General features: G+C 45.1%; 1 protein-coding gene across 2 annotated transcripts; it reads right to left on the bottom strand.

Moving 5' to 3' along the window:
* Positions 1-2753: 2753 nt before the first annotated feature.
* On the bottom strand, positions 2754-42354 carry Gna13 (G protein subunit alpha 13). Of its 2 annotated transcripts, XM_028761262.1 has the most exons (4): positions 41935-42217; positions 39443-39669; positions 11848-11898; positions 2754-8077 (listed from the first exon to the last, which is right to left on the bottom strand). In XM_028761262.1, the coding sequence occupies exons 1-4, from the start codon at positions 42215-42217 to the stop codon at positions 7505-7507; spliced, it is 1134 nt and encodes a 377-aa protein (XP_028617095.1). In that variant the 3' UTR covers positions 2754-7504. The 2 variants fall into 2 exon arrangements, with proteins under 2 accessions (XP_028617095.1, XP_028617097.1); XM_028761264.1 differs by lacking the exons at positions 2754-8077; positions 11848-11898 and adding an exon at positions 23293-23562 and having other exon boundaries at positions 41935-42354.
* Positions 42355-62483: the final 20129 nt, after the last annotated feature.

Raw genomic sequence — 62483 nt, 5'->3', positions numbered from 1 at the left:
CCTAGAGCTTGCTGTTCTGGCTAGGCAGGCTGGCAGCAAGCTCCCTGGACTGTTCTTGCTTAGGCAGGCTGGCAGCGAGCTCCCTGGACTGTTCTGGCTAGGCAGGCTGGCAGCGAGCTCCCTGGACCTGCTTGTCTCCTCCTGCCATGCTGGTTGACAGATGTGTACCACTTCGTCTTCTGGGTGCTGGGATCCCAGCTCAGATCCTCATGTGTGTGATACAAGCACTTTACCCACTGACGACGTGCCTTCCCACCAAAGCCTTTTCCTTCTTCCCTTCCTTCCTCCCGCCTTTCTCTCTCTCTCTCTCTCTCTCTCTCTCTCTCTCTCTCTCTCTCTCTCTCTCTCTCCCTCCCTCCCTCCCTCTTTCTTTTTCTCTCTCTCTTTCTCCCCCTCCCTCCTCCCTCTTTCTTTCTTTCTTTCTTTCTTTCTTTCTTTCTTTCTTTCTTTCTTTCTTTCTTTCTTTTTCCTTTCTTTCTTTCTTTCTTTTTCCTTTCTTTCTTTCTTTCTTTCTTTCTTTCTTTCTTTCTTTCTTTCCCTTTCTTTCTTTTTTTTAAGTTTTTTGTTTTGAGGGGAATTCCGACGTTAACCTTAGTTTCAATTTCCAAACCTCTTAAACCTCGCAAAGGCTTTAAGAAAGAATTTGCCTCCCAAGTCATACATTTTTGACATTTACATAAAGTCCAATTTTCATGTGATTTTTTTTTCCAGACTCCGGAGTTAAATCCTATGTGAAAAGTGCAGCCCTAGGAAAGAATCGTGACTTGCCAGAGACTGGATCCAGCTGGTTAGTGAGTCAGGCATCACCCCTTACCTGGGCCGTTCTGGTTGTGAGGGAGACCCATGTCAGTCAGAGGGAAGAAACACATCGGCAGAGCTTCAGTAAATGCCCGTCAGGAAAAGATTCAGGGACCGGGAGATGCTCCGTGGATAAAGCTCTTGCCATTCAAGTGGGAGGACTGACGTAAAATAAAAGCTAGGTGTAAAGTGAATGAAATATTCTAGCTTATTTAAAAACGCACAATCCTGGGATTTTATTTACAAGCTGTAAGCTTAGATCGGGCAGATTTGGGGCTATTCTAACTTATAACCCAGCCATATGCCCCTTGTTACTTGATGTTTCTCGTGGCCACGTGCTCATGGTCCATTTCTTCTCATGGTGGCTTCCCTCTCCTTTCTTCTTTTCTCCTATCTCTACAACTGTGACTTCCCAGGTCAGGTAACTGAAAACCGCCTACCTCTATCTACTGCCCAATCACAGCCTTTAGCCTTTTATTGACCAAAAACTTGGGGAGCAAGGTTACATAACCACTTGGTGTACATGAAGATCTCCCGGGGTGGGGGGGGGGGAGGCGCTAGTATTTAGCATTTGAATACATAGCAGCACCAGACCAACCCCCTACAGCTGAGGGTGGCAAACCATAGCTACAATGCCAATACTTGGGAGGCTGAGGCAGGAGGATCAAAAGATCAAGACCAGCTTGGGCTATGGATTGAAACTGTCTCTCAAGAAAAGTTAAAATAACAGAAAACAAAAACAAACAAACAAAAAACCCCTGATAACTTCTCGATTAGCTCCTCATAAAAGATAAGGCAGTGTTCTCAAGCTGTGGGTCACCATCCCTCTAGGAACTGAACAACCCTGTCACAGGGGTTGCCTAGAACACAGATATTTACGCTTCCTAACAGTAGCAATGAAAATACTCTTAAGGTTCGGGGAGTCACTACAACAATAGGGACTGAATAAAAGGGTCACAGCCATAGGAAACCAGCGGAAGGGTCAAGGGTACGTGGTCTGCACTAGGTGTACTTGACATGGTTTCCTGAGTACTTTTGTATGGCGTGTGTTGTAGAAGGTCTGTGTATGTGCTTGCGAGTATGGGTGTGTATGTGGGTGCATACAAACCCGTGATCTATGTGTGTGTAGGCCAGGTCAACAAGGTCTTCATCACTCTGTCTTTTTGCAACAGGGTTTCTCACCAACCCTGAAGCTTATTGATGCAGCCAGGTCGGTCGGTCAATGAGCATCGGGGGTCTATCTCGAGCCGTGATGTTACAGATGTGCGCTATCCCATCTGGCTGTACACGAGTTTCTGTAAGTCAAGTGAAAGTCCTCATGCTTGAGTAGCAGGGACTTCACTGAGTCTTCCTTCCAGCCAGGGAATGGTTACCTCCTATTGCGTACTACGGTCTCTGGGTTGCTACTTTTGTAACTAGATTTATGGAAAGATACAGCACAAAAAGCATACTTCTGTGGTTCTAAACTCCACAACGCCACCTGATATTAATTGGGAAAGCAGTTACAGGGTGAAATGCTGGGAATCCTTACTACCTTGCCCCCTCCAACTCCCCCCATCTCCGTATTCTAAAATAAGATGGGTGTGTGTGTGTGTGTGTGTGTGTGAGGGAATGAGTGATGATTTTAGTGTTTTAAATATCAGTTTGATTTCAACAAGCTTAAGAGGAATTGTGCGGTAACTGGATGAGCCTGGGGCCCAGAAGCCTTCAGGGACCCAGCAACTCCAAGAGAAGCAGAGAGCAGGAGTGCTTTCCTCTTCCTGTCTCACACCTTAGAGACCCAAGGACTCTGGGAAGGCTATGTCTCCATCTTTGGTCAGGAACAGTTTCCACGAAGGGAGACAGTTGGAGATGCGTAGTAGATCTGCACGCCTTCAGAAGGGCATGCAAGCTTCTGTCTTCAAACGTAAAAAACTCATCCCCTGCATCACACTCAATGACATCGTGCTACCAAGTCATTTATAAATGTTTATTAAATGTCAGTAATTTTTACAAAGCAAATATTAATAGTAAAGAGACAAACTTTTTGCAAAATATGTACAAAAGTAAAAAGCCTTAGTGAATAATAGCAATTTGTTTGGGGGAAATGAAACCATACCTTCTACTCTTAGGCCTCCTGTAGAAATAATTTACTGTTACTCTCGAACCAAAGCACTGACCAAAAAAAATTTACAACAGTATTAGATAATGTGCTTAGTTCCTGGAAAGTTTTAAAAAGATGTATGGAAAAAAAAAAACTAAGCCACAAATACTTTTATACAGGGTAGTATGAACCATGATGTGTTAGGGACAGCATCCCCAAGGGCTGCACTGTGTGCCTCTAATAAGGCTTCTTGTGCTCCGTGAGCTCACACGTAACCGAGAAAAGTCATTCGGGAGATTTTGCGATTCTGCTTTCAAGTAAAGAGGTAAAGAGAAGGTACACAGGATACAGTCTGCTTCATTACCATATGCACCCAACAAGAACACACTGCCTCCTTCCTTCCTGTCATTCTCGGTGCCATTGAAGAGGCACGGTTAATGTCAAAATCGTCACTCACTTTGGCAGTGTTTTATCTGTGAATAGAATGAGAATTACGTACTGAGAAGGTGGCTTATTACCATCAGTGATCCTCACAGACCCGAATCCATGCTTCAAACCATCTAGTGACTTCATCACTATTAACACAGCAAAGGTCACAAATGTCACATTACAGCCCACTTAAACACTACCACATGACTAGTGCTTCATTTAAAAAAAAAACAAAAACAAAAACACAAAACAAGTGGTAATCTCTGCAGTTGGGAAGTTGAGCCAGGAGGATCTCAAATTCAAGACCAGCCTGGGCTACGCAGGGAGACCCTGCCTCAGAAGCACAAATATACAAGCCAACAAACATAAAACAATACTATGTGCCATCCGTGGCACTCAAAACTGGACGGTCAGACCTGAATGCTATATAGAGGGATGAGCAGGAAAATTCAAATGCCGATCTACATCCGGGAGGACGTTAGGATGCTAGCAGATGAACACTGCTTTGATGAGTCTGATACCCGCCTGCAAGGCACGGCTACAAGCATCTAGCTGATGGTGTCTGAGAAGCTACCATCAGGTTTTGACACAAAACTCAATCCTATTGTAAACTGACTTAGCCCTAAACTCGTACCGTAAGAAAATGGGCATCATGTGCCCTCATGCTTTCTAGGTTGAAAGGCCAACCACATCCCAGCTTTAAAAAAAAAAAAAGAAGAAGAAGAAAAAGAAAGAAAAGAAAAAGAGAAAGCAGAAAATACCTTCATTCAAGTAGCACAAACCAAAGATCCCTTGACTCACGGAATTTAATGTACTGAAATCACAGAAAAGAGACATACAGCCAAAGTCTGATTCTCCAAATAAAAAGGACCTGAAAACTTTATTCTCCATCTTTCAAATAAAATTAAAAGAAATGAAAGGGTAACAAAGCGGCTTTGTCTAGGTTTATTAGGGAATTTCTTACAAATGTTTGACTGGGCTTTACAGGTAGGATGCATGGGTTCATACAGGAAATTCAAATTAACACTGGCACTTGGTCTTCTCAAACGAGAAAAATAACATCACTATAAATTGCAACTCGGAGTCAGGTTTCAGATGGTTTGTTTGGGGTTTTGCCTAAATGTATCATTAAATAATGAAAGCACCAATTTGAGGGTTTTCCAAATAGCTTGAGTCTCAGGATATAACCGCATAACTTGGCCATTTTATTCTTCATATAAACGAGGCATAACCGGATGCGAATACCAACACTGAGAAATACATGCTGGAAGGTAAGAGTTACTTAGAGGGCACATGCTTTTTGCTGCATCTAACAATTCTTGTCCCTTCTGTCACTAATGTGGTCTTACTGTCTCTCACTTTAAAGCATCAGCTGCCACTAACTTAACAAGCATTTCCCTGTTGAGTCCTAACTTGAGGACTTCACCAGAGGACCTTCTCGGTGTGAAGTACCCACAATGCACTGCGATAGGAAAACAAACAAAAAACCCAACATACTCCTCTCCAAGGATACCCCATCTTGGGTGACTGAAGCTTCCCTCTGGCTCTCAAGTACCCTTTCTAGATAGAAAAACTGATACAGGGGCTTCCATTGAATACAGATAGCATTAGGTAGAGAGCAGTATCTCAGGCCATTACAGATATCTGGGTGGCAGCTGCACATCATGAATTAAGATCTTAAGAAAACATGGAACAAAGCCCTTTGCCCATTAAAAAGAAAATTAAGGTCTAGATCTGTGTTGTTCTTTTATTTATAAGGCAACTCTGTAAAATAGAAAAAGATTCTGAAGTCAACCAAGACACTTGTGTAGTTCTTTGTCAGTAAGCAGGAAGGCTTTGGGGTTGAAGGAGTCTGGATTAGGCACAGTCACTCCACACACCCCGAGACATGCACAGTCCAATGCCCACTAGGGCATCGACTCCCAGGCATGGTTCCGGGATGGGGGAAATCAGCACACTGAGGGTTGAGCACCTTTTCAATTCTGTCAGCTAAATTTCATCTTCCCTGTCACACAACAGTATTTCCCTTCACAAAAGGACCTGACTTTCAGGGTGTGGGTGTCAGACCGCAAATGTGGACCATGGCTTTTTGGCCGAGCCTCACAGTTCTTTAAATTCTAAATACTCTAAACAATCCTGTATAGATTACATGTAAGTAAGCCACCGCTTCAGAATGTATCTGGACTGCATTGGGTTCTGAGATGCTGCATGCTTCAGAAGGATGCAGCCGCCCAGAAGGATGCAGCTGCCCAGGAGGAGGTTGTCTCTAGTCAGGAGCTCTTGCTCTTTCTTGGTAATGGTCACAATGGAGGAAGTCAGAGATCCTGCTCTGTCAGGCAGGATTTCTGTGCTTACCACAGAGCTTAAATGTAACCAGATACAACTGCTTTCTGGAGGGCCTGACTTCTGCCTTCACTGCAGTTCGCTGTGGCCAATGCACACGAATGTTTGCTGAATTAACACAGAGCACGTGTTACTGTCCACATGCTCAACTGCTCATCAGCACGGGAGTTCTGCTAACCCCATGAATTTAAATGACATATTCTTTTTTGGCAAAAAAGGACCAGACGTAGAACCATTCAAATATCCATGAATCATGCTAACAACACTTGCACTGTGATACTGGCGTACATGTCTGAAGTTCATGATATTACCAAGGCAAGAAAGTACTGTACTTTAGAACTGGAAGGAGAGTGAAAGTTCAAATCCAAGACAAATTAGGTCTCTCAAGTACACACTAGGGGGGCCAGCTCTTGAAGCCTCCAGCAAGGAAAAAGGAAAGCTTGCGAGGCTCAAAGTCGGCCAATGTTTCAGGGCCCAATTTCTTGCCTGAGACCACTCACACAGTAAAACAACAGGCATCACTCCCCTGGTGTACTCTCCAGGGAAAGCAGGGACAAGCTTAAGTTCTACAAACTCATAGGCCAGTTGGAACATGACAAATGGTTTAATACACCAGTCACTATATTTAATCATAAGCTACTTCATGGGCACAGTTTAACTTAGCAGTGGTGTGTGTGTGTGTGTGTGTGTGTGTGTGTGTGTGTGTAAGGCAAACCTCCCTAAGTATGGGCCAAAAATGTACTTATCTTTAGATGCATTCTTTAGACATTCAAATGTACCTCAATGAAGCTGTTGCTGTCTCACACACAATGACACACACAACATGTACAAACGATATCACATAGAGAGACACTAACCACAAACAGGGTATTGAAAGGACATCTTCTTCAACAGTTCACAGGGAAACACTGTCCGCCAAGCTCTCAGTGACAAGAGAACTCGAGAGCGCCACAATTCTGAGTTGCTGAGGTTGAGACAGTGGGACAAAAGGAAGGAGACCAGACAGCCATTTCTTCCAGCAAGGCACAAAATCCAATGAGACAGGACCCAAAAGTCACACCTGGCACTCTAGAGCCACTAAGTTGATTCCCGATACCAAGGTGTTTGCCCTTTCTACTTGTTGTTATGGCTAGCATGTCTCTAACATGGCACATTAAGTTAGTGACAATATGTATGGCAAAGGAAAATGCATGTCACTGGTCACCACAGATCAACATAGCACATGTACCATTTGTGACCACATCAGCATCAGGCTGAATCCATATTGTAAACTTAAACACTAAGATATTACCTTCAGAAATTAAAGGAATTGAGAAAAACAAACTACTGCTGTGTGGGTCGGGAGGGTAAGCCTCCGCAGGCCGAGACTGCCGCTCCTTAGATCGTTTCTCTAACAGCCCTTTCAGACCAGGGCTTACTCTAGCCAGGCATGTCACTGCTGGCTACGGCACTCTCTTTTTAGAGCTGAATTTTCATAATCTCACCCCTACAAGTACTTAAAGATACTGCCTATTCTTGGTACTGCAGGGGAATTAGGAGAATCCAGTTTGCAAGCAGAAGAATTCAAAGCCTGAAATACACCTAGTGTGAGGTTGGCCAGGAAGTTATAATTGAATGCAAGCCACAGTGAAACTGATCAAAGCCCGAATTCCAGCAGATATTGGCAATGTGTTAATTCAGCAGCTCTCAGCCACAAACTAAAGGCCACAGATGGACTAAGATTTCCAAGAAGTTAGACACAGAATTGAGATCTTTCTAACTGCTGTTGTAAACTACTATGTAAAAAGAAAAACAAGACAAACAGAAAACAATCAAAATCACAACAAGGTATTAAAATAGCGAGTCTTGTCATCACTGGAGCATAAGCTGTTTGAGGTTGTCATGAAGGATCGTGTCCTTCACGTCTCGGAACACAAGGCGGATGTTCTCCGTGTTGATGGCAGTGGTGAAGTGGTGGTATAACGGCCTCTGCTGCTGGTCCCGGCGTTTCCCTCGGAAGCATTCCACCAGAAACTTTTGGACGTCTCTTAAGCAGTGTGGGTCCCCTTCAAATTCTAGGAAATAGTCTTTGATGCTTACAACTTGCACTTTCTCCTCAAGCAAGTCTGTCTTGTTTAAGAAGAGAATTATAGAGACGTTGCTGAAGACCCGATTATTGACAATTGTTTCAAAAATGTTCAGAGATTCTGTAAGGCGATTGGTCAGGCGATCTTCCATAAGCACCTGGTCAAACTCACTTGAAGAGACAAGGAAAAGTATCGATGTCACACTGTCAAAGCATTCAAACCAACGTTTCCGTTCTGATCTCTGACCACCTACGTCAACCATTTTGAAAGGAACATTTTTAATTTCAAAGTCGTACTCATGGATGCCTTTGGTGGGTCTTCTGGCAAGCAGAATATCTTGCTGTGATGGAATGTAGTCCTGGAAGAGAAAAGGATTTACACTTACAGTTCTCAAGTAGCAACTGGCCTAGTAAACGGATGCATAAACTAAATGACTAAAACAACCAACCCAAAGCCGGCCTCTAGCTTGAGCTCCTAGCACCTCAGCCTCCCAGGGAGGGAGTCACAGGGGAAGGAAGCTCCATGATGGACACACTACTCACACGAAAGTGGGACTCCCAGCCTACCTCATACACCTGCATTACTATCCAGTCCCCGCTCCTAGGTTATGCCAGAGTAATCTCACGGCCCAGCTTCTCCATGCTGGTCCTCGCCCTCTAAACACAGAAGGATTGGAGGATCCAACTCGTGAGGCTCATTTCCCATGCTCGGCGCTGTCCCAGTCTCTAACCCATTACACCTTCTTCTTTACTGTACACACGTCCCTCTCAACTTGGAATAAGCTCCACTCTGTCACCTACATGTGAAACACTTTCTCTAGCATGAATGATTAACCATATGCACTTCAGACTGTGGGCTAGTCTGTTTGCAAGCAATAGTTCAAGAAGCTCTCACTCACTGAGCACACTGGGAGCACCTTGTCTGAGGAGGAACAGGCCGTTCACACCTGGAGGGCACTCACACCTAGCACACTTGTCAAGACTGTTAGCTCTTCTCACCTCTTTATGTAATCACTGCTATAATGACTAGGCTGGTGTTGAAATCCGTCATGATCCCCCTGTCTCTGCCTTTGGGTGCTAGGATTACACATTTACATTCCCACACGTGTGTGTGTGTGTGTGTGTGTGTGTGTGTGTGTGTGTTTATGGCACAGTCTTACTAAGTTGTCCTGGCTGACCTGGAACTGTTGACAATTCTCCTGCCTTAGATTTACAAATGCTAAGACCCCCAGATCCTGCCACCAGGCCTAGCTTTCCAGACCTTATGACCAGGGAAACGTAAGATCTTGAACAGAGGCAACTGCTAGTTGCAGGAGTGAGCAACCGCACCCAGCAGCACACTTCCTTACGTCCCTGACTAACCGGTCCTTCCTTCTCGGACTAGTACTTTTCCACAAGTCATATGGCTTTTTGGCAACAGGAAGAGTTTGGATACTTATCTTCATGGTCAAAATATTTTAAAATTCAAGGCAGGATCAAAAACCATGACTTTACAAGCTGTCTGCATTTTATGCCTTTCTAAGGGCTCAATACAGAGTAGGGTTTCCATAGCTTTAGATGGAAAGAATCGAGTCTGGGTCTATGATCTGTCCTAAGCTCACAGAATGGGTGATAACATGGAGCCCAGCCAGCCTTACTCTCCTCTCCATGCTGACTATGTAACCTCCTTTCCCTTCTAGATGTGGCTTCAGAACTATTCTCACCCTACAGTTTAAGCACATACTAGACACGGCTGGGACTGGCCTATACTGTTTATCTATAAGCTATTTGTTGATTCCCTACTTTGTGCCAGGCACTGTCACTAGGAACCAGGGACTTGATTCTTGCAATCGAGGTAGGAAGTCCTGGTCCTTATAAAAGAATGGATAAAAGAAAAACAAAGTAACCATCAGCATGCTAGATATAGACAGGGAGAGATGGCAGCTGTTAGCCAAGCCGCCATGCCAGCACCAGGGAGGAGTTCAAGGTTATCTTTTACTACATAGTAAGTTCAAATTGAGCCTGAGCTACAAGAAACTTCGCCTCAAAAAACCATGCAACAAACAACATTGAAACCCCAGCAACAATGAAGAGGATGTACGTGAATGGTGTGCTTAGACAACCTGCCTGGAAAGCAGAAAAGCAGCAGACAAGCTCTCTGTAAGAGACTGTAAGAAAGCACTCTTAAAAAAAATATCATTATCAGGGCATTGTGGTGCATGACTTTAATTCCAGCAGGAGGCAGACACAGGCAGATCTCAGTGAGTTCGAGGGCAACCTGGTCTAGAAAGCAGGTACCAGGCCTATGGAATGAGACCTGGTCTCAAATAAACAACAACAAAAGTCAAAGCTGGTTTGGGGTCTGGAGAAGCTGCTCTTGCAGAAGGCATAGATTTAGTTCCCAGCATCCACATGGTAGATAGAACTCCAATTCCAGGAAATCTATCATCCTTTTCTGTATTCCCGGGGCACTGAGTAAGCACAGTAGGCACATACATAATACATGTAGACAAGCACTCATATAAATAAAATAAAAATAAATAAAAATTTTTAAAATGTTCAGGGCTGAGGAGGTGAGCTCAGTAAAGTGTATGCATACACAAAATGGTGGTGCTGACAGAGCACCACCTCGATATGCCCTAGAGCTGGGGAGAGGAGGTGGGGGCCTTGCTGATCGGCAGTCAGACAAATGTGTGAGCTCCAAGTTCAGGGAGGGAGCCTGTCTCAAACAAGGCAAGAAAGAACTGCGGAAGACATGCAGCATCAACCCTGGCCACTCCACCAGCAGTGTACATGTTGGTATCAGGCTCTGAATCCAGTGACATCACATCTAGGCGGACCCCCACACTGTTGCCAAGGCAACTGCCATACATTCCAGAATCCACCTGGCTACCTCCCACCCTTACCTTCAAGAGGCTACGTCACTGCCCATATAAAATAGGCAGAACCACCTGACCTCGCTCTCTCCTCTCTTCTTCCTCTTCTTCTCCCCACCTCCCACTTTTGCCCTATCTCCTGAATAAACCCCACTTGGAACCATTTGGTCTGGTGCGGTCTGTTCTAAGCTGCACGGACGTATATCAGCACATGTCCGCGCACATGCACCCCGCATACGCAGTGTTCCCTAGTGCTTTTCTCAGACTGTGTGTATTATGTGATGAACTAAGTTATAAAGGACTCAAGTTCTGGGAGACACTTACATTTGTAGGAAGTAGGTAAAAAATACTCCTTGAAAGGCAACATATACAATTAAAAATTAGCTTCATTTTTGTTTTGTTTTGTTGTTTTGTTTTTTTCGAGACAGGGTTTCTCTGTGTAGTCCTGGCTGTCCTGGAGCTCACTCTGTAGACCAGGCTGGCCTCGAACTCAGAAATCCACCTGCTTCTGCCTCCCAAGTGCTGGGATTAAAGGCGAGTGCCACCACTGCCCGGCTAGCTTCATTTTTTGAAATAGGCTGGCCTTAAACATTGATCCTCCTGCCTCAGCTTTCTGACGTTCTGATGGGATCTGACATTCTTACAGCAGGTCAGTCTTGTGCCCTCCTTCATCAGCAGGCCAGCCCTGATGCCCCAGAACCACAGCTCACCTAGCACAACAGAAATCTACGAGGAAGCAAAGGTGCACTAGGCTTCATGAGTAACACATACCTCTGGGGCAGAAGCTCTAAGCAGTGAAACCCTTCATTCCACCTAGCTCTTGGGCATTGACAATCTAGTGAGCTCTCTGCCTGTCATGAGTACGGGAAAGTCACAAGCCTGTCCAACTGAGTCACTGAGGCAAACACTGGGAAGATAACAGAGTCTCCTTCCAAGGTGGCTCTCTCTTACCTCAGTCTCCTCTGGAGGCCTGAGAACCCCAATCACTGAACCACAGCACAAGAGAGTTCTGCTCTGTTTCTGCTACAGAAAGCCCAACAACACTGAAGAATAATAGCATGAAATCACATTTTTAAACACAAATCTCTTTCATTTGACAAATTAGAAATCTGTCAATGTTTGTAGGAAGATGACCAGGCCACTGGCACTAGAAGAAAAAGAAAGGCTGGCTGCCTGGTATTGTCTAACTTTCCTAACAAGCTGCCCCAAACAGAAGCAATGCTGTCCCCATTACTATGAGTATAAATGACCAGAACTACTGTTTTGAAACTTACCGGTACTCCAAGCTTATCCAAGTTATCCAAGAAATACTTTACAGACTCACCCTGAAAACAAGAAGAAAACAAAGTTAGGAAGGCTTGAATATCACAGGGTTTATGTTGTACTGTGGGGCTGTACACTTGGTTCAAATATACTTTGGTTAGTTACATTCAGAGAAGCTGAAGCGGGGGACTACCAAGTGTGAGGCCAGGCTGGGCTACATAGGGAAACTTTTGTCCCAACCAAAAAATGAAGGCCAACACAAAACACAGACCTTGACAAACACTAACTTTAAAGCACGACTAAAGGGGCTGATGATGAGGCCGAGTGGTGCTGACCAGCACGCACAGACCCTGGGCCAGTCCTCAGCACTAAACAAATACACAAACAGCCGAGAGGAAGCACAACATAGGCTACGGCATTTGGTATGGCTTACGGGATGACCACAAGACATTTTTGCCCTTGTGCTTGGCCTGTGACTACAGGTCAGCCTGACTGAAAGAAAGGAAAACAATGCCTAGCACTACAAAAATGTCACTGCAGAAGTTTTCAGGCTCCTGGAAAGATCTTTGTTGTGACATCAAATCTGGTAGGTCTACTCCCTGAAGGCTGAGTCCCTATGGGACTAGTAACCCTACCAATGTGCTTCTCAGATCCTGCCATCCTAGGGCCCTGTCTGCTCTGTCCTCTAAGTGGGCCTTTACCTGGCCACAGCTCAGTGGCACCTGACACTGGTCATTTGGAACAGAGCAGATCACTTAAGTTATGCAAAGCTTCTAAATGCTGGCATGTTTTATTATACAGTATCTAAAACCGTATTTGCCAACAGCTCTGTCAATTGTGTTAAGTCTGTGGGAGCTGCGCTGCTCACTGTGGCAGACAGACTTGGGTTCCCTATATTCTAGCACTCGGCTGAAAGCTTAGGCTCTATACTAGCAGCAACCTAAATCTAGGCTATTTTCCGTGAAGTAGTGGGATGACCGAAGCGTCTGAATGCCCATCATTCCTTCAGGCAAAAGCAGCATGCCCTGAAAAGGGCAGCTGGAGCAGCTTGCAATGAGCCTAGTCATCCTTCAGATTCTCCAGCTAGGGTCCAGTTTCTGTTTCAATCCATATTCATCAGAAAGACACCCAAAGTGACGACTGAATACAAGGACCCAGTTAACTGCTCAATCCAGGGCAGTCTTCAGTTTGGGGGTGTGTCATGTCCAGATACACTTCTAGACACAAAAACAGGCTGATGAAGAATACAACCAATATGTTCTGAGGCTCACACACTGATCTGCTGCTCTTTACCTGAGGTATAGATGGCTATGAGCTGCCTGATGGGGTGCTGGGAATCAAACCTGGGTCCTCTGGAAGAGCAGCTAGTGTGGAGCTATTTCTTCAGCCCCAAGCTTCCCCTTTCAAACTCCCTGGAGCAAGCTGTGCTGTTTTAGTTTTAGAATCCCCTCCATCCCCGAAAACGCAGAGTGAAGCCGCCAAGCATCATGGGAGGTAAAGCTTTAACATGCTTGAATTAATTTTAAGGAGATTTCTACAGCTGAACTGAACATAAATAAATGGGGGACTGAGCATAAACACAGGACAGGTCATTTGTAACTGTCACTTACTGTTTCTCCCTGTCTCTAATGGGAACACATAGTGACTTGTTTTCAAGGACCTGGTATTTCAGAGTAAAGAAAAGGGCTTGTGCTACTGGCTCCTGGCCTGTAGAAACTCGATATACCTCCTCCACACACACACCCACTCATAAAATAAATAGGAAAAAATGTGTCTGTGCAAGTATATGTGCACATGTATGTACAGGTGCTTATGCCTGTGCATGTGAACAGAAGTCAGAAGAGGATGCTGGTTCTCTTTCTCTCTCTCTCCCTCTCCCTCTCTCCTTCCCCCCGGTCCCTTTGAGGCAGAGTTTCTCCCTGAACCCAAGGCTTGCATTTTGTAGGCTAGACCAGCAAGCCCCAGTTGATCTTCCTGTCTCTGCGCACTCGGAGCCGGGACACCTGGTGTGTGACAAGGGTGCTAGGATACAAACTCTGGTCCTAGTGACTGTACGGCAAGCATCCTCAACTGTTGAGCTGACTCTCCATCTATCTTCTTTAAATAAATAATTTTAGTTCCCACCCCCACCCCTGCAGGGTTTCACTTTCTTTTCCCTCCCTCCTTCCCTCCCGCTCTCCTTTCTTTCCCTCTTTTGAGGCGGGAATAGCCAGGACTGGATTTGAACTCACGGCAGCACTCTCAGCCTGCTGAGTGCTAACATTACAGGAGTGGGCCACTGCTGACAGTTCTAATAGCACTTTGACGATAAACAGCTGTGAAGACACAACTTTCTGCACATCTCCAACTCTCTACAGTGAGACTCTGGATGGAGTTAAACATTTCTTAATAGATTCCTGCTAAGTTCTCTTGGGTCCTCCTCCCCACACAGGTGAAAACACTGAGTTCAGTCTTCAACAGAGAATCCAGACAAGGATAAAAGAAACCAACTGGTGGCACAGCCTGTAATCCTGGTACCTGGAAAACAGAGGCAGCCTGAGGACCAGTTCAAGGTGATTCTCAGACTGCAGTTCAAAGTCAGTCTGGGTTATGTGAGCCTCAACTAACTAACTAACTAACTAACTAACTAACTAACTAACTAACTAATTAACACAACAACAAAAACAAAAACCAAAAAAAGGAAAAAAAAAAGAAAAGAAAAGAAAAGAAAAAAGAAGTTGCCCATCCAAGTCAACAGTAAAAGTTCAATCATTTGTATTATTCATCTTCTGGGGGTAAGGGTAAATGAAAGTTAACATGCCCTCCCTTACACCTAGGTAGATATGTACACCACCCTACTGTTTAAGAGGTTTACAGAAAACTGTGTACACACCCTAGTGGCATTACCGATCTACACAAACCTCTTAGAAAGCTAGGAGCATTATGTCCCATAAAACATTTAATGGCCTTGTTTGTTCCAAGGCATTACTCAGCATAAACAACAGGACGTACACAGAAGGACAGTGAGGTGGGAGTGACGATCCTCACTGGAGGCTTAGAGTCAGTGTGATGCCAGCCCAGGATATACAAGACCCTGCACCAAGTAACACTCCCAAAAGAATGACTACATAAAATACAACGCCCCAAAAGAATGAATACATAAAATGTTATTTATTCAGTGATACCTATAACAATAAAATCTGGAATATTATATTTCCATATAGAGTTAAGAAAGAAATATAATAAATCTGGGTATACATATATATAAAATACCTTAAGTTATCACACATAATTATCTGATATCAGGCACATAAGAAATACTTGTGCTATTAAATGCTAAACTGATGTAGTAGATTATAAAGTCAAAGCCTACAACGTTGACCTACAAGGCATTCTTTAACTTTTGCAAATATGGAACAATACTCACAAAACAGCAAAGCCCAACCCAAGTTTATGTCGGAGTCTTTAGTTGTTTATCCTACATGGCTAACTTACTCCAATGTTTTCATGCACAGAAATGGTGGTCATTGTCTGGTGTACTTGGCCTTGCCTTGCTGTCATTTTAAAAAACGTTGATTCAAAGATTTAAAGATCTGTGACACTATAAGCTCAGCTGTATCTTAACTCCTTAACATATGGGCAAAGGCAACTCTGTAGCATTGTATTATCTTTTTTTTTTTTTTTTTTTTTTTTTTTTTCTGAAAATGAGAGAGCTACGCTTGGTAGCTAATGCCTATAACCCTAGCACCAGAGTCTAAAGCTGGGGGACAGCCATGAGTTTGGGGCTAGCTTGCTGTTGCTGTATGAGGTGAACTCCAAGCAAGCTTGGGCTATCCAGTGAGACCCCAAGGAATCAGAGAGCAGGGGATGGCGGGAGGGTTCCTGCTACGTGTCTTCTTTTAGAACTACAAACACTTTACATGGTTCAGAGGGCATGCTACTCTTCCAGAGGACTAGCTTCGTTCCCAGTACCTATTCTCAGCAGTCAACAGCCACAGCCAGTGGCTCACTAGAATCCTAGGTCCCGTCCAGGGGATTGGGTACCCTCCCTCTTGTAGCTTCTGTGGGCACCTGTACTTGTATGCTCATACCTGCAAGCACAACTTCAAGTAAATCTTAAAGATTATTTTTATTGTATTTTATTGTATTTTAATTGTACGTATACAAATATTTGCCTACACGTATGTTAATGTACCACATTAACACTGTGTGTGCAATACCCGCAGAGGCCCTGGACCTGGAGTTACATATGGCTGTCGAGCTACCATGTAAGTGCTAGAGACTGACCACATGGGAACTGGTGCCTGAACCTGTGTTTTCTGCAACAACAACAACAACAACAACAACAACGGCTCTTAAACCAGGGGACATCTGTCTAGCCTCATAAAAATAAATCTTAAAATCAAACAAACAAACAACCCCCCCCTCCACGCACACACCTTCCACTACCTTCCTGCCTCTGTCTCTCACTGCTGGGTTCGTCTGTGCTTTATTTATTAGAAATTGAAAAATCTCATGAAAACCAAGTGGTAATGACTACAGAAAAAAGCATGTAACACAGAGACAATTCCTTTACACCTAAACGTATGGATGAACTTCTAGGATTTCACGTCTTGCTTTCTCTTCCAGTTCAGCCATATCTACTGTAGGACATAATATATTCAGTTATTCCTGTGGCAAACATACTTTGGTTAAAATGAAGTCTCCAATCAAAAAGAGTATGCTGGGACTGGAGAGAGGAGGCAATCTGGCTTCATTCTTGCTCTCTCCTTCATGCCTGCTGTCCCTGCCCCTTTCTGACAGGGTCTTATGTGTAGCCTATGATGGCCTTGAATTCAAGACAGTCCTGTCAACACCTCTTATGTTCTAGAAGTTTTTATCAGTAGCTTTTAAATTTTATTGAGGGAAGAAAAATCACAGGAAAAAACTCTTTTTATGATCTTGAACAACAACAACAACAACATGTGCATAATCCGCAGTTCTCCCATGCACACATGGCGGTGGCTCTGTACTGGGGGCCTAGGGCTCCTGATGGTCCCTGCTGATGTGTCCAGTGTCTGGATCCAGCAGCCTCTCCCTCCAAGACCATGTGAGACGGAGAATGAGCTGCTGAGAGAGAGAAGGCTGCCCTAACTACTCTTTCCTGACTAGTTCAGAAGTGCTCATCTCTTCTGGCCTCCTAATGCTGATGTGAAGCAAGGGTTCTTTCCCTAACCCAAGTGAGTACATTGATCAAGCTTCCAAACTTCCCCAACTGTGAAGGAAGGCAAAGAATCCAGTGGTTCAGTAATCACCCCCTTTCTGCATAAGGTACACTGATTAAAGCTGGGCGTTTCTTTTCAATATAGGTCATGTTATTAATCTGAATTTTGCTTCTGCTATCTCATTATTCAAGTGATGCACCTTAGTCTCTCTGCAAATACAATCCAGGATTTCGTGGGAATACACAAACAGACTACAGCCTTAAGACTTGAAATTGCCTTAGCTTTTCCCAGTCCATTCTCTACTACTGAAATAAATTTTAAATCAAATTTCAAATAAAAATCCATTTCCTAGTTAAAGTTAAATGTCATGGTATTTTATGTCACCTCTGGGCATTTAGGCTCCATCTAAACAATGGCACTGTGGCCTGCCCATCTGGGTGGGTCTAGCCCCACACGGCCTGTTGGCAAAGTCAATGGGCTTCAGTTACTTTCTAATGTTCAAACCCTGGGAGGCTACAAACTGTACTTCACACCAGTTTTATCAACTTGTACCTAAGCTGGAGATAACTATCTTGTCCCTCATTCCCAAGAATCATTTGTTAAAACATACTTTCTTTGCTTGAAAAGACACACTGGTTCCAGGAATCTAAAAGTTGAAACTTAAGCTTGGAAGTAATTTCAACAAAGCAAACAGAACCCGTTTATGGGACACCTACTGCCCAAATGAGAGATGTTAAATCCAAGCACTCTTCTACACATCTGAAAAAGGCAAACGGCAAGACATAGTGTGAGTTGTTTTCTGAATACTGAATTTTAGCTGGAGAGTCCAAGAATATACAAGAAGAAACTATCTATTTTTTTTTGAGAAAAAAAAACATATTAAAAATACTAGCAGCTTTATGTCAATAGGGAAAAGGCAACTTTACTTAGTAGACAGGTTAAGAAGTAGAGGTTTTAAGCACAGGGTTCAGTGGTTAAGAGCAGTCACTGCTCTTCCAGGAGACCCAAGTTCGGATCCCAGAATCCAAGTCAGGTAGGTGGCTCATAACCGCCTGTAATTCCAGCCTCTGTGGGAACTGCCACATACATGATGCAGGCACACACAAATAAATCTTATGCTAGAATGCAATTTGGCAATATGTAGCAATGCCTTTAACAAGACTGTCACTGGAGTAATACCAAAAGAATCTACACAACTTCAACCACAGTAGTCAATTACTTTTGACAGAGAAGCACTGGATTCTTTTTATTTATCTAGCCTGTAGATCAGACGTCTACTCCCCACAAACGATAGCAGCCCACAGGCCACACTCAGCCCACTGCTTCTTTCATGGCTCATTTCTAAGTGATTGGGGAAACATGAAAAGGGCATTTTAAACACGTGAAATGGTATAAAGTCAAATTTCAAGGTCTAAAAATATAACTACAGTGGAGTGCAGGCAGCCCCCCTCATTCACTCGCTGAGCATCTCTGACTGTGTCCATGCCCGGCTTTGGAGGGAGCAGCAGAGGCAGAGCCCATGAGCAACCTGTCCCAGCTTTGTACCACTGCACAGGGCACTGAGTTGCAAGCTGAGAATGCTTCACATGGCACCAGTGTTGCTAGTAGACCCCTGCCCTTTGTCTCTCTCACACAGGTAAGTTCATATTCATCATAAAAAGAAACAGAAGGAGGGTTTTGAATGTTATGCTTTTGATATGCACCAAAACCCCAGTATTTGTTATTGTTAAGTTAGATGAGAAAGCACCGTGTTTCCTACGTAATGACACTGTAGCTAACTCAAAGAACACAATTCGGGCCAGTCAGCACTTGCAGACTAACCAACCATCTCTACCTATTTCTACAATGTCCATGTGGTTCACTGTTATCCAAGCAAGGAGTGCTGTTTCCTTCTGGAGAATTAAGTCGTGTTTGGCTGCAGCAGCCCAACAAGTCTATGCAGAGATGACAGACTGTTAGCTTTTCAGTGAGAGCACGTGCTCAGAGCTGAGGACGGCAGGAACAACTTGAATACCAAGTGGATCTAAGTTCGAGGCCAATCTGGTCTATATATCAAGTCCCAGGCTAGCCAGGGCTATACATCAGGACCCTGCTTCAAAACAAAGCTAGTAACAATAACAAACAGACTGAAGAGTTCTAGGACTTTCCTCATTCTTGCTAAAGTTACTACTAATAGTGCTGTCTGTCAAGTTTGGAGTCCCTGAAGAATGGGCCTGTACAGACAGTCTGGATGCATAGCTATCTACCTAAGAGAATCTGTTCAAAGAAACAGACAACTCTAACTCAGCATCGCTGCCCTGGACTGACGGGGAGAGCAGGGTGGAGCGAGAAGGAAACCGTGGGGCAAACGCACACAGCTGTGAATCGTTTGGCACTGAGCTCCTCAGCAACAGGTACTTTGCGGGTAACACACTAAGTCTACCAGTGCCAGCAAGGAATTGAATTCACTCTTGTAAACATCACAATAACCGGGAACTTGGACAGAAATAAGAGTCACTATTCATCTGGGAAACGTAGCTCAGTTGATGGAATGATCTGCCCCGTATGCATGAAAGCCTGGGTCCTACCCCGGCACCAAAGTGCACTGGCACACGCCTGGAATCTCAGCACTTGGACAGAGGCAGACAAATGGGGAAGTCTGAGTCCATCCGCTGCTTCACAGCAAGTCTGAGATCAAAATGAACACGAGGAAACCCAGTCTCAACAGAGAAATGACAGAGGGAGACAGGGAGGATGAAAATAAGTATTCTGACATGCACCTTACAAGCTCAGTGTCTTGGGCAGGAGAGATGGCTCAGCCAACGTAGGCTATGCTCACGACTAAAACAAAGTTCAATGACTCAAGAGTGATGACCACTTACTAAGTGTCCCGAGCACTGGATGAAATTGACTTTGTTCTTCTGCACAAAAACTATCCCTAACCACTGCCACTGAACACTGGGTTTTGAAATTAGCTTTGGGAAGAGTAGATTCTATTCTTGAAAAAGTTCAACCTAAAATTATAAGGCAAAGCAGCCTTTTTTTGGAGAAGCTTATACTCTGGAAAACTCATCTCAAGAACTGGCATTATGACTGAATCTCTAGCAACGTCAAACTGTTTTTATATACTCTCCTGTGGTCAGAAGGAAGTAAAACCCCATCCACACAAATTTTCAATGCACTTCCAGTTCCAAAATCCAACTACAATTCCTGAAGCATCATTCAGGTCCAAAACCCATTTAACTGCAAATTAAAGCTCCCCTCCCCCCCTTCCAGGAGAAGTGACTGGCGTGTTGGGCAGCCCAGGGGAAGGACCTAGAAGTCTTCTGCAGAGTAACTATGCCCAGTAAGATGACATGCTCACGTGGCACCACCTATCTACATTTTGCTGCTCTGAAGATGGACCAGGGCCTCACACATGCTAGGCAAGTATTCTACCACTTTCAAGGATCAGATGTGTAAAATGTTATTACATATCAACATTAACGGGTGAACACTTATGACTTGTTTGAAGGTAATAGTAATAAGCACTGAACCTTTAGAGGCAAAACACCCAATTCTTCTGACCAGTAAAACCTCTCTTTCAAAAAGCCATACATAATTCTATTACATTTTGAATTGCACTGCTAAAAAAGTTTGTAGGAACTTGTATTCTCTCTTATAATATGAATACTTTCCATAATGTTCTTCATTTTATGTCTTGGCATGAGAAGTCTCAAATATATTATCAAGTCACTTAGGAAATGTGTTCTAGGAATTTTATTTTGAGACTTGTTGTATAACTCTGACTGGCCTAATTCACTATGTAAATTGGGCTGGGTTCAAACTTAGAGATCCAGTGGCTTCTGCCTCAGAAGCGCTAGAACTTCAGTGTGTGGTGCCACATCAGGTAGTTTTGTTTTGAGGTGAGCCATCATCTTCCTCCCTCAGCCTCCCAAGTATTAGGGATTACCCAGCTCATGCTGCCACACTCAACTTAGATAAATGATTCTTCTTACTGGTATGGGTCAGAACTGCTTGTGTCTATTAAAGGGACAGATTCCCTGACCTACTACAAACCTGCCATGCTAGACTCTTAGCAAACTGCAAGAAAAATCACTGTGAGGTAGCTATCCTTGGAGTCACGTCACACTGACATGCATTTTAAAATGAACCTCATCTTTTGTGACTATAGAAGTTAACTTTTTAAAAGCCTGATAAGGGTAAGCAAGATGGCTGAGGGTTAAGAGCACCCGCTGCTCTTCAGAGGCCCAAAGTTTACTTCCCAGCACCTGTATCGGGCAGCTGACAAATGCCTGCAGCTCCAGCTCAAGGACTCAATGCCACTGGCCTCCACAGGCACACACACAAACGCACACATGCATTAGTTTATTTAAACTTAACTAAATTAAAAAATATAAATCTTTACAGGCCTGGTTAGAGTTAGAGATTGCTTGGTGGTTAAGGGCACTGACTATCTTCCAGAAGACCCAGGTTCAATTCCCAACATACATGTGATAGCTTACAACCATCTATAATTCTAGTTTTAAGGGATCTGAAGTTCTTTTAGACTACCAGGACACTGGTTATATAAGTGATTTACAGGCATACATGCAGGAAACATGCACATATGCATACAAATTAAATAATAAAATAAAAAATAAAAGCCCGATTAAAAATGTCAAGCTACTAAGGAACTAGGCTAGAAATTTATTTTTATTTTATTGTAAGAGTAGGTTTTAAGCCACATTGCATATTCTTCATAATTCAATTAAGTCACACTCATACGCACACTCACACAAATAAAGAGTGTAGGGACAGGCCGGTCTAAGATGAATGAATGAATGAATGAATGAATGAATAAATGAATGTCTAGTGGATAGGGTTAGACACAGGTTTAATACTGAGAAGTTCATCTGACTAGGAATCGGTAATATACGAATTTTAGAGAACACTCTGGGAACAATAAAGTTTCGAGGATCCAACCTACTTACGTTGCTTGGTTAAAATCCACCAGCCAGCTGTGGTGAGCCATCCCTGTAATCCCAGAACAGTGTGAAGCAGGAGGATGGTGGGTTTAAAGCCAGCTGACAAGCTACAACTATATAGACATATAAAGACCTTGTTGACAAAAACTAACAAGCAAGCATTTCTTACTTAAATATTTAGCTAGTCCCAAATGAGTATACCATCTCCTATATACTATACTTATAGTAAATTATAACATACTATTATATAGTCTCTTAAAAATGAGCCCTGAATCCCAGCATTGGTGGCACATGCTTGTAAATCCCAGCACTTGAGGCTGAGACAGGAAAGATATCTTGAGTTCTAGGACAGCCTGGACTATACACAGTTGAGAAAAGCTTGAGTTCCAACCAAAGGCCCCACCCTGTGCGTCCTGCAAGGGCTGTGCATCATTCCCTCCTGTGCCTGGCACCAGTGCCGGACACAACTCCTTTCATTTTTGTCTCAGGGCCACATAAGGAGAGGCGAAGAGATTTCCAGTAGAAGAGTCGGCAGAATAGCTAATCCTGCCCATTTTACAGATTTTGAAAAGTCTGAAGGTCAAAAATTACATGGCTTATCCAAGACTAGTTTAGGGGGTAGAAATTGAAAGAAAACTATTTTAGTAGCAAGAATTGAAATTCTTGGGGTTTTCCCCCCAGTAAGAATCAGTTCTTGAAGGAATGTGAATTGAAAATATACTCATCTTCACTCTTTCTTTCCACTGACTGTGGTTTTCACCAGCTGCTCCTGACCTTAGAATAGCCTTCTGGTGTTTGCCTGAGGGCCTGTACCTTCTGAAGCACCTTACTTTGATCTATGGTCCTGTACAGAAACACCTAGACTCAAAACTTCTGCTTTCTGCATCCCAGGACAGGAGTATCACCTCGGCCATCAGCCCCAGGACCATGTGCTGGATGCTCTGTATTGTAACTTCCCCTTTCCGACATCCTGTCTCCATCTCGTATCTCTCCAAAGTCAGTCACTGAAAGCGTAACATGTGGAAGGACGGCCAGAAGAGTAACAACTACTGCGCTGTATCTGCTTATCAAGATGTAAGCACAGACAAGAGGGAAAACAAGAGAGAGAGCTAAATGTATACAGCTCAGTTCTTCCAAGATATAATGTCCATTTATTTTTTTCAGTATGTCTGACTATCATGAAAAGCACTATGGGAAGTTACAGTATCAAGCTGATATAAAGATAACGGTCAAAGATCTTCTGGTGTGAGGGCCAGCGTTAAATGCTACCATCAATTAAAAAGGCATGCAAGAAAAGTAAGAAGGGCTGCCAAAGAGGACATACAAGTAGAATGTAACAGTTACGTTTATTCGTGTGTGTGAGTGTGTGTGCACACATGCACAAGCTGTGGCACATGTGGAGGTCATCAGAGAACAACTTGCAGGACTTGATTCTCTCCTTCTAAGTAGGGTCCAGTCATCTCGCTGGCCCTCAAACAGGACTTGAAGGGACTAGATGATGGTAGATCTTCAGAACTGCCTTCTTCCCTAAGTAGATTTAAGTTTCTTGTCTTCTAACCCCCAGCCAGGCAGGGTGGGGCCTCCGCCAGGTCTCCATCTGCAGAGATTAGGAGCAGCCACAGATCATATCGACTTTGAAAGGCTTCTTGCCACAAGAAGTAGACACTCTAAATGTTAACACCAGGACATCTGACATGTCAAATTCTGCTGACAAGAATTGCAGGGAATATGTAATATGTATCATGTGTTTTAACTTCATGGTACTAGACTATCTTTATAGACTCTGATGAGAGAAGACAAAATGAAATCTGCCATTCAAAGCTTGTTTGAACTCTAAGAATTAGCTCAGTGGTACAGTGTTTAACTAGCAAACCTAAGCCCCTAAATTTGATCCTCCAGACCTGCCTGAGGGAAATAAAATGTTTTTGAATATGAACAATCATTGTATCTCATAAAACGTGAAAAACTTAAATGCAAGATAGTAGGTATGTCTCTAAATAGAAAAATAAGTTGGCTTTGGAAAAAAAAAGATTTTTAAAAGATCACATTTTTATTTACTGAAGGTCTTTTAGTTGCTAAGTTCCTAAAAGTCTTCTGCTTAAAAATAAAATCATTGGCCTGGAGAGATGGCTCAGTGGTTAAGGGCACTGACTGCTCTTCCAGAGGTCCTGAGTTCAATTCCCAGCAACCACATGGTGGCTCACAACCATCTGTAATGGGATCTGATGCCCTCTTCTCATGTGTCTGAAGACAACAACAGTGTACTCATATACATTAAATAAAGAAATAAATATTTTTAAAAAATAAATAAAAATAAAATCATTAAAAATATTAAAATTAAAAAAAAAAACTTCCATACATTCACCAATATTCACTTTGCAGGGTCTGGTAGCATAAATGTGTAATAAATCAATCAATTTTCCCTTTGCAGGGTCTAGTGAAATAGGCTTTGTGGAGTGCCGGGGAGGTGAGGCAGGAGGGTTCTAGGTTGAAGGCCAGTCTGGGCCGCAGTCTGGGTATAGTCCGGACTCCAGAGCAAGATCCTGACTCAAATGGAAGTGCCAGGGGAGGTGTACTGGCAGACACTTTGATGCCAGTCTGTTCCATCTCGCCAAGGGACTTTTATTGATTTCTAGAGATTTTTTTTGGTTTGTTTTAAAATCTTTTATTATCTCACTTTTCTCAGAGGAAAAATGTATTCGATATGATATATACAGTACCATTTTCAAGAAGAGTGGTATTGACTGTCACCTTTGTAAAAAATGCCAATGTAAAGCACATTGTTGGTTTGTTTCTTGTTTTGGTTTGGTTCACAAGGAGCATAACAATATTTACTGATAGAAAAGAAATTGATTTTTCCATTGTTCTGTCAATATTCTAAAACCAACTGCACTCCAAGTTAATAAAATTTCAAATTTCTTACTAGTATTTTCTATGTCACAGTTAACAATTCTAAGAATCAAAATTAGTTATATTAACCCTCATTATTTGAAAGTTAATTTTTTAATATATATCTTTCTAAACCAATCTAAGATAGTTTATAATAATCCAAGTAAAATTTTCCTAAAGAATACTATCTTTGACTTTCTTAGACCACAGCTCAGTCCAGTTCTTCTACTAAGGAAACTGTAACAGCAACAGGCTCATAGTGTAAACAGAGAGAGAAAGATGCAGGTGGAAAGAAGCCCAGCACCAACTTTACTGTGCAGGCCGCCTCTGACCTGCCACAACTCGGCCGGGAGATGCTTCTTAATATCATGGGTTTCCATCTATCACCAGGATAACTTGTGGCTAGTAATCTTAATGATGTAACTTATCTACTACACAGTAATTCTCCTACTACGAAAGTCACAAAAAGCGCCTTATTTTATTAAGATGCTTTATCCTGATTCAGCCATAGCTCTTCCAAGCATTCCGAAATGCATGTAAATCCTACAAAGATGCTCAATTCTACCTTTCATGAAAGTAAAACTTTACATGGAAATGACTTTCACACTGCAGAAGTAGGCTAGCTCTAACCAATAGGACAGCAATACGGTAAGACTTACCCATGTGGTATTGTTTAGAAGCACTACTTTTGCTTCCTAAGACTCCCTGGCTTAAGTTAAAAAGTGCATACCCATTTCTAAAGGATCTGCTGGTACTGAGAAAAATCACTGCCAGGAAACGCTCATGTTGCAACCATAAAGGAGCAGGCTATGAAGCTGGACAGAGAGGACAAAAGAGCTTATCTCAATACCCAACGTGTAGTCCAATTCCAGAGACGATAACCAGAATGTCAACACCAACATCCCAGGCGGTGGTGCAGAGCATCACTGCCCCCCCCCCAACCTCAGGAACCTATGGCTTAGAACTGAAATATTCTTCCAGAGGACCTAGCTTCACTTCCCATGGACAGAGGTTCAGGTCCCAGCACCCACATCAAGCAGCTCCCTGTGACTACAGTCCCAGGGGTTCTCATACCCTGTTCTGGCCTCTTTGGGCCACACATGATGGGCACACACATGATGCACCAGTGTACACTCAGGTACACACAAATAAAAAATGATAAAGAAATCTTAAAATAAAATTTAAGCCATTCCCTCTAAAAAGTTAATTTTCCTACTCTTCAGTTTTCACATAATACATGTAACACAATAAAGGCTAACTAGGATTCTGAGCTTTGAGAAATGCTTCAGTGTTAAATATGGTCTTGAAAAGAGCCGATCACACAGAATCTCAAAAACTGCCTCCATCAGATGGCATGCAGGAGAGTGTGGAACAATTAACTAACGGATGTAGGGGGGTCCAGCCCTCTGTACAGCAGCGCCACTCCTGGACGGTGGGGCTGGGTGCTCTAACAGCAGAGAGCACAGCACAGGCAGCAGGCCAGTAAGGAGCGTTCCTCCATGGCCCATGTTGCACTCAGCTCCTGCCACCGGGTTCCTGCCTTAGCTATAACCTATATGCTAGAATAAACCCTCTCCTTCCCCCACGTTAGTTTTGGCCAGTGTTTTCTCACAGAGGCAGAGAAGCACAGCAGGACAGTGGGTAAAAGCATGTGCTGTACAAAGCCCGACAAACCCTGAGCCCACACAGTAGGACAGAATCAACCTCACAACTGTCCTGTGACCTCTACTCGTGTCCCTACACACGCACACGCTCACACACCTTTTACACACCACACAGACACACAGCACACACAGTAAAAAAAAGAAAGAGAGTATCATCGTATTGAACTTTGCCACTAAAAGTCTTCAGTAGTACATTGGTTTTTATTTTCTCTTTTTCTTTCATTTTTCAAAAATTAATGACCTCAACTTCAGGCAGGCAGGAAGAAAGGGGAGATAAGAGAAAACAGGCAGCATTCTGACATACCCTCCCCTGGTTCAATCCCCTGCGGTTTCTATAGAGAGCATTGTCACCCCACAGGTCCTATGGGTGCACAGCAGATGGACGCTTGGCTCTACGATGATGTACTACAAGCCTTCAAACTCAAACACTGCACAACAACTAACATTAGCTAATAAATGGGAACCAGGTGACAGGGAAATCCAGGTGGCTTCAGTCCCAGTTCAGCGTGGACTCCGTATTCCTAAGCTCTCTTGCCAACAGTGAAGTTCCACCTAGCCTATCTGTCTCATCCCTAAATCCTATCAGACAGCAAAGCAAGGTGACCTGAAACTATTTCAAATACTGCCCAATGTGCAAATTAGCTGAGAACGTATGTGGAAACATCAGTTCCTGTCTCCAAGTTGTGTTCTGATTCATTCTGTTGGCATGAGAGGTAGAAAAGCAGGGACTGGGTAACAGACCCGGCTATGGAGCCCTACTGCCTTGGGTTTGAATTATGAACTACCTGCTACCTCTGAGGTCCTCTAAGGCAGAGAACAGCTGCCAACTGGACAGTGAGTAACAGCACTGTCAACTGAAGACCCCTGCACTCCTCTCCACGGGCACTGACAACTCCCAGGAAGGCAAACCAGCACCACACTCACTCCCATGGTCTCGTCTGGATCCGAACATATTAGTTACTCAGGGCAAAAATTCAATACACGCTTCATGAAGATCTGAAGGGGAAAGGTACCAGGTCTATACTGATCATATCCCTGCCCGCAAACCACTAAATCCAAAGTGATCATATGTAAACACTCAAGTACAGTCTGTATCCACAGGTTCCACAACCTCAGTCTGAAAAGACCAGGAAGAGAGTTTCTATCTGAAGCCAGGCATGGAGGCACACAGAGGGCTGCAAATTAGAGGCCAGCCTAGGCTACACAGCAAAGCAAGAAATTCATATGCACTGAACACACACTCTTCTTCTCTTGTCATTATTCCCGAGACAACAAAGTACAATAGCTACTTCCACAGCCTTACATTTTAAGAGGCAGTAGGAGTATGCTTAGGTAATTTAAAGCACGTGGCAGGTTGTACTTAGATGCAAATACTAGAGCATGTTATACCAGAGACTGCACACTGAGATTCTGTTATCCCAGGGGCTGCTGCCAGACCCCCGAGGATATGAAGGAACAGCTGTACAAAACGAAAAATTCTTGTGTATTTATTTACATAATAATTATTTTGAGACAGAGTTCTCTCATGTGTCCCAAGCTGGCCTTGAACTTGTTACATCACTGAGGAAAAGAACTGACTTCCTGCCTCCACCTCCTAAGTGCTAGGACTATAGGTGTGGCACTCCCACGCACCATTTATGTGACGCTACGAATCAACCCCTAGGCTTTGGGCATACTAGGTAAGCACCCTACCAACTAAGCTTACCCCAGCCCTTACCTAGGCCACTACCTCACATTTACCTCCCTGATAGTGTTTCTCACAAGATACTGGTTAATACAGTCTGGTTAAACGTTTAGAAGGTCTGAGAAACCACAACTCGCTAAGCCAGGTGGTTGCAAGTGCTGCAAAGGGAAATGAGAATAGTCAGCCTGACTTCAAGTGAATCTTCTCCACTTCCTCACCTCTCTTCCCTCCTCAGGCACTTCCAGTCTGGCCCCTCCCTCCCTGTGTCACCTGCCAGCCAGCACGCAGAACCCCACTGCCAGCTCCTGCCAACACAGCACTGTTCTGTCTCAGAGTACTTTCCCAAGTTCTTGCAGCGTTTCTTCTCTTAAATAAACTAATAATTTCTATCTATCTATCTATCTATCTATCTATCTATCTATCTATCTATCTATCTTCAGACATATTACTATGCAACTAGGTGACTTCAAACACACAATCCTCCTGCCTCAATCTTCCAAGTGCTATGCTAGTACAGTCCAGAGCACTTCTTTTCACAGCAATTTCTGCTTCTGAACATTCTTAAAAGATGCCAAGATTCCTTAAGCCTCTACTACGAGCAGCCCCCTGTCTTACACCCTTACACTGCAAACAAAAACTTCTCCCCCTAGACCCAAACTCTTCCCTGGGCTCCAGACCTAGGGTCAAACTCTCTTCAGTGTCTCCCACCCAGAGGCACTGCTCCCCTGGCAGCTCTCTCAGGCCAACTGCTGAGCCCAGGGCAGGCCCAGGAGCAGGTTCTCCACACAGCAGCTACTGTGTCTTGCCCAAGGTCCTACAATTAACATTTGTGACTAATACAGAGATTATTTGTATTTGGGCCTCTAGCAAACAAATATTCAAACAGATACCTGCCTCCTCCTCAATGGGTGTGCAACGGCACGTGACGGCCAGCGCGCCTGCCAGGTGTGCCCAGAGAACTGTCCTGAGCGTGCCTGTGAGCCTGCACCCTGCTTTTCTGTTACCAGGGCTTTCCTAACCCCAGCATCTTTTTACATTTGCTTTTTATTTCCACATTACAGAGCTGAGAAAAAAAAAACAGATTATAAATAATTTAAAGATTTAAAGTAATAAGTCCATACCATAATACCTATGCACGCACACGCGCGCACACACACACACACACACTCCACATATAAAAGCAGACATGTAACTCAATGTTCATCTACTCAATAAAACATGGCCACCGTGCAAAAAAATTAAACATAAACAGGGTAATTCTATAAAAATTTAATTGCTATAAAACAAAACTTAAGTCAGATTAAAATATATATGTTAAAGTCAAAAGTGCAAATACTGTACAGTGGGGGCGGGGAACCCTGGGACTCTAAATTGTAACATCTTTTTGTTTTTTATTTTTGTTTTTTGAGACACAGTTTCTTCATGGACTGACTGTCCTAGAACTAGCTCTGCAGACCAGGCTGGTCCTGAACTCAGAGATCTGTCTGCCTTTGCCTCCTGAGTGCTAGGATTAAAGAAAGGCACGCGACACCACTGCTTGGCCTGTAATATCAACTTTTAAACTGAGTGGTGAGCTGGATAGTTTATGTCAACATAACACAAACTAAAGTCATCTGAGAGGAAGGAACCTCAACTGAGAGAACTCCTCCTAAGATCAGGCTCTAGGCAAGCATGTAGAGCATTCCCTTAAGTAGTGATTGATGAGGGAGGGCCCCGCCCATTGTGAGTGGTGCCATCCCTGGGCTGACAGTCCTGAGTGCTGTAAGAAAGCCGGCTGAGCAAGCCATGAGGAGTAAGCCAGTAAGCAGCACCCTCCATGGTCTCTGCATCAGCTCCTGCCCTGTTTGAGTTCCTGTCTTGACTTTAATGAACAGTGTGATGGAAGTGTAAGCCAAATAAATCCTTTCCTTACCAACTTGTTTTTGGTCCTGGTGTTTCATCACAGGCCATTCAAATTTAGTGTCACTTGTGGTGGGTGATTTGCACACCTGTAACCCAACACTGGGAAGACTGAGGTAAGAGGATAGCTGTAAATCTGAGGCCAACTTGGGCTACGTAGTGAGCTCCAGGCCAGACTGCACTGTAGAGTAAGGCCCTGTCTCAAAGTAAATTTAATGAGAGTTTCAAAACAGTGAAAAGCATTTGGGACCTAGGCACAGTAGATGAAGTAGGAGGTTTACAAATTCTAGGCCAGGTTAAGCTATAGTCAGACTCTCTCTCAAAAAGCCAAATAAACAAACAAACAAAAAACCTGAAAGCACTGGGGATATAGTTCAGGGCAGAGCACTTTGTCCATTGTGCTTGAATCCCAAGCACTGCAATAACAAACAAACAAACAAACAAACAAACAAACAAACAAAGCAGAGCTGGAGAGATGGCTCAGCAACCAGGAGTGACAGTATTACAGAAAAGCCCAGCCGGGGTTGAGTCTAAGCAACCCAAGTTGGCTCACAACCATCTGTAACTCAGAAGATCAAACTCCCTTTTCTGGCCTCTGAGGGCACCAGGAAAGCACATGCTACCCAGACAAATATTCAGGCAAATCCCCTCCCCTCATAGGAATGAATGAATGAATGAATGAATAACTACCCACGGGCGGTGGTTCATGTCCATATTCCCATCACTGATGTGGAGTCAGGGTTAGCTCAAGAACATCCTTGGCTGCATAGTTCAAGGTCAGCTTGAGCTACACTAGGCCCTCCCTGAGAACAAAGAGAGGAGGGAGGTAGAGGTGGAAGAAATTCACACAAGTAAAGTTTTAGTTAGTTGGGGCTGGAAAGATGGCTCAGTGTTGGTAAAAGCACTGGCTGCTCTCCTAGGTTCAATCCCCGGCACCCACACGGTGACTAACCATCCAGAACGCTATCCCAAGGGATCTGACACCCTATGTTGGCCTCCATGTGCACTGCATGTCATTGGGCACAAACACAGACAGGCAAGACACTTATGCGCATAGATTTTCTAAAAAGTTACTCAAAGACTAGAAAACAGTATCCCAGGATTAAAAGTTCCCTACTCCAAATATTCACGTCAGCTCTTTTTCTTCTAAGAAAAGAAAAGAAAAGAAATTGTTCTAACTAAATATAATTACAAACTAAATACAACTGCTCTGGTTCAAAGAACCCAAACACCTTTGGTGATGTCAAGGCAGGATAGGCATCTTGTTTATTAATACTGTTTTTAAATACTACAATCAATGGTTGTTTTCTTTTGTTTTTTTTAGGGAGAACAAATGTGAAATCTGTTTTTCTTTATCAAAGCAAGAAGAAATTCTCAATTAAACTAGTGGGGTATTTTAAAGTTATCTTTGTATAAAATGCTAAGCTTATCCTGCAAAAAACAACATAAAACCACTTTAAACACTGAGTAGTGAAAAAATAAAAACGTAAGGAATTTTTTTTAACTTTGGAAATAAGGCTAACTTGCCCTCTGTAACCTGGGAACTCGCAGGACCTCTGCTGAGTCACAGGCAGGGGGATGGCAGAGCAGGAAAGGGTAGGTTTGTGTGCATGTGGAAGGGCCACAGAGGGGACAGAGAACATGGGCAAGGGGGACGAGAGTGAGCACTCAGTGGGGTGGCAAGCAGGGCACCTGTACCAGTGGAAGACTACCTCAGCACACTTCCAGCAGGGCACAGGAATTTGAGCCCTTCTCCCTACACAGCTAGAGCTTCTCAAAAACACAGTCTCCAAACTACATAACTCCGGCTAGAAACTCCACAGTGGGTCAGCTCCAGCAACTACCTATAGAATGCCTTATTATTTAAGTCACTTTTATTTTTAATGCCAGTAGAGTATCTGAAATCTAAAATCTCTAAAATACAAACTTCTGAAGCACTGACATGGTGCTGCAATTGGAAAATTCCATGCCTGGCATCATGTGACAAATCTTAGATAAAACCCAGGCACACTTGAAAAGCTATACAGTTGCCTTCAGGCTATGAACAAAGGGTATGAAGTATACACACTTCATAAAGGTAAAAACTTCATAAAGTTCACCTGTAGGCTTGGGTTTCATCCCTTACTAAATATAAGTAAATATATGAAAAGGTGGAAAATCTGAAACCCAAAATGTGTCTGATCCCAATAATTTCAGACAAGGGATATTCAACCTGAATTATATTTGATTCTTTAGGATTAAGGAATTTATTTTTAAAACCATTCACAAATATGCATCCAACAGCAAGTTCACAACTGCCTAGAACCTGAGTTATATTGAGAGGGGACCCAATGCCTTCTTCTGATGTCTGTGGGCACCTGAGTGCATGTGGTAAACACACTTTGTACATAAACTCACACAGGCAGGCACACACACACAAATCTTTCTATCTGAAAATCAAGCATGGTACTGTTAGAAGGCAACCAGAACCAGTGTACCGACGACCACCTCGGTCCTTCTGGGCGTGTGATCCTCCTGGAGACACTCAAGATCTGTCACACATTCCACTGACTCAGAACTCAGGACTGTTACATTAGCAATCAAGTTCGGAGAGTAAACACCAGGCACAGCTTTCTGTGCTTCTTTTGATAGCTACTTACGTGCACATGGGTATAAGGAATGGTGCTAGCTAATAATAATACTGCTAAAATGCCTGGCATCATGCTAAGGTCTTGCGTGGCTCACCCCATGACATCCTCACATTAGATAACAGATCCCATAGTCGTCTGTATTTATAGTCACTGAAACCAAATCAGAGAGGCTGAGGGACTTGCCTTAGCTCACAGAGACTGACAACCAGGGAAGACTGGTTGACCAGACTCTTTGCTCTACTTTTAACGCACCAGCCAGAAACCACCTCACATAGCAAGGGATCGCATTAACACCTATGTAAAAATGTCCATACTTTGAAAGTAGTTAGCTTTTTAACTAGCATGAGGGAGAAAAGCATAAGCAAGTACACAGGTGAAGTAAATCAACAGAAATCTTACCCATGGGATCTATGTCTATTACAGACATAGTAAGGATAAGAAAGTTCACCCACCACACTGATTTAAAACCGTGACTTGGGCTTGGTGTAATACGCCTGTACTCTCTGCACTTACAAGTCTGAGCAAGAGGATCACAAGTTCAATACCAGTCTGGTGTGTCCCAAACAAACAAAAACTTGTATGCATTTTTCCAAAAGAAGAGCAATTAAACATGAATGATTAACTACCCTCACTACACTATATCAGCAACTTTAGCCAAGTCCACAAAAGTCCAGTTCTCAGACTGTCTCCAATCCCTGTCAGCCCACTCGAATACTGCTCTGTTCCTGTGGCTGTAACAAATTCTTATGAAATGAAGCACCCTGTTAACAAAGATAGGCTTAAATACAGACGGTATCATGAGGCTAGAGCTAAGAATGAAGTAAGTTCCAGCAAGGAAATAAAAGAGACTTCAAGTATGCAGAATCAGGATTTTTAAAATTAGGTCATTTCTGACTGAAACACAAAGTTGTGACAAGCAGCAATCTGGGTGCTCATACACAAACAGTATGGGCAGGTGATGTCCTTACATGAGAAGCATATCAAAGAATTCTGTGAAAATGGTCTGTCCAGATATTCCTCCCTCCGAAGCAACAGCAAATCTGGGAAACAGACACAAGACAGGCACCACTCTGCAGAGATGTTTCCAGAAAAAAACAGCACCTTGGATGAGGGAGGATTCCTGTCACAGAGAGCTTTACAGAATGGAAACCTCCCGCTGTCCCGCTGAGCCTGCCCCAAGAGGAACACTCCAAGTCGGCAAGCTCGCTCTCAATGCCGTCTAAGAGCACGTCCATCCTATTAGTTAGCAAAGTGAAAAGGGGCAAGTAGGAACACTATGAACATGCAGAATGCAAAAAGGGGTTCGTGAAGATCACTGCAAGGTCAAACATTAACAGAACCTTCCAATACTCAAAACCATGTGCTAGACCTCAATGGAGCTGCTGGTTATTCAGGAAGAGGGAGTCCAAAAAGGCTGAAAAGGAGAGGGAAAGACAACTGTTCCAGGGACATCATGCTTGAATGCTTGCAAAATGCTTCCGTTGCAGGGCAAGGAGCGCCGGATGGATGGGGTCGGCAGACAGGGCTTCAACTTTCCAGTCTACGATCATTTACCAGGTCTGAACCAAAGCATCAAGGAACCTGTGCCCAGGCCTCATTGTTTTCCATCTGTGAGTTGAGAACAACAGCACAGATCCTGTCACTGTTTGTTGCTGAGGAATTAGGGGATAACATACACAACAGTGATTTGGAAAGCAACATGCAATTGTCCCAAACATTAAGGTACTAAACAGGAATTACAGTTATCCGCACTGTCAGTTAACTCTCTAGGAAGTTAACAGACTCCAGACTTGTTTCAGCTTAGGTCTGTTTGCAAAAGGAGAACGGGAACAGTCCATCCAGGAAGTGCTTGGGCTTCTGTTCTCTTTATAGTGAGTTCATAAATTTTTGCCCTGGGATAGGTCCACACACGAAGTAGAATCCTGAAACTAAAGCCCAATCCTCAGGAGACTACATCCCTGCTCAATTACTTTCTTATTTAATAAACCCGTTAGCAGCAGCACCAATTCCGTACCAGAAAGTCTGCCCTCAAAGGAGATACAAAAGGTACTCACTACCCTTTAAAAGTATAGCCCCTAGGGTTACGGGCTCTCTCCCTCTGGCTATGTTCAGGGTCTCCAATACAACCCTTGAAGTCCCTATGCAGCCCAGGCTACTTTCCAATCCAAGATCCTCCTGCCTCAGCCTTATGAGTGCAGTGATTAAACAGGAGAATTCTTCAATGCCTGGCCTTTAATCATCTTTTAAAGCAAATCCAAAAGACTCAGATGGTATTCTATTCCCAGTATGTGCTGCAGTACAGATGAAAACATTTTACAAACTAGAACAGAAGATTCTAGTTTTACTTAGTTGAGACTCAGCTCTTTTTTACAGACCACTCATCAAGCAAAACAGTTACTTTGCTACACAGATTGCAGAAGAATCTGTCCTCACCAATAACCATAACAGCTTAGAGAACTGAAGCTATCACCAAGCACAAACTATACCATCTGAGCAAGAAAACTCAAGTCCCACTGAAGGACAATGAATGATTAACAAGGAGACTGGTTTTGGTTTCAAGAGCTGCACAGGCAGACCGGCCATTACAGGAAACTGTACTAATGCTGACAAAGTTAAACTGTTTACAGAAACTAGGAAGCTGTCCCCTGTTCCTCCCACTGTCACACACCCTGTCCTGTCCTCTGTGGCCAGTGTTGCTTATACTGCTCAACTCTAACTGTAAACTGAACTGCGAGACTGGTAGGCGGTGACTCCCAGGCACTGGTTAGTCTGACTGTCGCCAGCTGTATCATACCCAGCCAGTCCTCCACCCAGCCAGCCTCACCTAGACAGTGAGCCACATTACCGAATGTCCTCGCCACCCTCAGCTGAGAAGCTTTACAAGGGACAACATGTCTTACAAGCACAGTGGTAGGCTTCCATGACTGATGCCAAGGTCAAGTACACGGAGCTAAAGGACCACTCCTTCCAGATCACCTGCATGTGCCAGCTACAGCCAGAAAGCCGCATGACATCCGGACAAGGTGAAGCTGAGGGTTTTCTCTTCCACATAAGCTAGCTAGTTTCCCACAACAGAAACTAAGCAGAAGGGAAATGTCTGACATGAAGAATTTTGAGAAACATCCTATTAGCACCCAAAATTACAGCTAGCAAACGCAATCACTTCCATCATCTCTGTCTGAAAACCAAGGGCACTCACTCATCTTCAGCCAAATGTAAGATGTGACAGGCTCTCTAAAAATGCTGTTTTTCTCATTTCGATTTCCATGAAGTCTAATATAATCAACCACAGGTTGATAGGAAACTTTTAAAAGTATTTAATCACTGAGGAGAGGAGCACATGTCACAGCTTGAGTGTGGAGGGTCACAAACATTCATACATTCATTTCTAGGAAATCTAATATCTTATGACATCCATGGTCACTAAGCCTACATGCAGGCAAAAAAACATACATTAAAGAAGAAAAAAAAAAAAAAAAAGCCTAGGGGGCTGGAGAGATGGCTCAGCGGTTAAGAGCACTGACTGCTTTTCCAGAGGTCCTGAGTTCAATTCCTAGCAACCACATGGTGGCTCACAACCATCTGTAATGGGATCTGATGCCCTCTTCTGGTGTGTCTGAAGACAGCTATAGTGTACTTATATAAACAATAAATAAAATCTTTAAAAACAAAAAAAAGCCAAAATACATACATACATACATACATACATACATACAAACAATATAATACAATATTCATTGCTCCAAATACAGAAAGATCTAATGGACACATGTAGCCCAGAAAAACCATGGCAGAAGAACTATATAAAGAGAGCTAGGGAAGTGGAAAGTCAGGCCACACGGGAATTAAGAGGTTATAGGCTTTGTGCAGCTGCCTATCAATTACACTGTTGAAATCATGGGTAAGCAGACTGGAGCCTTTACCAACAACAAGAGGTATGTTCACTCGTTCTCCAGGCAGAGGAAACCATCAGAGCTCTCTGAGTAATTCCATGCTTTTTCAGTGAGACTACTTCTGAAGTTTATGAGAGACAATGAACGAAGGGAACGAGCACTCCAAACCTTACAGAAGAGAAGGCAGCACCTGGGTTCCGTTCTATGAGGAGAAGGCGCTGACAGTGACTTCAAGGGAGAGTTTAAACAAGCAATGTGCTTTCTCAGTGCCAACACTACTGCCCATTCAAAAACAGTCAAGTACCCAGCATAGCCCGGCACTGCAGACGGTGCTGAACACTCTCAGGGTAGGACAATCCTTGCTCTGGTTTACAAGCAGATTTCAGCTTTATTCTCGTCTTGTGCTTCTACTTTTTTATCAGAGGAAAAAGGTATTTCTGGAACCTGCCTTTCCCTGGAGTCGATAGCATTCTTCTACTGAAACATTAGCTGACTCAAGTCAAGAACACAGGCCTTTCTCCTGAGTGGGTCTGTTTATTCTTGAATAAAACATATATACACAAGGGGCTGGAGAGATGGCTCAGAAGTTAAGAGCACTGACTGTTCTTCCAGAGGTCCTGAGTTCAATTCCCAGCAACCACATGATGGTTCACAACCATCTGCAATGGGATCCGGTGCCCTCTTCTGGTGTGTCTGAAGAGAGCGATGGTGTACTCACAATATGAAATAAATAAATAAATCTTTAAAAAAAAAAACAAAACTGCTCCCTTGCCACACAGACCTTAATATGAGACTAAGATATGAATTCAAAGACTAAACATCTGTCCGTGGCATCCAAACTTCAAGTAAGTAGGCTTGAAACAAACAGAGAAGTTTCTTTCCCAAAGGGAACTGTCAGGTCCACGGCTGTTCCTTTATCCATCCAGGGTGTAGTGACTGCTTACTGTGGAGCTAGCTGTTTTCTCCCTGGCCTCGGAAGATAAACATCTGAGAAAACAGTGGAAAGTGTGTCTACTGAGAAAAGAAACCAAGAAGGCTAAGAAGCTGCCCTTAAACAGGAGACAGGAGAGGAAAGCAAGGGAAGGGGATAGGTGGAGAGCGAGCGAGTCCACAGAGAATACAATGACGACAGGGACAAAGGTCAAAGCTAGCCAGACATCTGGTGACTCCGTGTCATTGATCAAGTTAAATTCACACTTTCTGATATGCAGAGCTGCCAGACACCCAATATGGGAATTTGACATGATATATATATATATATATATATATATATATATATATACACACACACACACACACACACACACACACACACACATATACATACATACATACATACATACATGAGCTGTACCAGCCAGCACATAATGTATGATACACTAAGGAACATAAGACATGGGTTTAGCAAAGAAGAGATCATAAACCTTTCTTGTAACTTTTCTATTCTAACAGCCTAGACTAATAATCCTGGAGGCAGACTGCACCAAGGAAGGCTGGTGGCTGTACACCTCTGTCTAGCCACACCCATGAGGATCCCTTGAATGTTTGTGACATCACCAAACAATTTCCTAAGCAGTTTTACTTTTAACTGTCGCTCTACTTCAATTATATCACAGGCAAGCGCTTCGGATCTGAACTATCTCTGAACTGCAAACAGCCGCACTGCTACTGCTGATGGACCCTTTCTGGTCTTCGGCAAAAAGAACCAAATACAATCAAAGTGCTCACAATGAAATTATCAAACATTTGATTAAAAAGTCCATCTCAATTCTTGTTTTCATATCTGTTTTTTAAGTCAGGGCCTTGCTGTGTCACCCAGGCTGGCCCGGAACCTGTGATCCTTCTGCTTCTGGTTTTCAAGGAGCTAAGGTTACAGGCATGAGCCACCACCGACCAGGTCATGTTTATATCTTTAACCCTGGGCTCCATCCCACTTTCCTACTCTTTCTTCAATGGTGTGTAACAGCTACAAAGTATCTTAGAATCTTTCTTAAGATAAAGGAGGGAAACAAATGAAAATTATTTTCCATGTGGAGCAAGAGCACAAAATAGTACTGTGTTTCTTATAAAGAGTTCAGTCTCTCAGCTAGCCACAGGGGAACTCGTGTCTATAATCTCAGCACATAGGAGGGAGAGAAAGGAGGGTTACTGTAAGTTTAAGGCTAGCCTGGTCTACATAGAAAGAAAAAAAAAGTTTCTCTCTATAGCAAACTCATCTGTGTCACTGAGTAAGTGGCTCAAAGGCTAACTGGCATGTATGAACAATCACTCTCATGCACCCGACTTCCATTCTAAAGAGTCAAAGGCCATCACTACAGGAACATGGCTGCTATAGTTGTAAGAAAAATATATTTTTTAAAGAGAACAAAATTAGAATGACCAGGGAAAAGTCATTACGACCTTACTTTCTAACCAGTAAAATGGCTTTATTACATCTATAGAGTTGACCTTATTTTTTAACCTTGCTTAGAAAAAGGTACACACAGCAAACCAAGTATCCGAGGTTACAGTTTTGAATCGATACTTTACACTGTGCTAAACCAGACATTGCTAAATGTCCTTAAATAAAAGCACCCTTCAGGGCTAGGGTGGCTCAGCAGGTAAAACACTTGCCACCAAGCCTGAGGACCTGAGTTTAATGCCCAGAACCCACATGCTAGAGGGGAACCGACTCCCACAAGCTGTCCTCTGATGTTTGCACATGTGCTGCATGCATGTGCCCACACACACACACACACACACACACACACATAAATGAAAAGGCATATAAATAAAAATATATAAATAAAACCACGTTTTGGAGAAGCGAATGTCTTACCAGCTGGAATTCCCGGCGCCGATCATAGGCGTTCTGTATGCCGCTGTCCTCCCATAAGGCTCTGATAGCAGGAAGATACTGCAAAAATACTCGGGTCTCCACCATCCCCTGGGCAGCCATGGGGGCGCGGGTATCAAAGGCCATCAACTTGTCTCCGTGGAGCTGGTTTTTGTTGTCTCCCCAGGGAATATGAAGTTTCTCTCGGGCATCTACCAGCACCCTCATACCTTTGTTTAAAAGAAAAAAAAAAAAACAACTGTGTTTGGAAGAGTCATGAAGATACCATCAGAAGCTTTGGCCTCAGGGTTATCCAGTATTGGTTCCTTAATTTTTAGCTATTAGAGAAGCCTCACTTCTAAAATGGAGACCAGAATCAAAACAAAACCTTCATCTTCTCAGGGTTTTAAAAAACAAGTGTTCACTGTCTCAAGACCAGAAGTCTTGGAAAAGTAAATGTTAATAACAAAATCACTTTGGGAAGGATTTTAATACGCTACGATTCATAAAAATCATTTCTGGAGTAGATGGCAGTCAAAACCAGAGACAGAAGAAAATAAATAATGTTGCCTAGCCTGAAGCCAGGCTAAAGCCAGCCTGGCCGCGCTAAGGACGGTTTACTGTGTGCAGTCATAGTCCTTCAGCTCCTTACCAACACTGTCTTCTAGGACGCACTTAACCTCATCGCTTCCCCAGACCAAGCTTCAAATCAGTGCAGTCCCACACTGGCTTTAGTCACCTAAAAGGAAACCCGACCATCCAAGACCGAGGCTTCAACTTACAGAGGTTAGCTCAAACTCCACGCTCCCCTGGCTAAACTGTTCCTTCTGTCATCGGGAAGTCATTTCTTTGGATACTCGAAAAAATTGTTATGTTTTCATTTTTCTGACCATGCCAATTGAAGAAGATAAGATGCCTAGTTAGACTTAAACTTGATCACACAATAATGCTCAAAGTAATTCTTAGGCCCAGTGTGTATGGAAAGACAGGTGATTTACCTCACCAGTGACTACGAGAGTCTGTTCATTAACATAATGCTTTAAGTTCAACTGTATCAGAATACAAAGGTACCTTCAATTAAGGTCTGGCAAGGTACGGTTTACAGCTTCCAAGGAGACTTTAATTAGTTCTGTGCTGAACATTAAGGCAGACTAAACATAATCATCCTTTTCAGCTTAACTGCAAAGGTACAAGGGTAAGGGCAAGCCATGGACTGTGAGCTCCTGGCCTCGCCCTCTCCCCTCACTGCCGGGCACAGCATCTTCTCTAGTTTTTCCCTACTTGAAACACTGCAGAGAGGAGGACGGGACCCATGAGGGAGTTTGCTTATGTACTTCTTGAACAACAACAAAAAAACACGCTTAAAAAAAAAAAGTCACACAACTCCTTGAAAAGACCTACAATCTTAAAGTTTGCTTCCAAGCCCTAACTCCTGAACCACTTTGAAATCAGCTGCTGTGCCGCTTCTGCCAACTTCTCTCATGTAGAAAATACTTGACAGTAAAGACAAAAAAATAAAAGTGATTCTTTTAAACGACAAAAATAAAAGTCACCTCCAAACTTATTTGAACACTAAGGAATAAAGCCTTTGGGTGGTTTTCACTTAGGAAAAGTACTTAAAATACTGTCCAACAGGATTTGTAAAGCCCACCATCCAACACAACACATAGTCCCCTGCCTCTAACTTCTCTTGGACGGTCTCCTATGACTTTTAAGCCAAAGGGTCTTTATACTTAAACATAAATTCATTTAAGCATTAGAAATGATGCTGTTTTTCTCCTGTCCTGAGTTATTAAGCAAAAAAAAAAAAAAAAAAGTGTGCAACATGTTGAACTGTGATTACAAACATCCTGTAGCAACGAGCCGATAAAACCACTCGCGCTATTTTTTTTAATAGACTTTCCTGATGCCACTAAAGGCGAGTTTCATATTCTTGCCCCAAAAGGCTCTGGAGGCTGTCACTCTATGTCCTTGACAAGAGTCTCAGGGTTAAAAAAAAAAAAAAAGTTTCCTCATTACAACCGTTCCAGAACTTGCTTAAGTCAAGAGGTGGCCTAGAAAGCCCAGAGCTGTAAGGGTAACAGACTTGGTTACTAGGGTCACCCACCAGGGACGGGCACATAAGGGAAGAAGGATAGGGGGTGTAGGACCTGGGGCTACTGGTGGGTGATCTTGCCTGGAGTGCAGGGAGGACACTAGTTGCCCCGCTGTCCCTAGTCACCGCGCTTGCCGCACTTCCCTCTCGGAGGGGGCGAGGCCAGCCGCGGAGTGCGGGGCCGACCGTGACCCTCACCGGGGTAGCACGGGGGCACAGCGGGGCGTCCCAGATCGAAGGGATCAGGGCACCAGGGAGCACAGGACGGTGTCCAAGGCGCGCCCACCCGATCGCCCATGCGATCTGGTCGGGTTCGGTCTCCTCAGACTTGGGACCGGAGGGTGAGGGCGGTGCCCGGCCCGGCTCCCCAGGGGTCCCCGAGCCCCGCCGCGCCCCGCACCTTTGATCACGTTGCTGTAGATGGTGGGGCGGAATTCCTCGCGCGCGCGCTGGTCGAAGTCCTGGCCGTGGATGATCCGCATCTGCTTCAGGAAGGTGGACTTGCCGCTCTCGCCCGCGCCCAGCAGCAGGATCTTCACTAGCCGCTTCACGTAGGTCTTCTCCCGCGACAGGCATTTGTCGATCTCCTTGGACTTGCGCTGCTGCTCGGCCTCGCCGTTCGTCAGCACGCAGCCCGGGAAGCACACGGACAGCACGGAGCGCGACGGCAGGAAGTCCGCCATCTTGCCGCCGCCGCCGCCTCGGCGGGCCCCTGCGGCTCCTCCACCTCCTCCTCCGGCAGCGGGCGGCTCCGGCAGGGCGGCTGGAGGGCGGGGAGCGCAGCGGCGGCCCGAGCGCGCCCGGGGAGGGAGGGAACCCGACGACTGACTCGCCAGGGCGGGCCGCGCCGGCCGGGGGAGGGTGGGAGGGAAGGAGGGCGGGCCCGGGGAGGGGCGGCGGCCCTCTGGGCGTGCGCGCGCCCGCTGCCCGCCGGGTACGCGCACGCAGGCACGCAGCGCGGAGGTGGGAGAGGGAGGCGCGGCGGGAGTCACGCGCTCGCTGTGCAGGCTGCGGCCCGGAGCGCGCGCGGAGAGCGGCGGAGCCCGGGGTCACGTGGGCCGGGCCGGGAGCGCGCGCCTGCGGATCCAGAGTTTCTGTTTCCCTTTAGTTGCCGCCGCTTCCCGGAGCCCGGAGGCGAGTAAGCAAAGCCCATCGGAGCCCTTACCGTTAGGGCATCCTCATCTCACTGCCCTTTCCCATCGTTACTCGCCCGCCGCTTGCTGTCACCTCCACTCGACCTATTTTGAGACCATTGGCTGGGACATCCCCGCACCGACCAGTGCAAACCTTCCTCCGTTACATTTTGCCTTTTTTTTTTTTTTTAAACTCTTGAGACAATATCCCTGCTGCTCAGGTTGACTTAAATTTGTGACAGTCGTCTTGTCTCAACCTCCCTGTCCACTCGTGGTATTACGGGCAGGCAAGGGCTTTACTTCAAGCTCCTGCATTTAATTAGCAGCGACCTCCTCCCACCCACCCCCGCCCCTTGCCATTCTAACCATCCCGAATCTAGAAGGATAAGTAAATGTCAGATGTGGTTATTGATCAACACCTGTCCCTAGGAGCTCAGGGTACTGTTTGAAGGGAGTTGGGGTTAATGTTTTTGTGAGATGTGCCAGGAAGGTCGCCGGCGGCTGGCTCACTAATGTGGATGGATTCCCATACGAGTTGCATTTGTGACTTGGGTAATGCCTGCTGAGATCAGTAGATGGAGGAGAGGGTGAGGTCATGTTGAAAATCCCCCTAAACCGGACACTATGATGCACATTCTTCCCAAGGAAGCAGATAAGCGTGCAGCCTAGGACTGCAGCAGGCACATTTTAGGTTTCCTGCCAGATTACAGAGGATATGACAGATGAGAAACTTTTTTTTTTTTTTTTAACCAGCAGATCAGGCCAGAACACCTGAAAAGACTCCCGGGGAAAACGTGACAAGTGACAGCTGAGTTGACTGTGTAGCAAGGACTTCAGAAGCCAACTTCTTCATTCTTTTCAGTTTCAAAGGGGAAAGGCTGTTGATGCCTGTCTGGTTTTGCTCCTGGGTCCTGGCTCGTGTGCAACTAGGGAACTTCTTGTGTGTTAGGGAGCTGAGGTAAGAGGTCAACACCATGACGTGCACAAGTTTAAATTTTAAAAACCAGCACTGTAAGTCAGTCGATCAGTGACTGTCTGTTTGGGCCAATGACTGAGAAGCTCATGACTCACTACCCTGACTGCAGTAAACAATACCTGGAGTGGAATTGTCTCCTCTGACACCCACTGATACCAGGAGTGGACCTGAGCCCACAGAGTAAATGGTCTGCAGAGTGGGCTGAGCTCACATCCACAGCATCTGTGGATTGCTAAGATCAACCCTGATTTGTGACCAAAGTCTGTCGTGGATGGATGGATGATCGCTGTATACCCTTGACTACTGTTAGGGATGTCCTGTCCCGGGGCCATGAAAAGCTAGTTTCTACTCAGGACAGGTAGGTACAAAAGGGCCTGCGTTACCTCCATGTTCTAATCTGAATTCTTTAACAGAAGCAAAGGAGAGAAATTCGTATGTTAGACGAAGCATCTTCGTTTTCCTGAAGTGTGCACAGCATAATAGGAAAGCAAGGATGCCCAGGAGGCAGGAAGGGATTCCTGCCTGGCAAGTTCTTGTTGGGACATGCCGTCCAGCAGGGAGGCTGTTCAAAGTCCTGAGTGGAGCCTCGCCTTGGAACAAATTTGGCTCGGCTTGAGCCTGGCTGCTCTAATCAGGGTTTCTGAAAAGAAACGTTTAGAGCCCCGACTGGGATTTGGCTGCTGCGTGTAACTGGTGATCAAGATACTTTGTAAATCGTAAGCATAAAAGTGAGTCAGTTTAGTGGTTCTTCAAGAGCTAAACATAGAACTACCACGTGACCCGGCAGGTCCACTCCTAGGTGTACACCCTCAGAAAACCGAGGGCGCTGCTCAGGCAAAAACTTGGACACCCATGGTCCTGGCAGCTCCATTAAGAACAACAACAAAATAAATGGATAAAACTTAAAACGACCCAAATGCCCACTGGCGAATGAATGGCCAAACAAAATGTGATTCATCCAAGCAACAGATTGTGCAGTCATAAAATGGGTAAAAGTGCCGACAGGAGGGGCTGAGGAGGTGGCTCGGTGTTTAAAGCGCCCGACAGTCAAACATGAGGACTGTAGTCTGGATCTCTCGGAGCCCACGAAAATGCCAGGTGGCCATAGTGGCTTGGAACACAGAGACAGGATTCCCAGAGCACGCTGACCAGCTAGATTAGTTAAATCAACAAGCTCTGCATTCAAGTGAGAGATTCTGTCTCAACGAATAATGTGCACTCACATGTACACACGCACCCCTACAGATGTGACCATACGCCACACATACACTGATACATGTTCCAAGAATCAACTTTGAACATATCACCCTGAGTGTGGGAGGCACATATCGTATGGTTTGGTTTCTGTGAAATGTCCAAGATTAGGTGAACCCACAGAAACAGAAAGCATAGTAGTAGTTGCCAGGCCTTCAGAAGCAGGGACGAAGTGGGAGTGCTTAATGGATTGCTTCCTTTGAGGGTGACAAAAGTGTTTGGAAACCAGATGGTGATGGTGACAGACCATTGTGACTGTACCAAGTGCTGAGTTGCATATGTGAAATCACCCAAACCATTCATATGTAAGGTGAATTTCACTAAGGAAGAAAAAACAAAGGTGAATAAAGGAAAAGCTTTGTTACATAAATGATACGTGGTATCAGCTGAGGCCGAAGTTCTGGAAGTGCCACAGTCTGTAGCATTAATGAAAGAAACGGCCACTCTGTAGCATGTAATGAATGAGAACGCTGCAGTGTGCAACCTGTGGTGAATAGCAGCGCCATTGTGTTTAAACTATGGCGGTGTCAGTGATTTGCAGAAGAAGCGGCTGCCTCCATTTACACTGTCGTGGCACTGGCAATATTCCAGTCACCGTGTTTTTCTTAGAGGGAAAAATAAAATAGCCCAACTTCTAAGGGAAGGCAGAGCCTACCTGTTAGAATTGAGCCTGCTGGATGCTGTTTCTAACAGATCTAAATGTTCATTCCTAGGAAAGGTTGCTATTGAAACCAGCCGGTTAATCTATATGCAAAAGAGTGGTTTGGGCCTGCCCCGCCCTCCCCCTCACCCCCCTCCAAACTGGGTTACAATGATAGGGACACTTGAGTAGTTGCACTGTTCTTTCTGGAAGGTCAAAGTTTAGAGCAAGCCCAAGGATGGAGCCCTTCTCTGTCTGCTCTCTCCCTTGAAGTCAATTCGCAGTCCTTCAGGAGCTGAAAGACTTCTGTCTTGTAGTCATGGTTTATGTGTAATTTTTGAAAAAAAAACAAAAACAAAAACAAACAAACAAAAAAAAACAACGGTATTACTTAGCGTATTTACCAGTCTCTGTGCCAAGTAACTTTGGCCTGCTTACAAAGATCAGGATTATCCACAAAGAACAAAAATGTGTCACCCTCAGACATATTCAAAAGAATGTGCCAGAGGCTTCAGCAACAGTTCCAAAGAGGCGTTATGGGGGGGGGGGGAAGGCTTTCTTTTGAGCGATGGCAAATATAATTTAAATAAAGGCTTTGCTTGCCAAGGTGACTACTTACTGGTCAGGATGGGCCAACATCCATTTAGATGTGTTTATTTAAAAGTCAGTCACATCAGTTGGTAGTTAAATCTTGAGTTAATTTTCTAATGGGGACAATGACACATGCAGCATTCGGCTCGGAAACTCTGCCGTCTCACCGGCAGTCTTAAATAGATGGATTCGAATCCTTTCTTACAGATAGAGTAGGCATGAATGTTCTCATGTATCCCTTTCCCTTCCAGGAAAGGAAGGGAATAGGGAAATTCTGAGCACACCCCCTCCCCCCCTAATACAGGCCTAGCAGTGTGTGATGTTTAAAATGCCTGCAAGCACTCTGACCTACTTTATCTCATTCACGACTGACAATAGCCCGGCTAGGAACACTAGGCCCTAGCCTCATGCTCTTTGGCCACTGCAAGAAGCTGCCAGGAGGAAAAACTTAAATGGTTCCCTTAAAAGTTTTGCTTACTGTGGCCAGCTGCAGAGCCTGCCAGGACTGGAAACAGGCTGTTTTGATTGGAGGGGAGGGAGGGGGCGTGAGACAGAGTCTTTTGTAGCGCAAGCTGGTCTTCAGCTTTGCTGCTGTTGTTTTCATTAATTGATTGAAACATTTTTAATTGATTTTATGCATACGAGTGTCTTGCCTGCATGGGTATGTGTGTGCTGCACATGCGTGCCTGGTGCCTGAGGAGGTCAGAAGTCTTCCCATCCTCTGGAACTGAAGGTATAAGTGGTTGTGAACCAGCATGTGGGTGCTAGGAACTGAACCTGGCTCCTCTACAAGAGCAACAAGTGTGCCTCACTGCTGAACTATCTCTAAAGCCCTTCCCCCACTCCGTGTGTGTGTGTGTGTGTGTGTGTGTGTGTGCGCACATGTGTGTCTTTTTGAGGCAGGATCTCCAGGCTCTCATGTTTTGTAGCCCAGGGTGGTCTTGAGTTCTATATGAAGCTGAGGATGATTTTGAATTTCTTTCAGTGTGTGTGGTGTGTGTGTGTGTTGCATGCACACACATATACAGAGGTGCACAACAGTGCGTTTGCATATAAAGGCCAGAGGCAGGGCTTTGGGTCTCTTGTTTCATAGCATTTCAACTTATTTCCTTGGTCCATTGTGACAGGGTCTCTCACTGAGCCTGGAGCTAGGCTAGCAGCCAACAAAACTCAAATTATCCCCCCTCCCCGCAACAAAGGGGTCACGGGCCCATGAGGCCACAACCTACTTTTTAACATGGGTGCTGGTGATTCACACTCAGATCCTTATGCTTGTAACAGCACTAAGCCTCAGGCCTTGAACTCTTTATCCCCAGATACTGGGATGTCAGGCATGGGCCACTGTGCATAGGGCCTGCGTGGACTGTTACCACAGTGCTCTCTCTGCTACTCCCAAATGAGCCCAAGGCTCAGAATCCCTGGATGCGTAAAGCTCAAGCCTGAGACAAAAAGTGAACTGTATTTAGCTTTAAGGGACTGTAGTGTTCTGTAGTTTTGTTTGTGGGTTGGTCTGTCTGTTTTTCCAGCCCCTTCCAGGCTGGCTGCCATCTTGAAGTTCTCCAGCTGTTAGACTGATTCTAGTGAAACATTCCCTACTTTGAGCTCAGGCTCTGGTTTGTAAAATGTTCCAGGTGGCTGATGGAGGAAACAAAGAGAGAGAAGAGAGAGCTTATGGCAATATTTACCTGGGATGTAAACCCCATATGTTATGCGCTTAGCGTGAGTTAGCTCCAAAAAGGCAACGTTTCTGTTTCTGTAAAGCAATCTGATGTGGCCCTTCCCAGAATAAGCTTCTCATGTGGAAAGATTCAGATGAAACTAGACATGTGGAAATGAACGACGGGTGGTTTTGTTTGTTGTTGTTAATAACGGAAAACATGACTTTAATTCTTGGTTGTATTTTTCTCAGCCTCCAAAAACACATCCATGAGCTGCTGATGACCAGCTGAAACCTCAGCTTATCCTCAGTCAGAGGTTCAAAGACACCCATCGGTAACCACAAATGCACCTTGCTCTGAAGCGTCAGACCTGTTACAGACTGTTGGTTTACACAGCACTACACAAAACCCTGCCTGCACATCTGAGACTTTTTGGAGTGACCAAAACTTGCTGTTTGTTCTATCTCATTTATTTTTCCTTACTGTCCACCCCTCCTCTCTCTCTGAGTGTGTGTGTGTGTGTGTGTGTGTGTGTGTACATATGTGTGACCTGGATGTGCATGCAGAGGACAGAGCAGGATGTTGAGGGAGGGTCTCTCATTGAAGCAGAAGTTCCCCATTTCAGCTAGACTGGGTGACCAGGGAGAGCTGGATATCAACCTTTTTTTGTCCCCCGATGGGCACATCAGTGGCACCCAGCTTTTTTTGTACAGGTGCTGTACATACATTTAAACTCCTTTTTTTAAAAAGATTTTTTTTAAAAGATGTATTTATTTTATATATATGAGTACACTGTCACTGTCTTCAGACACACCAGAAGAGGGTATCAGATCCCATTACAGATGGTTGTGAGCCACCATGTGGTTGCTGGGAATTGAACTCAGAACCTCTGGAAGAGCAGTCAGTGCGCTTAACCTTTGAGCCATCCCTCCAGCCCCCTTAAACTCCTTCTTGCAGAGCAAGCATTCTTACTCACTGAGCCATGTCCCCAACTGTCCCCCACTTTCCCCCTTCTTGAAATAGGGTCTCACTATGGAGCCCAGCGTGGGCTCATACTCAAAATCATCCTACCTCAGCCACCAGGAGTGCTGGGATTATGGGTGTGTGTCACTATGCCTGCCTTTCTTGTCACTTTGAAAGATGACAGGTACTTGCTTCTTACCAGAAACAAGAATTGTTTAACTACAAGTTCTCCTTCCCCAGAGAAATTCAAATCTGCTCCCAGTCTGATGGCAGCGGTTTCCCAGTGGAACAGTGGGTTAGCAGGCTTGGACCTGCCACTTCCGGCAACTGCTCTCCTCTGGCTGGCTGGCAGGCTCAGTTTTCAGGTATTGTCACATGTCACAGCCTGCTAAGTTGGCCTTTGCCTCACTGAAAAATGCCTGGATGGAGTATGTCAGCCGTGCTTGTCTCATAGCCGTAAAGGGGCGCTGAGAAATGGTCCACAGGGTTGGTGTCTGTGAGTGACAAGGCTCCTGGAGCAAATAATGTCATCAGCTCATCCTTCTGACTCTGCTGTCAGCTGCTAAGGAAAAACCTGTGAGGAAGGAAGGATTCAGGACAAGGCAGCAGCTGCTGAGTCAGAATGATGGTGTTGGAAGGCTCACAGGAGAGGCTTTCAAGCCAGATTCCTTCTGCTTCAGCATTAGTTAGCTTTGTGCTGCTCCCCTGCCAGGATCCTGCAGGAGAGGAGAGGAGACCTCAGAAGCCAGGGGAAATGGCTCAAGATGTGACCAGGAATTTTGTGCTTGTGACTGCTTGAGGTGGCGTAGGGAAAGCTCCTTTAGGGAGAGAGCTCAGCTACCTCTCCTAAACAGCTGTAACTCTTAGATCACTAGCTGTTCATTTTCTAATTCAGAGAAGGAGTGGCTACAGTGGGGGAACTGAGTAAGAACTCAGTTGCCTTTCTTATCTGTCAAACAGCCTTTGTATGTAAAGAGTGTCGAAGATTAAATAATAGGTGTGTGTTCAGTGTCTGTTCTGTAAATGGGAGGCATGCTTTTAGACTATTACAGGAAGAAGTGAGTCAATGGATTGAAAGCCCTAGGAAACTTGGCAGTGTTTCGTTGTAGGAGTGTTCTTCTGGAGGGCCACAGAGATGGCTTAGTGGGTAAAGGCACCTACCACCAAGCCCAATGACCCGAGTTTGATTTCCAGAACCCACACAAAAGGAGAGAACTAATTCCCACAAGTCCTTTGACCTCCACACTTGCACTGTGGCACACATGCACCACCTTATATGAACACACAAACTAAATAAGCATAATAATAAAAATAAAAGGAACAAGAATGTTGGATCTTTCCTAAGACCCCCTATTTGCGGTTTAAACATGTATTTGTTTGTTTGTTTTTCTCTTTCCCTTGCTCAAGTTTACTCACAGATGTGTTCCCCAGTAAGGTCTGTTTCTGGTTGCAAGGGCCTGATATAATAAGGAGAAGAAAAAAACCAGGCATATTCAGAACGTCCCCTAAAACCTCAACATAGTGGTTCTGCCAGAAGCCTAAGGAATTTTCGACCGGAACAGAGGTATAAGTGGAGATATCTGAGGGGACACTAAGAGCTTGGGCCCATGATGGCACACATTTATAAAGAAGGGAGGTCACCAAAAGTTTGAGGCCAGCGTGGTCTACTTAGCTAGTGAGACTTTGTCTCAAAGTAAAGGAAGGGAGGGGGAGAGGGAGGAAGAGAGAGACCTCACAAAGCTTTTGTATCAGTTTCAGAAGATAGCCAAGCAGATACTTTGTTCTGTTGGAACTGTCCAAATGATGAGCTGGCATTTGTCATCAAGGTCAAGGTCCTGGGTGGAAAGGACATTTCTCTGTCTCACATCCCCAAGTTCAACAGCCACCATTAGACAGAACTCAGCCTAGAGCTGAGCCCATTGAGCCCCCGCCCCCACCCCCACCCCACCCCAGCCCCGTACGGCAGACTCATTCCCAGGGAAGTGACTAGGCCTGCTTCAATAAGGAGCTTTGGGATCTTGGTAGCAACAGGTTAGCGCGGAAGGAAGCATAGGTCCTGATGGTTCCTTTCGCCGTGGTCTGTTTGTAGGGACAGCAGCAGGAGATGGCTAGAGTGGAGCCTGTGAGGCACGGCCAACTGGAAGCCTCTCTTGCCTGGACTGAAAGGTGCTGCTGGCTGGGAGGATGCCCCTTTCCCAGAGGCCAGACCAGACCTCAACAGCTTCCAAGTTCCCAGGCTCTCAGGGTGGATCTCAGCCCAGTTCCCCCATCTCAGCCATTCACTAGCTGGTCCCCAGCTCGGAGCTGTTAGTGCCCTTCCCACGGGAGCCCGGAGAGGCTCTGGTTATCCCCACCCTTCGCAAGGCCACTCTGGGCAGGGAGCCAAAAAAACAATTTATGGAAAAAGCAGAGGCAGAATATAAATTATTTTGTAACTAACCTCCAGTTTATCTGATCACCCGGGGTGTCTGCTCAGGGAAGAAATCCCAAGAGTTAAACATACTTCAAGAAGAGATAGCTTCACTTCTTTTTGGGGGTGCAGCCAGAGGCAGGGTGTGACCCGGAAAGACTCTCCTCCTCTGCTGAGCCACACGTGTAGTGAAAAGGGTGGAGAGGGCTGGGTACGGCTCAGCGGTGGCAGAGTGCTTGCCTAGCATGTGGTAGACCATGGGTTTGTCCTCAGCAAAGGGACAGGTCAAGAGGTGGGGATTTAAGAGCAAAGTACTTAGAGTTTTAAAAAGAATAACAAATACTGTCCTGGCTTTCTAAGAAATAAGTGGATCACTGGGACTCCCAACTCGTTTGTTTTGAACAGTTGAGGAGTTGGGGTTGGGGATGCCTTTCAGCCCCTCCTGGGACAGACGGATATCATGATTAATTTGACAGGGGAAACTCAGCCAGTTCCCAAGAGAAGGCTAAAACCAAGCACCTTCGACTTAGATCTTGTTTCCAGAAAGATTTGCTACTCCACAGCCTATGGAGAATGATGAAATCTCAATCAACAGGGAACTTTGTTAATAACCAGGAACTAGGTGATGTTTCTGAAAAGCTTTCCTGCCAGAGCCTAGTGTGGTCCTCTCAGAAAGTAGTAACATGTCCTTTCTGAGAGGTTTCCATTAACAAATTGCTTTCTTGGTTAGTCTTTTTTCCTGTTCAGCAGTTCCAGCCACTGTGTGTGTATGTATATATGTATATGTGTGTGTTGCTTTTTATATGTAGTAAATAATATATATATATATATATATATATATATATATATATATATATAATGTTATGTATGGTTTTATAACATTTATCTAACATATATATTGTTATATCCCTGGAGCTGGAGTTCCAAGTTTTTATTGCTTTGATAACACACCATGACCAAAAAGCAAGCTAAGTAGGAGGAAAGGATTTATTCGTCTTACACTTCCATATCATTATTCATCATGGAAGAAAGTCAGAACTGGAACTCAAACAGGGCAGGATCCTGGAGGCAGGAACTGATACAGAGGCCATGGAGGGGTGTTGTTACTGGCTTGCTCCTCATGGCTTGCTCAGCCTGCTTTCTTATAGAACCCAGGATCACAAGCCCAGGGATAGCACCATCCTTGTGCTGGACCCTCACCCATAAATCACTAATTAAGAAAATGCCTTACAATCAGATCTTATGGAGGCATTTCCTCAATTGAGGTTCCCTCTGTTCAGAGAACTCTTAGCTTGTGTCATGTTGACATAAAACTATCCAGCACATAAGTGGTTGTGAGCCTCCTGATATGGATGCTGGCACAATGAATCCAGACCCTCCTGCAAGAACAGTAAGCTCTCCTAACCAACGACCTATCTCTCCAGCCCTTGGTTTTGTTCTTGAGGCAGGGTTTTTACCATGGTAACCCCAGTTGGCTAGGAATCTTCTTGCCTGAGTCCCCTACTGCCTAGGATTATAGGAATGTACCATCATGTCTGTTCTAAACATTCCACTAGTATGGCCATTAGAATTGGAAAACTACTACAGCCCTCCCTGCCTTGGCATCCATCTGACCCCTAAATGAACAAGGTTTCTGTGGTGTCCTTGCTTCTCTTCATCATAACACTTGTCACACTGTCATATACTTGTGACCTCCATTGCCTACCAACCCAGAATGTACCCTTTTGGAGGCAGGGGCACAGTCAGCATTCCTGGGTTCTCAGCATCTGCTGTACCAGATAAGAAAGCCTCAGTAGTGAGTACATATTCAATCAGGCTATGCCATCAGCCAAGGTCTACCCTTTGCCTGCACTTCTGAGGGCTAATAGTTGACCTTAGAGAACACCACATGAGTGACAATGAGGGCATGGCCGCTCCAAGGTGTGGGTGAGGAAAAGGGTTTTATTGTAGAAATAAGGGAGAGAACAGCCAGCTGCATCTGGAAGAGTCCATATTGAACTAGGTGTGAGAGGAGAGGGAGAGAGGATGGAGAAAGGAAGAGAAAAGAGAGAGGACCAGGTGGGAAGAGTAGAGGACCGAGAGAGTGCATGGTTAAAATGGCAGGTTTGTATAGGAATGAGAAGCTGGGGAAAGGGAAGGGAAGCCCAGCCCCTGGGCTGAAGAGGTTTGGGGGTGAGGGTGGGACAGAGAGAGAGAGAGAGAGAGAGAGAGAGAGAGAGAGAGAGAGAGAGAGAGAGAGAGGCTTGAAGGAGCCACAGTGAGTCTTGTTCTGGGTTTCTTTGGGACCTGGTGTCAGGAATATAGAGTCCCAGGAAATGACCAAGGGTGGGGGAGGGGTGGGAGGAGCTTTTGGCTCCCAGGGTCCTGAGGTTTGCTATATGCTATGCCAATTTGGGATGACTACATAATTTCCATGATGGGTTACTCAGGCAATGAAGAGTACACGCATATTGCCATGGGATTGGAGGGTTGGGATATAACAGCACCCTGCAATGAATGTTTAGACATCATAAAACTTACAGGGGGCAAAGGTGAGATGCAAAACCAAGTCGTTTCAAGCAAATGTATTTAAACATTTCCTAGTAAATACATGGCGCATGTCTTTACTTTCAAGTGTATGACATTAAGTAAAATTGAAAGTTCAGTTATTCTTAGCCACATTTCAGGTTGCCCACAGCTACATGGAGCTGCTGGCCATTTCCCAGGCCATTGCACAAAAAGCAGACAACAGGCGCCACAAGTGACCGGATGGAAGGCAGGGAATTCTAGACAGATGAAATAGTCCAAGAGCCAGTGTGTGCAAAGCAGAGATGTTGTCTCAAAACCAAATAGCTGACGCTGGAGAGGCATGATTCTGCTCCAATAGGAAGGAGTTTAGATCCCAAATCATGAGATCAGGAGCCTTCTGTTACAGCAAGAATCATCTCTGTACTAGGTGAAATCATATGGTGTCAGTGCCTGAGAGATGAAGACCCCAGCCAGAGGGAGAGGTGTGGGGTGTGCTGAGATAGTGCCTGGCTATGTATGAGAGATTAGAACACTTTGGGGGTATTTACAAAGCCGGAGTCAACAGGACATAGATACCAGCTTGGTTTTTTAGGAAGGCCAAAGAAAGGGGTGGGGATGGCTTTGAGGACTTTGCTCAGGAGGTGTGTGTTTAACCACAGTAGCTCAGCCCACTCCCTGGGACACTAAGCAGAACTGAAGCTTTCCCTGGAGTCTGATTTTTTTTTTTTTAAACAAAGGTGTAATTTCTAACTCCAGCCCCACCCTCTGAATCACAAGGGTGACCCTGGACTTTACCCCGAGTCTGAGATTGTGAGAGACACTCCTTAGTCCTTGGGAACTTGGAGTGCTGGGTCCAGACTGGGACAGAAGTAAGGGCCCTTTGTTCTCAGAAGCCAGGGCAGCAGAAAGCCTCTTACTTCCTGCCTAGCTGGCTCCTGTCCCTTTCTCCCTGGGAGGATCTTCACTCCTCAGATGAGTTCAAGTTTTGCTCCAACGAAGGGGGAGGCTCACCTCACTTTCCTTGATTCCCCTCAGCCTCCCTGATACCTCTTCTGCCCCACTCCCTCTGACCCCATCTTCATATGTGTGTGGTCCAGATAAGAGGCGAGTGTCTGGGGTTGCAGGCACAGTTGGGGAGGTGCAAGCTTCAGTATGGCAATATTCACAAGTGTGAGGCGTGCCTGCTCTATGTGAGAGGTGCCATGAGGAAGAGTGTATGAAGAGTTTATTGTGTGCAAGGCAGACAGGCCAACCTGCCATGACTGCTCAGGACTCCATGCCACAGTGACAGCAGGGACAACCAGTGAGAGTTAGAAACTCTGAACCATCTGAGAGACGGTTCCTGTACTGTGGAGCAACATGGAGTGAAGGCATGGAATGATAACAGACTGACTGCACTAGTCTGTGATGGTGGCTGGCCCTTGTTTTGTTTTTCTTCATTCCCAAAGGTGTATGTGTGTCTGTGTATGCATGTGTGTGTGTGAGTGTGTGTTCGTGTGTGCGTGTGTGCGTGTGTGCGTGTGTGCGTGTGTGCGTGTGTGCGTGTGTCCGTGTGTCCGTGTGTCTGTGTACATCTCTGTGTGTGTGTCTGTGTGTGTGTCTGTGTACATCTGCGTGTGTGTGTCCATGTGTGTGTGTCTGTGTGTGTCTGTGTATATCTGTGTGTGTGTGAATGTGTGTGTGTCTGTGTACATCTGCGCGTGTATGTGTGTCCATGTACATCTGTGTGTGTGTCTGTGTATGTCTGTGTGTGTGTCTGTGTGTATGTCTATGTATGTCTCAGTGTGTGTCTGTGTGTATGTCTGTGCGTGTGTCTATGTGTGCATCTGTGTATGTGTTATGTGCATCAGGTGTGTGTAAGTAAATCTCCATGACTCTATCTTCGTCCCTACAGCACTAGGATTAAGGCACACGGCATCAGCTCTTGCTTTATCCCTGGGTGCTGGGGATTCAACTTCTGGCCCTCCTGCCTGCAGATCAAGTGTTTTTACCCAGGAAGCATTTCTTCAGTTCCCCCAGACCCACTCAATCAGGTCTCTGTTCTTTTCCTGTGTTCTTTCTGTTATCCATTAGCAAATTTTCAAAATCCTTTTATTTTATGAAAAAGAAAAAGGTCCAGATTCCCTTTAGATAGTTTCGTCCTGCTCCCATCCCTAAGACGTTAACTCTTTTGTTATTGCAGCTGCTGTGACCTCCCCATGCTAGTTTATGTCACGTACATTTTATTCCATTTGTGTTTACCTCCAGTGATAGCTGACTCTTCCTGCAGTCTCCCAGGGAGTCCGCTGTGGGTCGTGAAATGAACTACTTGAAAAGTGTGTCTCTTTCAAAGCTGTAGGGTTCTCTCCGTTATGAGATCATTTCTCATGGTGTTTTCTTCATTTAGGACTCCATTAACTTGCTATGTCAGCTTTCAGTTCAAGGGTATGGTCCTTCATGGTGGGGAAGGCCGGGGTGTGGAACAACTGGACAAGCTGCATCAGCAGTCAGGAAGCCTGGCATGGTTTTGGAGACAGGATATCACTATTTATACAGCCCACGCTAGTCTGAAACTCACTGTGTAGCCCAGTCAGGTCTCGAACCCTGCATGATCTTTCCACTTGGCCTCCCGAGTGTTGGGTTTACGGGATATGCAACCATGGCAGCTCTGCTGGTTCCTGGTTTCCTGGTCTTTTGCTGTGTGGTAGGCACTGTTGAAGGGTCTCTTGTCTGTTAAGTATTCTCCTGTCCCGCATGAGAAAACAAACTCCCTGACCCAACAGTGCAGCTGCCCAAGGTCAGGTTCAAGGAGTGGTGTGGATTCAAATCGTGAGACCAACCCGCATCATCTTGAACAAAACCACTGATGTGCAAACCAGAGATACTCCTTCTGGGGACCTTCAGGACATCCCTTTGGGAGTATTTAGGGAACCTACACTAATCTTCATTAAGTTTTATTGTTAGATGGGTGGACAGATATCATATATCAGGGGCCTCTTGAATATTTCCTGTTGTTAATGAGAACAAGAAGAGTCTCCTTCCCCTTCACTTTCTTAGTACCGCTGGGCATCGAACTTAGGACTTCTCGTGTGCTATGCAACCATGATACTACCATTAAGTTACATCTCTCACCTCAAGAATGAGAGTCGAGCAGTTAGCTCTTCAAACCATCCTCACAGCTTTGCTTAACCCCTAAGTACATCCTGTGTAGCGTCTGCAGCGCACAGGGAGTCCCCCACCCCCACACTGAGCCCCTGGGCTGGGCAGGGCTGGGCAGAAGTTCCCTCCCAGTGCTGGGTTGGGCACTGTGCCCAGACTTAGGCTTTTCTAGGTCAGGCAGTTCTATCTTCAGCCTGGCCCTAGGATACAGCTTGTGTAAAGTGCAGACATTGAAGGCATGCTGTGTAAACACAGACTATCTCCCTCTCCAAAGTTTCCTTTTGGGGAAGCTCCTCCAACTGGGAGACTCCATTCCAACTCCTTATCGGCTTCAGTTTCCTACACTGATACAAGGAAACTATTAAAGCTCGCTTCCTGGTATTGCCTTGACCCTACTGGGACAAGCTCCTGAAATGTCCCTTGGAGGAGAAGTTTTTTGTTTTTTTTTTTTTCACACTCCTCAAATCCATTTACTCAGCCTAAATCCTCATATCAAACAAGCCTACAGGAACTTTGAACATGTTTCAGGCAAACCCTATTCCCTAACGTTTACTGTCTTACTCCAGCTGGCTTAAATGTGTTTGCTTGGCTCCTCTTGAACGGTCCCTCTGCCTCTTCCACTCATATTTGTAAACATTTTCCCTTCTCAGTGTCCACCAGTCCCTTCACGGTCCCTCACATAGTTGTTTTAAAATTAAAATTGTGTGTGTGTGTGTTTGTGTGTGCACACGCGCATGCGTGCATACACTCATGGGTATGAGTGCAGGCATGAATATCATGCTGGGCATGTGGAGACCAGAGGACAACTTCAGGCATCTGTCCTTACCTTGTGCCTTGTCTGAGACAGGGTCTCCTGTTCACGGGAGTGCACACAGGCTAGCCAGCCTCTCAGGCTCCATGGATTCTCCCGTCTCCACCTCACAACTTGCTTTAGGGACTGTAGACATGCTCCCTGGCTCAGCTTTGAGTGGATGCTGGCTGACAATCCAAACTCAGGTCTTCACACTTGTACAGCAAGCATTTAACTCATTAGGTCATCCCCCCAGCTTCACAAAGCTTCTGCTCGCCTGTGTAAACAGTCTCATTCTTCCCTGGCTTTCCGTCTTGCCCTTCTGATTATACAAGTCACTGTCCTCACATCTGACTGAAGGAAAGAATGGGGCGCGGGGCATGAGGGGGAAGGAAAGGCAAAGGATATCATGAAGATTGAGCTAAGAATGCCCCTAGTGCTTCCTAGGAGCCTTTCTTTGCTCCCTCTCCCTTCTGAACTGTGGGACCCAGTCTCTGGCTCACACAGGATAGCACTCCAACATGGCTCCTCTTCTGATGTGATTTGAATGTGAAGTGTCCCCCACAGGCTCCTGTGTTTGAGCACTGGGTCCCCAGCTGGTGATGCTGTTTGGAAAGAGTGTAGAACCTTCCGGAAGTGAAACCTTATTGGAGGAAGCAGGTCACTGGGGGGCCCTGACCTTGAGTTCTTATAGCCTGGAATACTCACTTCCTGTCTGTTCTCTGGTTTCTGACTTCAGACTCGATGTAACTAGATACCTCACATTCCTGCCATGACTTCATCCCCCACCATGATGGGCCATACCCTTCAAACTACAAGCCAGGATCAACCCTTCTCTTAAGCCGTTCCCCTACCCCTCCCTGTCCTCCTATCTCCTCCCCCCTCATCCCCCTACCCCTCCCTCTCCTCCTATCTCTTCCTCTCCCACCCTCTCCTCCTCCCCCATCTCCCTACCCTGTCCCCCTCTTCTGCCCTCCCCCTTCTCCATTCTTCCTACTACTTCTTGAGACAGGCCCTCGAATATCCCTGGCTGTCCTCAAACTTGCCATAAACCAGAGGAAGGCCATGAACGTTTAACCCTTGTGAGTGCTGAGATCACAGGCACACACAACCATGTTCATTTTTTGTAGTCCTTAAATCATTTCTTGTCAGATATTTAATCATCAACAAGAAAAGTAGCTAATAATGAGTGTTCCTGTCCTTCTGTAGTCCCCCTCCCTCAAGTAGACAGGACCATCCTGGGTAAACATGGCAGTACAGGAAGACTTCTGAGGGTAAATTGTAAAAGACACCGTGGCTTCTGTTGTATTCTCTTGGATCACCTGGCAGAGGAGAAGCTGGCTGCCATCTTGTGAGGACACTCAAGTGGCCCTCTGGAAAGAGACAATGTGCCAGAGTTGATGCTTCTTGCCTATAGCCAACACAGAGGCCACACCGGTGACCTGCCTCAGAAATAGACCCTAGTTCAGTGGTTCTCAACCTGTGGGTCTCAACTTTTATGCGTCACACATCAGATATCCTGCATATCAGATGTTTACATTACAATTCATACCAGTAGCAAAATGACAGTTATGAAGTAGCCATGAAATGATTTTATGGTTGCGGTTCTTCGTAACATGAGGAACTGAATTAAAGGGTTGCAGCATTAGGAAGGTTGAGAACCATTGCAGCCCATCCCTGGGCAGCTCACAATGTCTGTAACCTCACCAGAGTCCCTGGGTGGAGCCCCAAAGGTGAATTACTTCCAAATTCTAGAGCTGCTAGAACTATGTAAAACAGTGTTCGTTGTTATGGTAAAACCGCTAGGTTTCAGAGAAGTTTGGAATACAATAGATAACCAAGGTGAGGACTGGCAATGTAGCTTAGTTGGAGCCATGCTTGGCTAGCTTGCAAGAAGCCCTGAGTTCCATCCCTAGCATCACATAAATGGGAGTATGACGTTCTTAGCCCTTGGGATGTAGAGGTAAGAGGATCGGAAGTTCAAGGTCACGCTTAGCCACACAGAGCTAGCTAGAACATGAGAAGCTACCTTAAAACAAAACTAAGCAACCGAACCCCATCAGCCAAGCTGGAGAGACAGCTCGGTGGTTGAGGGTACATACTACACTTGCAGAGGACCTGAGTTCAGTTTCCAGCATGTAGTGAGGTGGTATGTCCCCTGACACAAGCTGAGACTGCCATCATTCCCGTTTTCTGTACAGTGACCCTCCCTTATCCAGAGAGTTGTGTGTCAGGATGCTCCAAGGATGCCCGAGACCGTAGCCAGTTCTGAATCACACATGCACTATGTTTATTTCCCAGTATGGAAACTGCAAACAGTAAGATTCGAGTCATAAATTAGGCATCAGAACAATGGCTAACAATAAATAGAACAATTATAATCATAATTGAAGTCAGTGAAGACACGAATGCATTTTTTTTTTTAATTTCTGGAAAATTCCAGTTAGTAATATCAGATAGTTATAGAGCAGACTGTGTGATACAGCTTCCCCACACAGCGCCACCAGGTGGGGAACACACCAAGTGTTCTAGTGCCAGAGCTCATGGGGGACCCTTGTACAAACCACTACGGAGTGTAATACGTTATTCTGATCATTTGAGGGCCAAGCTGGGAGCCACTAGAATTGAATTTTCACATTGGAACTTCAAGCTCCCTGCTCCCAGCTGCTTCGGGGATGTCACTGTGCTCGCTCAGAGTCTTGCATTTGGAAGCAAGATGTCAGGCTGGCTGGAAAGTGCTCCCTTTATATCCCGTTCCAAGTGCTTCCTGGAAAGACAGAAGAAAGCAGAAACAGAGGCTGTTTCGTCCCAGCTTGCTTCTCCTCATGGAGTGGTGAGTCATTGTTGGGAAATAGACAGAGAACCTACCAGGGTGTCCTGACCACGGCATGAGACCACAGATGTCATAGGAGACCCAGGAGCTAGTCCGTGTGAGTGTATACAGAGACCATGCCAGGTTCACAGACTCCCCGCCACCCCCCAACTCTAAACTCTCCCTGGACACCCAGTGCCTTAGTTGAATTCTCTGATTCAGTGTCCAGCAGAGGAAGCCAGTGGGGTGTTCGATTCTGAGCAAGGAGCTGGAGATTTGAACATGCTTTATAGAATGTCTTCGGGGTATCTCTGGTTTACAAACCACCACGTGTCACAAAACCCTGGGGTAAATTGATGTAGTCGGAGGCAGGAGCTTGAATAAAGAAAGGTCCGTATTTACTCAGCATTCTCAACAGAGCCCCAGGGGACTAGCAATTCACTTAGCATTCCAAAACACTCTTGTCCCAGTAAGGAGGTATTTAAGCCCTTCTCAGGGTCAACATTCTCTGTGCCTGTGATTCCATACCAGGGCTGCCATACAGGAGTACCCAAACCTGAGTGATGAAAAACACCAGAAAAGCATTTAAAACGATTTATTTCATCTTTATGCATGCGTCTTTGGGAGTGTATGTGGATGTCCGTGGAGTCCAAAAGAGGTCATCTCTTAGAACCGGAGATGGGCATTTGTGAACTGCCCAGTGAACAGGGAGCGAAGAGAGAAGGAAAGACGGACCCTTTGCAAGACATACACACTCACTGGACAGCTTAGAGATCCAGCAAGGAAAACCAAGAAGTAGTCATGAGATACAGGATAAATATCAGAATAGTGTCATGACCCAGAAGCAAAGAGGGGGCCTCAAGAAGGGAGAGAGAGGTGGTATGGAAGGTGACAGCAGGCAGGAGATGGGGTTGGGGAGCTGGAGATGGGGTTCAGGTGGCCAAGTGCTTCCATACCTCGAAGGAGGCTGTGGGTTCAGTCCCAGTACTACATAAAGCAGGCATGGTGCCGTAAGCCTGTGACTCCAGGACTCGGGAGACAGAGGCAGGAGGATTAGAAATTCAAGATTATTCTTGGCTACATAGTGAGTTTAAGGCCAGCCTAGGGTACATAAAACCAGGAAGAGGGGCAGACAGGGAGAGGGAGGTGGAGAAGTAGAGAGAGAAGGACACACACACACACACACACACACACACACGAGAGAGAGAGAGAGAGAGAGAGAGAGAGAGAGAGAGAGAGAGAGAGAGAGAGAGAGAGAGAGCAATGAGATTAGTCAAGGAGTACACAGACTTAAGAGACAACCAGAGAGGGTGATGATCCTGAGCAGACAAGATTAATCTGAGTGTGTGCATGTGTGTGCGTGTGTGAGTCTGCATGCGTGTGTGTGTGTGCGTGTGTTTGTGTGTGTTTCAGGTCAAGACTGCTGACTGCCCAGCCCAGTGGACACCATGCTTTGTTGCCTTTTGGCTGGGGGGTGGTGTAGGGATGGGGTAGAGGTTGGGTTGTGGATTTAGTAAGAAAGATGAGGAAGAGCTACAAAGATAACACTCAGAATTCCAAAACAGGATGTGCAGCCTGGGGACTCCTCTCAGAAGATTATCAGAAGATAATCTCCTTGGGATTATCCTAGAGTGGTTGTATTGTGGGTGACTTTGGGATGAGTCACGAGAAGCACCCCAAGTGACAGTGGGTGGCCTCCAAGACCGAATGAGATGGAATTCCAAACTCTGTCTAAATAAAGAAAGTGGAACTTGGGGACATTCAATGAAGTCCTACCAGAAGGTCATGCGTTTGGTTTCTTCTGAATGCTAACTTCCTGTGCCTTCTCCTATTCCCAGGAAACCAGAGCTGAAGGTGCTGGGACAGAGCCTTGGAAAGTCCCTCCTTTTGTAAGGTCAAAGTTGAACACACTTGACCTGCTTCTGTTCTGTGCTTAGAGACAGCAACAGAGGGGCTGGGAGTTCTGGAAGGCCTAGTCCATAACAGACCAGACAGCAGGGATGCCTTGGGCACAAGGTGGCAGCAGCTGAAACAAGCCAGGGTTTCTAGTAGGATGAGTTCATGTGGTACTCCACC

Source organism: Grammomys surdaster, unplaced genomic scaffold (genome assembly GCF_004785775.1).
Source record: "Grammomys surdaster isolate TR1022 unplaced genomic scaffold, NIH_TR_1.0 126906, whole genome shotgun sequence".
Classification (NCBI taxonomy): domain Eukaryota; kingdom Metazoa; phylum Chordata; class Mammalia; order Rodentia; family Muridae; genus Grammomys; species Grammomys surdaster.
This window is presented reverse-complemented; position numbering and strand designations above follow the sequence as displayed.

Excerpts from the sequence above, each read along its gene's own strand:
- Gna13 (XM_028761262.1), bottom strand. The coding sequence starts at position 42,217 with ATGGCGGACTTCCTGCCGTCGCGCTCCGTGCTGTCCGTGTGCTTCCCG. Across the intron at positions 11,899-39,442 it reads GGCGCCGGGAATTCCAGCTG|GGTGAGTCTGTAAAGTATTT; the intron begins GTAAGACATTCG and ends TCTTGTTTTCAG. Across the intron at positions 8,078-11,847 it reads TGGATAAGCTTGGAGTACCG|GACTACATTCCATCACAGCA; the intron begins GTAAGTTTCAAA and ends TTTCTCTTCCAG.